The sequence below is a fragment of the Hemitrygon akajei genome, chromosome 17 (genome assembly GCF_048418815.1).
Source record: "Hemitrygon akajei chromosome 17, sHemAka1.3, whole genome shotgun sequence".
In the NCBI taxonomy this organism is placed as follows: domain Eukaryota; kingdom Metazoa; phylum Chordata; class Chondrichthyes; order Myliobatiformes; family Dasyatidae; genus Hemitrygon; species Hemitrygon akajei.
This window is the reverse complement of record NC_133140.1, coordinates 2,055,642-2,127,730: the sequence shown is the minus strand read 5'-3', so window position 1 is coordinate 2,127,730 and position 72,089 is coordinate 2,055,642. Positions and strand designations below refer to the sequence as shown.

Below are 72,089 nucleotides of genomic sequence, written 5' to 3'. Positions count from 1 at the left end.
TCTTGTTTTTATATTCTATTCCCCTTGAAAGAAATGCCAACATTCCATTTGCTTTCTTTACCACAGACTCAATCTGTAAATGAATCTTCTGGGAGTCTTGCACGAGAACTCCTAAGTCCCTCTGCACCTCTAATGTCTGAAACTTTTCCTTATTTAGATAATAGTCCTCACTATTGCTCCTTTTACCAAAATGCATTATCATGCATTTCTCAACACTGTGTTCCATCTGCCACATTTTTGCCCATTCTTCCAATTTGTCTAAGTTCTACTGAAATCGCATTGCTTGCTCAGCACCACCTACCCCTGCACCTATCTTTGTATCATCTGCAAACTTTGCCACAAAGCCATCAATTCCATTATCCAAACACGAGAAAATCTGCAGATGCTGGAAATTCAAGCAACACACACAAAATGCTGGTGGAACACAGCAGGCCAGGCAGCATCTATAGGGAGAAGCACTGTCGATATTTCAGGCCCAGACCCTTCGTCAGGACTAACTGAAAGAAGAGATAGTAAGAGATTTGAAAGTGGGAGGGGGCGGGGTGAAGCTAAGAGCTGGAAAGGTGCTTTGCAAAAGGGATACAGAGCTGGAGAAGGGAAAGGATCATGGGATGGGAGGATTAGGGAGAAAGAAAACGGGTGGGGAGCACAGAGGAAGATGGAGAGCAGGCAAGGAGTGATTGTGAGAGGGGCAGAGAAAGAAGAAAAGGGGGAAAAATAGATAAATAAATAGGGTTAAGAAGTGGAGGAGGGCATTAACGGAAGTTAGAGAAACCAATGTTCATGCCATCAGGTTGGAGGCTACCCAAACGGTATATAAGGTGTTGTTCCTCCAACCTAAGTGTGGCTTCATCTTGTCAGTAGAGGAGGCCATTGATAGACATATCAGAATGGGAATGGGACGGGGAATTAAAATGTGTGGCCACTGGGAGATCCTGCTTTCTCTGGCGGACAGAGCGTGAGGTTCAGCGAAACGGTCTCTCAGTCTACGTCAGGTCTCACCAATATATAAAAGGCCACACCAGGAGCACCAGACGCAGTATACCACACCAGCCGACTCACAGGTGAAGTGTCGCCTCACCTGGAAGGACTGTCTGTGGCCCTCTTACTATCTCTTCTTTCAGTCAGCCCTGACGAAGGCTCTCAGCCCGAAACGTTGACTGTACTTCTTCCTATAAATTCCATTATCCAAATCATTGACAAACAATGTGAAAAGTAGCAGTCCCAATACTGACCCCTGAGGAACATCACTAGTCACCGGCAGCCAAGCAGAAAAGGCCCCTTTTTATTCCCACTTACTGCCTCCTGCCTGTCAGCCATTCCTCTGTCCATGCCAGCACAATGCCTGGAATGCCATAGGATCTTATCTGAAGAAGCCTCACGTGTGGCGCTTTATTCAATGCCTTCTGAAAATTCACATTGCTCGTTACTTCCTCAAAGAACTGTAACAGCTTTGTCAGGCAAGATTACCCTTTACAGAAACCATGCTGACTTTGTCTTACTTTATCATTAGTCTCCAAGAACCTCAAAACCTCATCTGTGATAACAGACCCCAGCACTTTCCCAACCACTGAGGTTAGGCTAACCAGCCTATAATTCATCACCAGTCCTGACGAAGGGTCTCGGCCCGAAACGTCAACAGTGTTTCTCCTTATAGATGCTGCCTGGCCTGCTGTGTTCCACCAGCATTTTGTGTGTGTTGTTTGGATTTCCAGCATCTGTAGATTTCCTCGTGTTTGCAGCCTATAATTTCCTTTCTTTTGCCTTCCTCCCTTCTTAAAGAATAGAACGACATGTTCGATTTTCCAGTCCTCTGGGACCATGCCAGAATCAAGTGATTCTTGAAAGATCATGACCTATGCATCTGTAATCCCTTCAGCAACCTCTCTCCAGGCTCTGGAGGTAGTCTCAACAACCGTCTCCCTGCTGCCCCTCTGTGATCTCTGCAGCCCTCTGGCTCTTCAACCACGTGCTTCTCCTCCCCCACCTTCTTCCTTCCATGGTCTTCTGCCCTCTTCTATCAGACTCCCACTTCTCCAGCCTGTATCCCTTTCACCAATGAACTTCCCAACTCTTACTTCACCCTCCCCCTTCGGTATTCACACATCACCCTGTGTTTCTATCTCCCCTCCCCCACTGTTTAGATCTGCTCCTCAACTTTTGTTTTCCAGTCCTGCTGGAGGGTCTCAGCCCAATACATTGACGGTACTCTTTTCCATAGATGCTGCTTGGCTTGCTCAGTTCCTCCAGCATTTTGTGTGTATTGCTTGAATTTTCTCTTGTTTTTGCGTCCATCTGGTCCAGGTGACTTATCGACCTTAAGACCTTTGAGTTTGCCTGGCACTTTTTCCTTTGTGATAGCAATGGCACTTGCTCCTGCTCCCCGACACTCATTGAGTTCTGCCACACTGCTTGTGTCTTCCACAATGAAGACAGATGCAAAGTACCCATTCAATTCATCTGCCGTTTCTTTGTCCCCCGCTACTGCCTCACCAGCATCATTGTCCAGTGGTCCAATATCAACTCTCACCTCCATTTAAATCTTTATAGAACTAAAAATCTTTGGGTATCCAGCTTTATATAATTGGCTAGTGTGCCCTCATATTTCATCTTTTCCCTTCTCTTAGCTTTTTAGTTGCCTTTTGTTGGATTTTAAAAGCTTCCCAATCATCCAACTTGCCACTCACTTTTGCTACCTTATATGCCCTTTCCTTGGCTGTTATGCAGTCCTTACCTTCCTTAGTCAACCACAGTTGCCTACCCCTGCCGTCTGAGAACTTCTTCCTCTGCGTCTATCTATCCTGCGCCTTGTGAACCATTCCCAGAAACTTCATCCATCTCTGCTCTGACGTCATCCCTGCCAGTATCCTCCTTCAATCTACCTGGGCAAGCTCCTCTCTCATGCCTCTGTAATTCCCTTTATTCCACTGTGATACTGATACATGTGAATTATGCTTCTCCATCTCAAATTGCAGAATGAATTCAATCATATTATGATCACTGCCTCCTAAGGGTTCCTTTACGTTAAGCACTCTAATAAGATCTGCGTTATGACACAACCCAATCTAAGATTACCCTTCCCCGAGTAGGCTCAAGCACAAGCTGCTCTAAAAAGCCATCTTGTCAGCATTCAACAAATTCACTCAAACAAAATGCTGGAGGAAGTCGGCAAGCCAGGTTGCTAGGAAAAGAATACTGTAGATTTTTTCTTGTTCGTGAACAAATTCCCTCTCTTGCGATCAGACACCAACCTGGTATTCTCAATCCTCTTGCATATTGAAGTCCCCCATTACAAATGTGACATTACTCTTTACATGCCTTTTCCAGCTCCCTTTGCAATCTCAACCCCACATCTTGGCTACTATTTGAAAGCCTTAAGTATGATTCCCATAATTTTTCACCCTTGCAGTTTCTGAACGCCACCCACATTGATTCAACATTCTCTGACCCTACACCACCTCTTTCTAAAGATGTAATTCCATCTCTTACCAACAGAGCCTATGCATTTTGATAAAAAGTATATACTTTGATATTAAGCTCCCAACTATGGCTTTCTTTCAGCCATTATTCAGTGATGCCCACAATGTCATACTGACTAATCTCGAATTGCGCCATGAGTTCATTCTCCTTATTCCAAATGCTATGTACATTTAAATACAGCATCTTCAGTCCTGTATTATTCACCCTTTTGAGCTTTGCCTCTGTGGTACAATTTAGTTTTTTTGCTCTGTCTGCATTTGTACCCAGTCATTGTCTTATCCTTCCTTACATTCCGGTTACAGCTACATGTAAACCTGCTTTTTCATCCTCAACTCTCTACTGGTTCCCATCCCCCTGGCATAGGCTACTCTGACGACAGCCATACCTCTCTTTCATAGAGACCGGGTTTTTTAAAGCTGTTTGCCGGACCTGCCAGAGAACACTGCTGTCGCGTCTGCGCAGTCCTCCAGTTAAAGATCAAAGATACTCTTTGTTATCAAAAGGACAGACATGTCAGCAGAGAGGGGAGAGTGGCCTGTTGGTACAAAATTAAATTAAATCCTCAGAAAGAGGTGGCATGGAATCATTTGATGTAAAATCCTAGTGACTGAAGTTAAGGAACCTGATCGGAGTTGTACACAGGCCTCCGAGCAGTAACCAGGACTTGGGCTGCAACTTACAATGGGTGATAGAAAAAGGATGTCAAAGGGTAGGGTTATGACAGCCATGGGGAATTTCATTATGCAGATAGATTTGGAAAATCAATTTGGTGTTGATTTTAGATCCCAAGAGAGAAAAATTATGAATGCCTACAAGATGGCTTTTTAGAGAAGCTTGTAGTTGAGCCCACTGAGAGATCAGCTATTCTGGACTGTGTGCTGTGTAATGAAATGGATACCATCGGGGAGCTTGAGGTAAAGAAACACTTAGTGATGATAATGTTATAGGATTCACCCTGCGATTTAAGAAGGAGAAGCTAAAATCAGTATTACAGTGGAGTAAGGAGAATTGCAGAGGCTTGAGAGTGGAGCTGGCCAAAGTTGATGGGAAAGGAAAACAAGCAGGGATGATGGCGGAGAAGCAACGGCTGGAATTTCTGGAAGCAATTCAGTAGGGGCAGGGTCCCAAAGGAGAAGTATTCTAAAAGCAGGAAGACACAACTGAGGCTGACAAGGGAAGTCAAAGCCAACATAAATGCCAAAGAGAGGGTGTATAATACAGCAACATTTAGTGGAATGTTAGAGGATCGGAAAGCTTTGAAATACCAACAGAATGCAACTAAACAGGTAAAAAAGAAGGGAAGGGTGGTATGTAAGGTAGCCAACAATACTAAAGCAGATACCAAAGGTTTCCACAGATGTAAGTGTAAAAGAGAGGCGAGAGTAGATATTGGACCATAGGAAAATAACCTTGGAGAGGTAGTAATGGGGCATAAGGAAATGGTGGATGAACTGAATAAGTCTTCACAATGGAAGGTGCTAGCAGTATACTGGAATTTCTAGAGTTTTAGGGGGCAGAAGTGAGTGCAGTTGCTATAACTAAAGAGAAGGTGCTTTGGAAAAAGGTCTGAAGGTAATTAAGTCACCTGGACAAGTTGGACTACACCCAAGGTTTCTGAACGTGGTAGATGATCAGGTGGTGGAGGCATGAGCAATGCTCTTTCAAGAATGAATAGATTCTGGCATGGTTCTGGAGGACTGGAAAGCTGTAAATGTCAATCCACTCCTCAAGAAGGGAGGGAGGCAAACATAAATAAATTATAAGCCAGTTTTCCTAACCTAAGTGGTTGGGAAGATGTTGGAGTCGATAAAGGATGAGATTTTGGGTTACTTGGAGGCACATGATAAAATGGGCCTCAGTCAGCATGGTTTTCTTGTTTGTTGGAATTCTTTGAGGAAATAACAAGCAGGATAGACAAAGGAGAATTGGTGGATGTTGTGTACTTGGATTTTTAACAGGCTTTTGACAAAATGCCACACATGAGGCTGCTTAACAAGATAAAATCCTCTGGTGTTACAGGAAAGATACTGGCATGGACAGAGGAATGGCTGACAGGCAGGAGGCAGCGAGTGGGAATAAAGGGGGCCTTTTCTGTTTGGCTGCCTGTGACTGGTGGTGTTCCACAGGGGTCAGTGTGGGACTGCTTATTTTTGCATTGCATGTCAATGATTTGGCTGATGGAATCTATGGCTTTGTGGCCAAGTTTGTGGACAATACGAAGATAGGTAGTGTTGAGGAAACAAGAAGGCTGCAGAAAGACATAACAATTTCGGAGAACAGGCAATGGAATGGCAGGTGGAATGCAGTGTCAATGAGTGTACGGTCATGCACTTTGGTAGAAGGAATAAAATCGTAGTCTATGTTCTAAATGGGGAGAATATTCAAAAATCTGAGCTGCAAAGGGACTTGGAAGTCCTCGTGCAGGATTCCCTAAAAGTTAACTTACAGGTTGAGTCAGTGATGAGGAAAGCAAATGCGATGTTAGCATTGATTATGAGAGGACTAGAATATAAAAACAATAATGTAATGTTGAGGCCTTATGAAACACTGGTGAGGCCTCACTTGGAATATTGTGAGCAGTTTTGGACCTCTTGGCTAAGAAAGGATGTGCTTACCTTGCAGAGTTCAAAAGAGGTTAACAAAATTGATTTTGGGTTTGAAAGGCTTCTCGTATGAGGAGTGTTTGATGGCTCTGGGTCTTTACTCACTGGAATTTAAAATAAGTAGTTGGGGGAGGGGTGGTCTCATTGTAATTTCTCAAATATTGAAAGACCTAGATTGAATTGCGCTCAGCATGGACTAGAAGGGCCGAGATGGCCTGTTTCTGTGCTGTAATTGTTATATCATTATATGAATGGATATGGAGAAGATGTTTCCTGGGGTGTAGGAGTCTAGGACCCAAGGACACAGCCTCAGAATAGAGGGACATCCATTTAGAACGGAGATTAAGAACAAATTCTTTAGTCAGTGGGTGGCTAAATATGCCTGCAGGGAAAAAAATCTCTGGGTTGTATGTGGTGAAATGTATGTACTTTTAACTTTGAATCTGTGGAATTCATTCCCATGGGCAGCTGTGGAGGCTAGGTCATTGAGTGTATCTGAGGCAGAGGATAGATTCTTGATAAGTCAGGGTGTGAAAGGTTATGGAGAGAGGACAGGGGAATGAGGTTGAGAGGAGTATGGATCAGCCATGATCAAATGATGAAGCAGACTCGATGGGCCAAATGGCCTAACTCTGCTCCAATGTCTTATGGACTTAAAGTCTTATGGTACCATCACTTTGAAAACCGCAGACTATCTAAGTGAACTGACGAATAATCTGTTCCATCATTTCCATCACTCAAGTCACAAAAAGTGCTGGAGGAACTCAGCAAGCCAAAACCCTCCAGCATTTTGTGTGTGTCGCTTGGATTTCCAGCGTCTGCAGATTTTCTCTTGCTTGTGATTGGACTAAAATCTGAATGTTTTCTGCTGCTACTTGTGTAAGTGCACTGTTTGCAAATCAGCTTCTATGTTTCCTACAACAGAGGCTCTAGGTTTAAAATGTAGCAACACACACACAAAATGCAGGAGGAACTCAGCAGGCATATTTTGTAACCTGTATCAGACTGCCTTGTTTCACAGCTAGTCCATACATACAAGCACTTTAATTCTTTCTGGGAACTATTTCATCTTTCCATCCAGGGCACTGTGTCACAAAGGTCACAATTTTTAATCACTTTTTTAACTCGGAATCAGAGTCCGGTTTATTATCACTGACAAATGTCTGAAATGTGTTGCCTTGCGGCAGCAATACAGCAGAAGACATAGAAATCAACATGTTAATAAATACTGCAGAAGAGGATCGGTGGGGTAGCCGTCATCAGTTCATGGTCCATTCAGAAACCTGATGGCAGAGAAGAAACAACTGTTCCTAAAACATAGAGTGTGTGTCTTCAGGCTCTTGTACCTCCTCTCCGATGATCATAACGAGAAGACAGCATGTCGTCAATGGTGAGATTCCTTAATGATCAATGCCACCTTCATTTTTTTGTAATTTATTTATTGCAGTTCGTCATCAAACATTTCCATAAGATGTATTTCAGACATTGTACATATCATATAATCATATATGTCACAAATCTCCACAAAGTATTTATCTGAGGTATACACTTATAGAAAAGAGCTGAAAGAAAAAACAAGCAAAAGGAAAAAACTATGTACACATAGGGAGTGATTTTTTTTTACAACATATTCATTGATTTGTGAGAATAAAATCAGGCCTATGAGGTGTTACGTAGTTAAACCATTTATCCCAATATGAATCAAATTGTTCCAGCTTATGATTAACAGATGCTGTTATCTTCTCCATTTTGTAAATATCCATTGTAATTTCCATCCATGTATTTAAGGTTGGGCTCTCCTGTGATAACCATTTCCTAGTAAGAGTCTTTTTACCAGCCACCAACAGTATATTCATTAAATATTTATCTCTTTTCAACCATTCTTGAGGTATATATCCAAAATATATGGTCTTACTCTCTAAGGGTATTTCACATTTAAAGATGTCTTGTAGGGCATTACTTTCATATTACCATAGCCCACCAAGAGAAATTGAAAGTAGATATCCCTGGGCATGGCACACAGAGTCTTTCAAATATTTGGGCATCATTATGCCAAAAGATTTGGCAAAATTATCAGAATGTAATTATCAGCCTTTATATAAAAAAATTAAGGAAGATATGGCAAGATGGAACCTGATTCCTTTTTTTTAGTCTCAGTTCAAGGATTGAGTCTATTAAAATGAATATACTGCCCAGACTGTTATATCTCTTTCAGACCCTACCAACAGAGATTAATCAAAATCAATTCAATGAATGGAACAAGATGTTATCAAGGTATATTTGGCAGGGTAAAAGGCCTAGCATTTGTCTCAAAACTTTGCAATTAGCAAAGGAAAAGGGGGGATGGGGCCTACCTTCTCTTAGAGATTATTATTTTGCAGCACAGTTGAGAGCTGTGATATGTTGGTGCAACCCATCATATGACGCTCAATGGAAAAACATTGAGGAGCGGGTACTTCCCATCCCCATACAGGCAATTTTGGCTGATAACAACCTGCAAATGTACATAAATACTATTGATAACCCATGGGTGAAATTGACTTAAAATATGGAAAACCACTATAAAAGAATATAATCTAGAGGGAGATATTGCAATTCTTAAATGGTGTGCATATGACTCAGATTTTACACCAAATAAATTGGATGCTAGATTTAAGGACTGGATGCCACCTAATTGATGCATGGCTTTTTAAAAAAATGTCCTTGGTGTGGAGGGATGTGGCCACGACGGAGCTGGCAATCTTCGACAACCTTGTTCAGTCCTGTGCTTTGGAGACTCCATACCAAGTGGCGACAGACTCTCCACCGCACTTCTGTAGAAAGTAGCAAGATTCTTTGATAACATCGAATAAGCCCAGCCAAATGTCCCAGCATTCAGTATTGCTGTGGTCCCAGTTAATCTTGCAAGTTCTAGAAGAGAGTGAAAGAAAGACAGAGGGAACTGAGGCAAAATAAGGAGGAAAGATTGGATGGGTTAAACTAAGGCAGAAACACCAGGTACTGAAGACGCTGGAACTCCAGAGAAACACACACACAATGCTGAAGGGGCTCAGTAAGTTAGGCAGCATCTGAAGGAGGGAGCTGGACAATGTACTTTTCACCACAGTCTGGTTATTAAGGTGTGAACGTTTTAAAGAAACAGAATAAGGAAAGGGTGGAGAGGAAATGTTGAACTGTAGGTATATAATTTCCTGCATTTAGTCAGTCTCATTCCTCTGACATATAACGCTAACCTCACAAGGCCTTTCGTGGCCATACAGCGCGAATCACTCCGGTTACGTGGACCGAGGTGTTGCTCGGAACATTGGGGAACTGGTTTCACATTTTGGTGCTGGTGTTGAAGTAAAAGTACTCTGTGTGATCAGCGACTCCGCCCTGTCGATACATTTTCCCCCGACACCAAACTATTTACTATGAGATTCTGTTTCCTTAAAACACCGCTAGCCCGGGTTGAAATTGCATGCTTTAGACTTGAACTGACAACCTATGTATAATCATTGCATCTACCCACAACTGATTAAAGAATGAGAAGACGGACCGCTCACATCTGCTGCGTTAACCAAGCTGGCAGGCGTAAACAAAAGCCCTCGGGTGCAACAGACACGACGGCAAACCGAACGGAACATCACAAGAATCGAGCAAAGCCAGTCTGCGCTCTGAACTGCAAACAGAAGGGCGCTAGCAGAAGCAGGAAATCGGCAGACGTGACGGGCCGGAGCTCACAGCCCAGGGAGGGCGGAGTTGAATGGATCCGCCCCTGCTTAACTACCGTCACAGCACATCACAATGTGGGCGGAGAGCGACGCTATTGGCATGGATGCCGGATGGACGGTGTATTAATCGTTAACAGAAAAAAAATCGGATCATTGACCTGTTATCGCTCTGTTACAAACTGCTTACACAGAGGGGTGACTGCCCTGCCCTGCGCCGAATCAGCGTAGCATACATGCACACACAACATGCTGGAAGAGCTGCCAGGTCAGGCAGCTCCTATGGAGGGGAATAAACAGGACCGGAAAGGAAAAGGGAAGAAGCCAGAATAAGGTGGGGGTCGGGGAGTTGAGGAGATCAGACTGACAGGTGATAGGTAAAACCAGGTGAAGGGTAGGTGGTGGAAGCTGGAAGGGCCTAGATGGGAAAGGTAAAGGGCTGAAGAAGGTTTCTTATAAGAGAGGACCGTAGACCATGTTATTGCGTGAATAAAATCGCAGGAGAAAATTACTGGGCGATACAAAGCAGCTTCTGTATTCAACAAAACAAGGCACAGCAGCCATCATATGGAGGTGCTTTCAGAGGAAAGGTCTGCTGGCCCAACGTGGGGCTTGATATTTTACGTGCTAAACACAAAGGACAATTCCATATTTACAAAGTATAGATAGATAGATAGATAGATACTTTATTCATCCCCATGGGGAAATTCAACTTTTTTCCAATGTCCCATACACTTGTTGTAGCAAAACTAATTACATACAATACTTAACTCAGTAAAAAAAATATGATATGCATCTAAATCACCATCTCAAAAAGCATTAATAATAGCTTTAAAAAGTTCTTAAGTCCTGGCGGTAGAATTGTAAAGCCTAATGGCATTGGGGAGTATTGACCTCTTCATCCTGTCTGAGGAGCATTGCATCGATAGTAACCTGTCGCTGAAACTGCTTCTCTGTCTCTGGATGGTGCTATGTAGAGGATGTTCAGAGTTATCCATAATTGACCGTAGCCTACTCAGACAATGCTTTCTTTTTAAACTACATACAAACTTCACACCTCCTGATTCGCATCCTCCATACCACAGATGCCAGCATCCTCTACTGGGATTCACAGCTTTTAGGAATCCATTGTTCCAAATTAAATCCACAATACATATTCAAAGGCAGAAGACTGGTAGTCAAAGCCATTTGCTAAATGTAAATGACCTAAACACCAAAATCACTCTAACAGACCATGGGAGAAAGGGAGGAGAAATGGGTACCACGGAAAGGTGATGGGTAGGCGAGGAGAAGAGAAAGAGGGAAACCAGAAACATAAATGGAAAAAGGGAGAAATAGGAGCACCCTGAAAACAGGATGACACAACCATGGCTGGCAAGAGAAGTCAAAGCCATCATAAAAGCATAAAGTATAAAATCTGTATTGGGACCATTTCTTTTCAAGTACGTCAATGATTTGGACGACAACATTGATGGCTTTCTGCCCATGTGTGCAGATGGCAAGGAGAGAGGTGCAGGGGCAGGTCGTGTTGAGGAAGCAGAGGGGCTGCAGAAGGACATAGACAGATTGGGGCAAAGAAGTGGCAGTTGGAATACAGTTGCGGAATGTATGGTCATGCACTTTGGTAGAAAGAATAAAAATGTAGGCTATTTTTATGTGGAGAAAATTCAATCATCCAAAGTACAAAGGGACGTGTGAGTCCTCATGCAGAGTTCCCTTCAAGTCGACTTGCAGGTTGAGTCAATGGTGAAGAAGGCAAATACAATGTTAGCATTAATTTTGAGAGGACTCTAATATAAGAGTAATGATGTAATGCTGAGGCTTTATAAAGCACTGGTGGAGCCTCACTGTGAGCAGTTTGAGCCCCTTATCTAAGAAAGATGCTGTTGCCATGGAGAGGGTTCAGATGAGGTTCATGAGAAGAATTCCAGGAATTAAGTGCTTTTCATATGAGGAGCATTTGATGGCTCTGGGCCTGTACCAGATGGAATTTAGAAGGATGGGGAAGGGGGATCTCACTGAAACATACTGAATGTTGAATATCCTAGATAGAGTGGATGTGGAGAGGATATTTCCTGTAGTAGGGTAGACTAGGACCAGAGGACACAACCTCAGAATAGAAGGATGTCCTTTTAGAACTGAGATGAGGAATTTCTTTACCCAAATGGTAGTGAATCTGTGGAATTCTTTGCCACAGGCGGCTGTGGAGGCCAGGTCATTGGGTATATTTAAGGCAGAGGTTCATTAGTTCTTGATTATTGAGGGTGTGAAGGATTATGGGGAGAAGGAAGGGAATGGGGTTGAGAGGGAATTGGTTCAGCCATGCTGAAATGGCAGAGCAGTTTTGATGGGCTGAAAGTCCTAATTCTGCTCTTCTGTAGTATTGGTCTTATAGTCTTAATAAGCATCTTTCTCTAAAATGCAGTTAGAATGCCTCTTACCTAAGGATGATAACACTCACATTTGATCTCATCCCCACTTTAGTAATATGCTGGTGAAGATAATGTAAATATGTAATAACTTTTGCCTTAAAAAATTGTGTCCCATGCCAAGGCAAGTCCAAAGCACATCCATCCCCTCCCTAATCTGGCAGAGATGCTCAGAACATTTAGAATAGCAACAGGTAATTTGTGTCTTTTCAAACTCCTTTCTGAAAGGCACTTAGTGAGTCAATGGCAGAGTTTGTAAAGTCATGGCCATAATCATTTGATTAGGTTGTTGACTGAAGGGTAAACAGTGGCCAGGAGACAGAGACCTCAACCACTCTCCATAGTAATGGCGCAAAATCGATATCTCAGATAGTCTGGAGATAACTTTGCCAACAGGTCATTTTTTTCTCTTTGAAATTTGCTGTTTGCCTTGGGACATTTCTGTATGGTTTGCATCAGGCTCTAGGTGCAGTTTTGTAACTCTTTTAGTGCCTGCACAAATGTCTGTTGAGATAACCTGTTAAATTCAAAAACATCTAAGTAATATTATAAATTCTTCATTAAAGTCACCGGGACCGGATGAGATTTACCCCAGGCTACCTTGGGAGGCGAGGGAGGAGATTGCTGAGCATCTGGCAATGATCTTTGCATCATCAATGGGGACGGGAGAGGTTCCGGAGGATTGGAGGGTTGCGAATGTTGTTCCTTTATTAAAGAAAGCGAGTAGAGATAGCCCAGAAAATTATAGACCAGTGAGTCTAACCTCAGTGGTTGGTAAGTTGATGGAGAAGATCCTGAGAGGCAGGATTTATGAACATTTGGAGAGGCATAATATGATTAGGAATAGTCAGCATGGCTTTGTCAAGGGCAGGTCGTGCCTTACGAGCCTGATTGAATTTTTTGAGGATGTGACTAAACCCATTGATGAAGGTAGAGTAGTAGATCTAGCACATATGGATTTCAGCAAGGCATTTGATAGGGTACCCCATGCAAGGCTTATTGAGAAAGTAAGGAGGCAAGGGATCCAAGAGGACATTGCTTTGTGGGTCCAGAACTGGCTTGCTCACAGAAGGCAAAGAGTGGTTGTAGATGGGTCATATTCTGCATGGAGGTTTGTCACCAGTGGAGTGCCTCGGGGATCTGTTCTGGGTCCCTTACTCTTCATGATTTTTATGAATGACCTGTATGAGGAAGTGGAGGGATGGGTTAGTAAGTTTGCTGATGACCATAGGACACTCAAAGCAGCTGCGCAGGTTGACTCTGTGATTAAGGCATATGGTGTATTGGCCTTCATCAATCGTGGAATTGAATTTAGGAACCAAGAGGTAATGTTGCGCCTATATAGGACCCTGGTCAGACCCCACTTGGAGTACTGTGCTCATTTCTGGTCGCCTCACTACAGGAAGGATGTGGAAGCCATAGAAAGTGTGCAGAGGAAATTTAGAAGGATGTTGCCTGGATTGGGGAGCATGCCTTATGAGAATAGGTTGAATGAACTCGGCCTATTCTCCTTGGAGCGAGAGAGGATGAGAGGTGACCTGACAGAAGTGTACAAGATGATGAGAGGCATTGATCATGTGGATAGTCAGAGGCTTTTTTCCAGGGCTGAAATGGTTCCCACAAGAGGACACATGTTTAAGGTGCTGGGGAGTAGGTACAGAGGAAATGTCAGGGGTAAGTTTTTTACTCAGAGAGTGGTGAGTGTGTGGAATGGGCTGCCAGCAACAGTGATGGAGGTCATTACGACAGGGTCTTTTAAGAGGCTTTTAGATAGGTACATGGAACTTAGTAAAATAGAGGGCTATACGTAAGCCTAGTAATTTCTAAGGCACAACTTTGTGGGCCAAAGGGCCTGTATTGTGCTATAGGTTTTCTATGTTTCTATGTTTCTAATAACTATAATCTTACCAAAGATATCACAGTTTCAAAACTGCATCACAGTTTTACCTTTCATTCTCCGTAATCAGAGATCCACATCTTATTAATCCATTTAAAGCCTTCAGTCCATTTTGTGAATCAAACATCTTTCTCTGATTCTTTCATATTAGTTTTGAAATGTGGACCTTCCTAGCAAGACCCTTCCTATTTGCTCCTTTGCTAGGACATTTCAGATGATAGTCAACCTACTTAATGTATCTTTTTCCTTAAATATTGAGGCTTCCAGACAGATTTTTACAAATGTCCATTTGTATCATGATCACAATTACGGATGGCTTTTCAGTCTAAATTATTTTAGACTCATGCAGCACAGAAAGAGGCCCTTTAGCCATCAAACCTGCCAGCCAACAATCATCCACTTCTACTAACCATATACCAATCCCATTTTTTGCTGCCTGTTATATCTGCAATCTCTCCCCATTTCACCTCAGATCAATTTGCAGTTGACAATATAGCTGTCTCCAATCTCCAGCACGTGTGGGGCATGTGGAAGGTGCATTGAATACCTGGGGTCAGGATTGAAGTCGTGTTGCTGGAGATGGGGTTGCTTTGTTGTGAAGTGATATGGCCCACGATGGGCTGGGTCTAATCCTGAGCTCTGGATATCACCCAGCAGTCTGCCACACTGGAGTATTCCTCCGGTCAGGTCCCACCCTCATAACGCTTCAAGCAAATAAAAAAAAAGATTAACATTGAAAATTAACAGTTCAGCTAAAATGAGGTATCAGCTGAGAGCCTGAGCCTCTGAGTCAGGGATTGTGAGACTGTGTATCTCCTGCACTGGAAAATATCTCTCCACCTGCGTATGAGACAATCCACAATTGTTGAGCTCTAAAGCAGAAGTCCCAAGTTGTACCCCCTGGTCAATGCGGGAGGGCATTGCTACAACACGCAAGGGGATGGCAAGACAGGAAGAAGCCTCTACCTTACTATCAGAGATTTATACTGGTGGCAACAATAGTTAAGGATAAGGATGCCCCCCCCCCCCAGGTGTGAGGCCAAAGCAGGTCACTGCATTGAGAGAGAGCAGCAAAGCTTCCTGTCGCTTATTCGTTGAGCAGTAGTCATGTAGCAGGGGATCAGGCCATTTAGCCCATTATGACTAATGTACACACATCCATATTAAGCCCATCCAGGAGAAATCATCTTTGGAAAGGCGACATGAGGGGAGATAAACCAACGCAAGGTAGAGCTGAGAGGGATGAGAGGTCATCTCTTTGCAGCAAACAACATTCTTAGAAGGTTCCACAGGGGAGGCACACAGATGATGGAGGGTCTCTGGCACGGTGTCAAAACAGGACGATTATTTAGGACAGAGATGCAAAATGCTTTCACCCAGAATCTCAGTCCCTTTTGGATTCTCTGCCCAAGGAGTGGAGACTCTGTCATTGTCTGTATTCAATATAATATACAAGATAGCATGGTCTTGGTGAATGGGGGGGGCAATTAGGTATGATGGGCCAAATAGCCTACTGTCACTAACCCTGTGATAAGCTCCAGGCATGCGCTGTCTGTAAGACAGTCTGTGACATGCCTCACTCATGTAACCCCCATTCAGCATGGCAGAAACTCTGCTCAATCAATGATGCCAAGTCACTGAGGATTACACAAGGCGGCTGCATTTCTGTGCGGTCTACCGTCATTACGCAAGGCAGCCTACCTCTGCAACAGCAAATAATCATTTGGCAGCTGTGCAGGTGAATCCACTCGCTGCCTTGGGCCAGCTGTTCAGCGAGATGAGGCAGCACCAGGGAATTTCAGTCCCCTCCTCAGAGTTGCAAGGGAATAAATCAGGAGCATGAATCCTGTTCTCTTCTGCCACAAGCACACATGATACTTGTGTCCCAAACTCCTCCAGCAGATCAGGGTTCCTGAAAGCAGACTACAGGGAGTTAGGAAGGAAGTTGAGAAGCAGGACCGCAAAGGTAGTAATCTGGGGATTACTGCCTGTGCCACGTGACAGTGAGAATAGGAATAGAATGAGGTGGAGGATAAATGCATGGCTGAGGAATTGGAGCAAAGGACAGGGTTTCAGATTTCTGGATCATTGGAACCTCTTCTGGGGCTGGTATGAGCTGTACAAAAAGGACGGGTTGCACTGGAATCCCGGGGGACCAATATCCTGGTGGGGAGGTTTGCTAAGGTTATTGGGGAGAGTTTAAACTAGAATTGCTGGGGGGTGGAAACTGAACTGAAGTGATGGAGGAAAGGGAGGTTGGCTCACAAATGGAGAAAGTTTGGAGACAGTGCAAAAGGGAGGATAGGCAGGTGATAGTGAAGGGGCACACTCAGTCCAGTGGTTCCAGATGTGTCTATTTTAATCCGAGGAGTATCATGAATAAAGCGGATGAACTTAGAGTGTGAATAAGTACTTGGAGTTATGATGTTGTGGCCATGACAGAGACTTGGATGGCTCAGGGGCAGGAATGGCTGCTTCAAGTGCCAGGCGTTAGATGTTTCAGAAAGGATAGGGAGGGAGGCAAAAGAGGTGGAGGCGTGGCACTGTTGATCAGAAATAGTGTCACGGCTGCAGAAAAGGAGGAAGTCATGGAAGGAGTGTCCACTGAGTCTCTGTGGGTGGAAGTTAGAACAGGAAGGGGTCAATAACTCTACTGGGTGTTTTTTATAGACCACCCAATAGTAACAGGGACATCGAGGAGCAGATAGGGAGACAGATTCTGGAAAGTTGTAATAATAACAGGGTTGTTGTGGTGGGAGATTTTAATTTCCCAAATATTGATAGGCATCTCCCTAGGGTGAGGAGTTTAGATGGGGTGGAGTTTGTTAGGTGTGTTCAGGAAGGTTTCTTGACACAATATATAGATAAGCCTACAAGAGGAGAGTCTGTACGTGATCTGGTATTGGGAAATGAATCTGGTCAGGTGTCAGATCTCTCAGTGGGAGAGCATTTTGGAGATAGTGATCACAATTCTATCTTCTTTAGCATTGGAGAGGGATAGGAATAGACAGGTTAGTGAAATGTTTAATTGGAGTAAGGGGGACTATGAGGCTATTAGGCAGAAACTTGGAAACATAAATTGGAAACAGATTTTCTCAGGGAAACATACCAAAGAAATGTGGCAAATGTTCAGGGGATATTTGCGTGGGGTTCTGAGTAGGTACGTTCCAATCAGACATGGAAAGGATGGTAGGGTACAAGATCTGGTGGTGCACAAAGGCTGTTGTAAATTTAGTCAACAAGAAAAGAAGAGCTCATGAAAGGTTCAAAAAACTAGGTAATGATATGAATCTAGAAGGTCATAAGGCTAACACGAGGAAATCCGCAGATGCTGGAAATTCAAACAACACATACAAAATGCTGGTGGAACACAGCAGGCCAGGCAGCATCTATAGGAAGAAGCACTGTCAACATTTCGGGCTGAGACCCTCCGTCAGGACTTACTGAAAAGATAGTAAGAGATTTGAAAGTAGGAGGGGGAGGGGGCTAGCAGGAAGGAGCTTAAGGATGAAATTAGGCGAGCTGGAAAGGGTGGCCTTCACGGACAGGATTAAGGAGAACCCCAAGGCATTCTACAAGTACGTGAAGAGCAAGAGGATAAGACATGAGAGAATAGGACCAATCAAGCGTGTCAGTGGGAAAGTGTGTATAGAACTGCAGGAAATGGCAGAGGTACTTAATGAATAGTTTGCTTCAGTATTCACTATGGAAAAGTATCTTGGCGATTGTAGGGATGACTTGCAGTGGACTGAAAAGCTTCAGAATATGGATACTAAGGAAGAGGATGTGCATCAAGTTGGATAAGTCACCAGGACCATATGAGATGTACCCCAGGCTACTGTGGGAAGCGAGCAGGGAGATTGTTGAGCCTCTGGCAATGTACTGGAGAATTGGAGGTTTGTGGATGTTGTTTCCTTATTCAAGAAAGGGAGTAGGGATAGCCCAGGAAATTATAGACCAGTGAGTCTTACCTCAGTGGTTGGTAAGTTGATGGAGAGGATCCTGAGAGGCAGGATTTATGAACATTTGGAAAGGCATGATATGATGAGAAATAGTCACCATGGCTTTGTCAAAGGCAGGTCATGGCTAAGGAGCCTGATTGAATTTTTTGAGGATGTGACTAAATGCATTGATGAGCCGTAGATGTAGTGTATATGGATTTTAGCAAGACATTTGATTAGGTACCCCATGCTAGGCTTATTGAGAAAGTAAGGAGGCATGGGATCCTGTCATGGTCCAGTCCATGATGTCCGCATTCTGGTTCACAGTCTGGTCCATTGATCCTTATTCTGGGTTTTCCTGTTTTCCCTGGTTCCATTGGGTGCCTTAATTGAGGCACCTGATTCTCGCTTTGGGCTGGCTCCATAAATAGCTTCGGGATTCAGCTTCAGGTGGCTGGACTGTTCCCTTCTCTTCCTCTTCCTTCTGAAGCCTTTCCTGAGGCCCTGCCTGCCCAGGAGTCCCGTGACTTGCCCAAGCCAAGGCTCTGTATTTCCAGTCTCCCAAGACCTAGTCAAGGCTTCGAGTTCTTGTCCTGTCCATGTGTCTCTTCCTGTCCTGTAGCCACACCATGACCTGTAGCCATATCTTGTCCTAGCCTAGACCCGGGTTCTGGTTCCAAGTCAAGACCCAGGTTCCTAGTTCTAGGTTCAGGGTCCTTGTCCAGGCTCTGTTCTGGAGTACCGTGTTCCCTGTCCAAGTCTGAGCTTCGTGTCCCCATCCAGTTCTGGGGTCTCTTCCAGTCTGCGTGCCTCGCCCAGCCCAGTGCTGGAGTGCCCGGTGCTGGAAATTCCTTGTCCTGTGCTGGATCATTCCCATCCAAATCCTCAGCAAGTATCCTCGGCAGTCATCCTGGCCCTGCATCCAAAAAAGGGTCCCGGACCTGCGAAAGCATCCCAGCTCTGCATCCTAGAAACGGGCCCGGCCCTGCATCCTAGAAACGGGCCCGGCTCTGCATCCTAGAAACGGGCCCGGCCCTGCATCCTAGAAACGGGCCCGGCCCTGCATCCTAGTAAGGGTCCCAGCCCCGTACTCAAGAGCCTAAATAAGTCAAGACCAAGAGCTGAGCCAAAACTAGTCCAAGAGCCTCGTCCGGTGCTGGAGATTCCTTGCCCAGCCTGGTGCTGGACTACCCTTGTCGTGTCCAGGAGTCTCTTGTCCTGTCCAAGCCATGTCCAAGTCATGGCTTTGTGTTCTCATTCTGTCCATGTGCCTCATCCTGTGCAGCAGTTCCACGTCCAGTCCTGTACCCTAGTCACGTCTCGTCCTCGCCTAGATCCGAGGCCCGAGCCCGAGTCAAGACCTAGGTTCCGGGTCCCTGCCTGCTTCTGGCTCGGAGTCCTAGTCCAGGCACCTAGTTCCTAGTTCCTTGTCTGGTCCCGCCTTCTTAGTCCTAGCCCTGGTCCTGAATCCTAGTCTCATCCAGGGCCTGTGTATCAATGTCCAGCATTGTTTCCTCCCAGCTTCCCTTGCTTTCTGCATAATCTTATTCCTGTACTCACTACCTCGGTGTCTGTGTCTTGCATTTGGGTTCGCTCCCAGCACCTCTCTTGTAACAGGATCCATGGTGACATTGCTTTGTGGATCCTGAACTGGCTTGCCCTCAGAAGTCAAACAGTGGTTGTAGACGGGTCATATTCTGCATGGAGGTCGGTGACCAGTGGTGTGCCTCAGGGATCTGTTCTGGGACCCCTTCTCTTCGTGATTTTTATAAATGATCTGGATGAGGAAGTGGAGGGATGTGTTAGTAAATTTGCTGATGACACAAAGTTTGGGGGTGTTGTGGATAGTGTGGAGGGCTGTCAGAGGTTACAGTGGGACATTGATAGGATGCAAAACTGGACTGAGAAGTGGCAGATGGAGTTCAAACCAGATAAGTGTGAGGAGGTTCATTTTGGTTGGTCAAATATGATGGCAGAATATAGTATTAATGGTCAGACTCTTGGCAGTGTGGGGGATCAGAGGGATCTTGGGGTCTGAGTCCATAGGACACTCAAAGCTGCTGCACAGGTTGATTTTGTGGTTAAGAAAGCATACAGTTCATTGTCCTTCATCAGTCTTGGGACTGAGTTTAAAAGCTGAGAGGTAATGTTGCAGCTTTATCGGACCCTGGGCAGACCCCACTTGGATTACTGTGCTCAGTTCTGGTCACCTCACCATAAGAAGGACATGGAAACCATAGAAAGGGTCCAGAGGAGATTTATGAGGATGTTGCCTGGATTGGGGAGCCTTATGAGAATAGGTTGAGTGAACTCGGCCTTATCTCCTTGGAGCGACGGAGGATGAGAGGCGACCTGATAGAGGTGTACAAGATAATGAGAGGCATTGATTGTGTGGATTGTCAGAGGCTTTTCCCCAGGGCTGAAATGGCTAACACGAGAGGGCATAGTTTTAAGGTGCCTGGAAGTAGGTACAGAGGAGATGTCAGGGGTAATTTTTTACGCAGAGAGTAGTGAGTGCGTGGAATGGGCTGCCAGCAACGGTGGTGGAGGTGGAGACAATAGGGTCTTTTAAGAGACTCCTGGATGGCTACATGGAGCTTAGAAAAATAGAGGGCTATGTATACAGCCTAGGTAGTTCTAAGGTAGGGACATGTTTGGCACAACTTTGTGGGCCGAAGGGCCTGTATTGTGCTGTAGGTTTTCTATGTTTCTGTGTTGTTCCCTGTTCAATGCTGTCAGTTTGTACACCCTGTTGCTTTGAGAAAAGGCTCATTGGCAGATAGATGATTACAGAGCTCTGAACAGCAGGCAATGAGCAAGTACATGGAATATAATGCAGTACCGTACATGCTGTGCTGAGCAACTCAAACTGAGCCTTTGTTCCTACGTAGCCCTTCACTTTTCAATCAGCCATGTGCCTACCTCATATCCCCATATCACTAATCTATTTGTCTCCACCACCATATACCCTCTGAGTAAAAAAAAACTACCTCTGATATCCCCCCTAATCTTTCCTCCAAGCACCTTAAAAATGATGCCCCCTTGTATTAGCCATGGCCACTCTGGGGAGAAAGTCTCTGGCTGTGCACTCTATGCCTCTTAACACCTTATACACCTGTATCGTCACCTCTCATTCTCTTCAGATGCATAGTGAGAAGCCCCCTGGCTGGGGGCTACTGGCTTAGTTGGGAAATCAAGCAGATTTTTATTGTTATCAAGAGTGGAATTTGAATACAAAATGCACTTCAATTATTTAGAGACTACATAGAAGGAAGAATATAAATGTTTTGGTGACAGTTTGGAGAAGGTTAACAAGTTTAATGCCTGGAATGGGTGTGTTTTCTTGTGAAGAAATGTTGAACAAACTAAACATTTAAGCAGCAGAGTGGGGAGGAACTGACTAAGATCTTAAGAATTCTCAACAAGGCGGATGTGGAAATAAGGTTTTCTCTTGTAGAAGGGTGTAGGATAGGGAGTCACTATTTATTGGTAAATTGTCACTTCTTTAAGTCAGTAACGAAGCAATCTTTTTCTCTTGCAGAATTTACAAAAGGTGGCAAAAGCAAAGTCTTTGAATACTTTAGAAGCTGAGGAAGGTAAATATGTGATTAACAGGAATTCACTGCGGGTAGGCAAGAATGTGCATCTCAGTTAACAATCGGGTCAGCTGCTGGAGCAGATTTGGGATCCTGCTCCTCACTCAAATGGTTGAGTGCATTGTTCAGCTCCTTATAAATCCTGTCTGTAAACTTTCCAGTGCTACACTGTGTAATTTGTCCACCAGAATTGTATAGGGTGGAGTCTGGTTCAACAGGTCAGCATGGGCTTCAGTTGATTGATAAACTATACTGAAAGACCAGAGCTACAAATTGGTACCTGGCCTACCCAGCAACAGTGGTGACGCTCTCCTGCTTGTCTCCAGTGCATGAAACCACCCCCCCCCCCACCACCTGCAACACCCATTTGACCAGATCCTGGAAATTCTCTGAAAGGAAGGATAAGTGAATCAACGTCAGAGTCTGCTCCCGATCAACATCCCCCAGCAGTGACGGTCAATCAGGCATTTTGCACAGGCTTCATGTATATGTGCCTGATTCCCAAAACTCATGGGCTGCGATGACAAGACAGAGAAGGGAAAATGACCAAGGATGTGCTCAAAGCAATGCAACATCTGCACCGACTTATGGAGCACAGAAGAACAGGCCCTTCGGCCCACCGGACTATGTCCAGCTACCTAAACTAATGATTGTTAATTTCACTAATCCCTTCTGGCAGCTCATGTGCCATATCTCTCTGTTCTTTGCAAATTGTGATGAGTCAGTTCTCCATTAAACCTGTGCATACATACTTGCCATACTTGCCAACTGTCACTTTGATATTCATGTGACTCTCTAGGAGCATCTGAAACCCCTCTGTTATATCTGCCTTCAACACCATCCCTGGTAGTGCATTCCAGGCATCCCCCAATCTGTACTTGACCTGTACGTTTACTTCAAACTTTACCCCTCTCACCTTAAATGCATGGCTTCTTGTCATAGATATACTAGTTGTTCACTCTATCTAAGCCTCTCGTAATTATACAAAATTCTCTGAATTTAACCAAAATATGTCTTGGCTCTCTTAGCAGACCAGCAACTGGACAGGTAGCGCAGGAGAATGGAGCCAATTTGAAATGCAGTAGTACAATAGGTGGTATTTTTGTACTGTACGTAAATAAGGGATATTCTAATAAGCATTCTTCGCCAAGTTAAGGTTTAGCTCATCTGTCATACTTTTCCGGGAATCAGCTGGGTACTGGATTTCCTCAAGAAGGCAAAGACAAATCCTCAAATCTTTCTCTTGTTCTGCCTGCTGAATTCTTCCCATGACAGAGTCTATTTTGGAAGTCTGGTGTCAGCCACTGACCGACCCCACAAACTGACTGGGTATCAGAGTGGGAGAGGGCAGTGACATGGTTCATTTGTGACTTTATTGCACAGATGGCATTGAGGTTATTATTTTCAGAGCCTCAAAGCAGCTGTCATTGGTAGTGCATGACTCAGAAGGATTTAGAAGGGCAGCAATCACTGCTGCTCTGGAAGCACGAGTTTAATGCTAGGCGTAGTAGCAGAGTGGCTAGCCTGACACTATTATGGTGGGTGCATTGTTCCCTCTAATTTGCAATGACCAGTGTGCACAAAAATTTTGTGCTGTGCAATTTTTTTGCCTAGTGACACCATGTGCGCACTGAATAATTTCTTCATATAGGCTTCCCTCAGCCTCTCTAGATCCAAGAGAAACCAACCTAAGTTTGTCCACAACTCTATTACAACTGCCCTCTAAGCCAGACAACATCCTGTCAACCTCTTCTGCACCTTTCCATAGCCTCCACATCCTTCATACAATGCGGCAACCAGAATTGAATGCAATGCTCCAGATGTGGTCTAAACAGTTTTATATAGTTGCTACGTAACTTGCTGTCTTGAACTCATTGCATCGATTAAAGGCAAGCACAAAATAAACTTTCATATCACACTTTCACATGTGCAACTCGTAGGAATGTTTGGCCTTTGGACACCTGGTGTGCAGAATGAGAGTGCTGGAAATGCCCTGTGCAGAGACAGTGTTACAGATCGTCAACCTCCATTTAGAACTGACCAGTTCTGAGAAGGCAGCACACTGAGGCCATTACCTTCATACTGACTCCGGGAGGCCCAGTAGAATAACACTGGAGGTCACAGACTAGTCTGAATAGGGAAGAGAGAGAAAGCTGTAGATAACAGGAAGTTTGAGGTCTTTTCAAAAAAGAAACCAAATGTGAGCCCAAAATGCAGAACAAGATATTGGACGTAGTGTCAGTGAATAGCTGCTTTCAGCTGGAGGGACGGCTTGGATATCGGAAAGGGCAGAGCTGCTGAGAAAGTGCAATGAGAAAGCTAGCATGCTTGTTTTCCTTGCTATGTGTGCTGAATATAAGAGTGAGGAAGCCATGCTGAAGCTATATAAAACTTTACTCAGACCGGACCCAGTACTGCCAGCTGCTCCGGTCAGCCCATTGTCAGCCCATTATATAAAACTTTACTCAGACCGGACCCAGTACTGCCAGCTGCTCCGGTCAGCCCATTGTCAGCCCATTGTATAAAACTTTACTCAGACCGGACCCAGTACTGCCAGCTGCTCCGGTCAGCCCATTATATAAAACTTTACTCAGACCGGACCCAGTACTGCCAGCTGCTCCGGTCAGCCCATTGTCAGCCCATTATATAAAACTTTACTCAGACCGGACCCAGTACTGCCAGCTGCTCCGGTCAGCCCATTGTCAGCCCATTGTATAAAACTTTACTCAGACCGGACCCAGTACTGCCAGCTGCTCCGGTCAGCCCATTATATAAAACTTTACTCAGACCGGACCCAGTACTGCCAGCTGCTCCGGTCAGCCCATTATATAAAACTGTACTCAGACCGGACCCAGTACTGCCAGCTGCTCCGGTCAGCCCATTGTCAGCCCATTGTATAAAACTTTACTCAGACCGGACCCAGTACTGCCAGCTGCTCCGGTCAGCCCATTATATAAAACTGTACTCAGACCGGACCCAGTACTGCCAGCTGCTCCGGTCAGCCCATTGTCAGCCCATTGTATAAAACTTTACTCAGACCGGACCCAGTACTGCCAGCTGCTCCGGTCAGCCCATTGTCAGCCCATTGTATAAAACTTTACTCAGACCGGACCCAGTACTGCCAGCTGCTCCGGTCAGCCCATTGTCAGCCCATTGTATAAAACTTTACTCAGACCGGACCCAGTACTGCCAGCTGCTCCGGTCAGCCCATTATATAAAACTTTACTCAGACCGGACCCAGTACTGCCAGCTGCTCCGGTCAGCCCATTATATAAAACTGTACTCAGACCGGACCCAGTACTGCCAGCTGCTCCGGTCAGCCCATTGTCAGCCCATTATATAAAACTTTACTCAGACCGGACCCAGTACTGCCAGCTGCTCCGGTCAGCCCATTATATAAAACTGTACTCAGACCGGACCCAGTACTGCCAGCTGCTCCGGTCAGCCCATTGTCAGCCCATTATATAAAACTTTACTCAGACCGGACCCAGTACTGCCAGCTGCTCCGGTCAGCCCATTGTCAGCCCATTGTATAAAACTTTACTCAGACCGGACCCAGTACTGCCAGCTGCTCCGGTCAGCCCATTGTCAGCCCATTATATAAAACTTTACTCAGACCGGACCCAGTAATGCCAGCTGCTCCGGTCAGACCATTGTCAGCCCATTGTATAAAACTTTACTCAGACCGGACCCAGTACTGCCAGCTGCTCCGGTCAGCCCATTGTATAAAACTTTACTCAGACCGGACCCAGTACTGCCAGCTGCTCCGGTCAGCCCATTGTCAGCCCATTGTATAAAACTTTACTCAGACCGGACCCAGTACTGCCAGCTGCTCCGGTCAGCCCATTGTATAAAACTTTACTCAGACCGGACCCAGTACTGCCAGCTGCTCCGGTCAGCCCATTATATAAAACTTTACTCAGACCGGACCCAGTACTGCCAGCTGCTCCGGTCAGCCCATTATATAAAACTGTACTCAGACCGGACCCAGTACTGCCAGCTGCTCCGGTCAGCCCATTGTCAGCCCATTGTATAAAACTTTACTCAGACCGGACCCAGTACTGCCAGCTGCTCCGGTCAGCCCATTATATAAAACTGTACTCAGACCGGACCCAGTACTGCCAGCTGCTCCGGTCAGCCCATTGTCAGCCCATTGTATAAAACTTTACTCAGACCGGACCCAGTACTGCCAGCTGCTCCGGTCAGCCCATTGTCAGCCCATTGTATAAAACTTTACTCAGACCGGACCCAGTACTGCCAGCTGCTCCGGTCAGCCCATTGTCAGCCCATTGTATAAAACTTTACTCAGACCGGACCCAGTACTGCCAGCTGCTCCGGTCAGCCCATTATATAAAACTTTACTCAGACCGGACCCAGTACTGCCAGCTGCTACGGTCAGCCCATTATATAAAACTGTACTCAGACCGGACCCAGTACTGCCAGCTGCTCCGGTCAGCCCATTGTCAGCCCATTATATAAAACTTTACTCAGACCGGACCCAGTACTGCCAGCTGCTCCGGTCAGCCCATTATATAAAACTGTACTCAGACCGGACCCAGTACTGCCAGCTGCTCCGGTCAGCCCATTGTCAGCCCATTATATAAAACTTTACTCAGACCGGACCCAGTACTGCCAGCTGCTCCGGTCAGCCCATTGTCAGCCCATTGTATAAAACTTTACTCAGACCGGACCCAGTACTGCCAGCTGCTCCGGTCAGCCCATTGTCAGCCCATTATATAAAACTTTACTCAGACCGGACCCAGTACTGCCAGCTGCTCCGGTCAGACCATTGTCAGCCCATTGTATAAAACTTTACTCAGACCGGACCCAGTACTGCCAGCTGCTCCGGTCAGCCCATTGTCAGCCCATTGTATAAAACTTTACTCAGACCGGACCCAGTACTGCCAGCTGCTCCGGTCAGCCCATTGTCAGCCCATTATATAAAACTTTACTCAGACCGGACCCAGTACTGCCAGCTGCTCCGGTCAGCCCATTGTCAGCCCATTGTATAAAACTTTACTCAGACCGGACCCAGTACTGCCAGCTGCTCCGGTCAGCCCATTATATAAAACTTTACTCAGACCGGACCCAGTACTGCCAGCTGCTCCGGTCAGCCCATTGTCAGCCCATTGTATAAAACTTTACTCAGACCGGACCCAGTACTGCCAGCTGCTCCGGTCAGCCCATTGTCAGCCCATTGTATAAAACTTTACTCAGACCGGACCCAGTACTGCCAGCTGCTCCGGTCAGCCCATTATATAAAACTTTACTCAGACCGGACCCAGTACTGCCAGCTGCTCCGGTCAGCCCATTATATAAAACTGTACTCAGACCGGACCCAGTACTGCCAGCTGCTCCGGTCAGCCCATTGTCAGCCCATTGTATAAAACTTTACTCAGACCGGACCCAGTACTGCCAGCTGCTCCGGTCAGCCCATTGTCAGCCCATTATATAAAACTTTACTCAGACCGGACCCAGTACTGCCAGCTGCTCCGGTCAGCCCATTGTCAGCCCATTGTATAAAACTTTACTCAGACCGGACCCAGTACTGCCAGCTGCTCCGGTCAGCCCATTATATAAAACTTTACACAGACCGGACCCAGTACTGCTAGCTGTTCCGGTCAGCCCATTGTCAGCCCATTATATAAAACTTTACTCAGACCGGACCCAGTTCTGCCAGCTGCTCCGGTCAGCCCATTATATAAAACTTTACTCAGACCGGACCCAGTACTGCCAGCTGCTCCGGTCAGCCCATTGTCAGCCCATTATATAAAACTTTACTCAGAACGGACCCAGTACTGCCAGCTGCTCCGGTCAGCCCATTGTCAGCCCATTATATAAAACTGTACTCAGACTGGACCCAGTACTGCCAGCTGCTCCGGTCAGCCCATTGTCAGCCCATTGTATAAAACTTTACTCAGACCGGACCCAGTACTGCCAGCTGCTCCGGTCAGCCCATTATATAAAACTTTACTCAGACCGGACCCAGTTCTGCCAGCTGCTCCGGTCAGCCCATTGTCAGCCCATTGTATAAAACTTTACTCAGACCGGACCCAGTTCTGTCAGCTGCTCCGGTCAGCCCATTATATAAAACTTTACTCAGACCGGACCCAGTTCTGCCAGCTGCTCCGGTCAGCCCATTGTCAGCCCATTGTATAAAACTTTACTCAGACCGGACCCAGTACTGCCAGCTGCTCCGGTCAGCCCATTATATAAAACTTTACTCAGACCGGACCCAGTACTGCCAGCTGCTCCGGTCAGCCCATTATATAAAACTTTACTCAGACCGGACCCAGTACTGCCAGCTGCTCCGGTCAGCCCATTATATAAAACTTTACTCAGACCGGACCCAGTACTGCCAGCTGCTCCAGTCAGCCCATTGTCAGCCCATTATATAAAACTGTACTCAGACCGGACCCAGTACTGCCAGCTGCTCCGGTCAGCCCATTGTCAGCCCATTGTATAAAACTTTACTCAGACCGGACCCAGTACTGCCAGCTGCTCCGGTCAGCCCTTTGTCAGCCCATTGTATAAAACTTTACTCAGACCGGACCCAGTACAGCCAGCTGCTCCGGTCAGCCCATTATATAAAACTTTACTCAGACCGGACCCAGTACTGCCAGCTGCTCCGGTCAGCCCATTATATAAAACTTTACTCAGACCGGACCCAGTACTGCCAGCTGCTCCGGTCAGCCCATTGTCAGCCCATTATATAAAACTTTACTCAGACCGGACCCAGTACTGCCAGCTGCTCCGGTCAGCCCATTATATAAAACTTTACTCAGACCGGACCCAGTACTGCCAGCTTCTCCGGTCAGCCCAATATATAAAACTTTACTCAGACCGGACCCAGTACTGCCAGCTGTTCCGGTCAGCCCATTGTCAGCCCATTGTATAAAACTTTACTCAGACCGGACCCAGTACAGCCAGCTGCTCCGGTCAGCCCATTATATAAAACTTTACTCAGACCGGACCCAGTACTGCCACCTGCTCCGGTCAGCCCATTATATAAAACTTTACTCAGACCGGACCCAGTACTGCCAGCTGCTCCGGTCAGCCCATTGTCAGCCCATTATATAAAACTTTACTCAGACCGGACCCAGTACTGCCAACTGCTCCGGTCAGCCCATTATATAAAACTTTACTCAGACCGGACCCAGTACTGCCAGCTGCTCCGGTCAGCCCATTATATAAAACTTTACTCAGACCGGACCCAGTACTGCCAGCTGCTCCGGTCAGCCCATTGTCAGCCCATTATATAAAACTTTACTCAGACCGGACCCAGTACTGCCAGCTGCTCCGGTCAGCCCATTGTCAGCCCATTATATAAAACTTTACTCAGACCGGACCCAGTACTGCCAGCTGCTCCGGTCAGCCCATTGTCAGCCCATTATATAAAACTTTACTCAGACCGGTCCCAGTACTGCCAGCTGCTCCGGTCAGCCCATTATATAAAACTTTACTCAGACCGGACCCAGTACTGCCGGCTGTTCCGGTCAGCCCATTGTAGGAAGCAAGTGGAGAGGGCACAGAAAAGGGTTACAATGAAAATTGCCCGGATTAGAGCAACTGAGCTTTCAGGAAAGGTTGGACAAACTTGGGTGGTTATCCCTCAGAGGCTGATGGAGACCACACCAAGATTGAGAGGCACAGATAGGGTAGAGGGTCAAAATCTTTTCCCCAGGATAGAAATGTCAAACATTTTTAATGGTTTTGCTTCTACAATTACATAGAAAAAGTTTAAAAGCAATGTGAGGGATGTTATCTTATGCAGGGATAGGTTACCTGGGATAGCAGTCGAAACAGACAGTCCAGTGGAATTAAAGATGCTTTCAGATAGACACATATATATGAAGGGAATTGAGACAGATAGCCATACGCCAATAAGACATAGGAGCAGAATTAGCCCATCGAGTCTGCTCCGCCATTCCGTCATGGCTGATCCCGGATCCCATTCAACCCCATACACCTGCCTTCTCACCATATCCTTTGATGCTCTGACAAATCAGAAAACAATCAACTTCTGCCTTAAATATACCCATGAACCTAGTCATGAACCTCCACCACAGTCTGTGGCAGAAAATTCCACAAATTCTCTACTCTTCAGCTAAGAAAATACTCCCTCACCTCTGTTCTAAAAGGTCGGCCCTCAACTTTGAAACTGTCCCCTTTAGTTCTGGATATCCCCACCAGAGGAAACATCCTCTCCACATCCACCTTACCTAGGCCTTTCAACATTTGGTAGGTTTCAATGAGATCCCCCTCATTCTTCCAGATTCCAGTGAGTACAGGTCCAAAGTTGCCAAACACTCCTCATATGTTAACCCCTTCATTCCCAGAATCAACCTCATGAACCTTCTCTGGACTCTCTAATATACGGGGCCCAAAAACTGTTGACAATACTCCAAGTGCAGTCTGACTTGTGTCTTATTAAAGGCTCAGCATTATCTCCTTGCTTTTATATTCTATTCCCCTTGAAATAAATGCCAAAATTGCTTTTGTCTACTTTACCACAGACTCACCTGTACGTTAACCATCTGAGAGTCTTGCATGAAGACCCTGTAAGTTCCTCAGCACCTCTGAAGTTTGAACCTTCTCCCCATTTAGATTTTAGCCTGCACTATTGTTCCTTTTACCAAAATGCACAATCATACATTTCCCAACACTATTCCATCTGACTGTTTTTTGCCCATTTTTCCCATTTTGCCCATTTTAGTGTCTAAGTCCAGCTGCAATCACATTGGTTCCTCAGCACTACCTGCCCCTCCACCTATCCTCGTATCATCCACAAACTTTGCCACAAAACCATCAATTCCATTATCCAAATCACTGACAAACAAATTAAAAAGTAGTGTTCCCAATACTGACCCTTGAGGAACACCACCAGTCACTGGCAGCCAACCAGAAAAGGCCCCTTTTATTCCTACTCGCTACCTGCTGCCTGTTAGCGATTCTGCTATCCATGCCAGTATCTTTCCTGTAATGCCATAAGATTTTATCTTGTTAAGCAGCCTCATGCATGGCATCATATCAAATGCCTTCTGAAAATCCAAGTAAATAATACTCACTGTCTCTCCTTTGTCCATCCTGCTTGTTACTTCCTTGAAGAACTCTAACAGATTTGTCAGACAAGGTTTCCCTTTACAAAAGCCATTCTGACTTTGACATATTTTATCATTAGTCTCCATGTACCCTGAAACCTCATCCTTAATAATGGACTCCTACACTTCCCCAACCACTGAGGTTAGGCTAACTGGCCTATAATTTCCTTTCTTTTGCCTTCATCCATTCTTAAAGACTGGAGTGACATTTGCAATCTTCCAGTCCTCTGGGACCATGCCAGAATCAAGTGATTCTTGAAAGATCATGACCAATGCATCTGTTGTCTCTTCAGCAACCTCTCTCAGGACTCTGGGATGTCTTCCGTCTGGTCCAGATGACTTATCCACCTTAAGACCTTTGAGTTTGCCTTGTACTGTTTCCTTTGTAATAGCAATAGCACTCCTGCTCCCTGACACTCACAGACCTCTGGCACACTGCTAGTGTCTTCCACAGTGAAGACTGATGCAACATAACCATTAAGTTTATCTGCCATTTCTTTGTCCCCATTGCTGCCTCACCAGCATCATTTTCCAGTGGTTCAATATTAACTTTCACCTCCTTTTTACTCTTTATATAACTGAAAAAAACTTTTAGTATCCTGCTTTATATTATTGGCTAGTTTGCCTTTATACTTCATCCTTCCCCTTCTTATAGCTTTATCAATTGCCTTTTGTTGGATTTTAAAAGCTTCCCAATCAACCAACTTCTTACTCACTTTTGCTACCTTATATGCCCCTTCCTTTGCTTTTATACAGTCCTGAACTTCCCTTTTCAGCCACAGTTGCCTACCCCTGCCATTTGAAAACTTTTTCTTCTGTGGGGCATATCTATCCTGTGTCTTGCGAACGAGTCCCAGAAACCGTCCATTTCTGCTCTGTCATCTTCCCGCCAGTATCCTTTTCCAATCCACCTGGGCAAGCTCCTCTCACCGTATTCCATTGTGATACTGATGCATACACAGGAGGAGGATCATAGACAGGAGGTGGACATTTAACCTAAATTGCCATTAAGACTGTATCAAAGGCTAAATGGCCTGACAGTTGCTTTACCGTCTCAGTTCTTGGTTCTAAAGTGAGCATTCCATGGTCATTGACCTGCAGGAAAAAAGGTCACAAATAGAATACTGGAAGGGGAGGGAAATTTGTGTCTAGTGCCAGAATTTTGTTGAAGTTACGTCATGATGACTAAAGGAGACTAGAAAGCACTTGGTGAGCACTGGTGTCAAGTTTTTGCATGGGGCAGCCAACGCAGAAGGAACTACAGACAGTCTGGGAGGATACGAGTAAATACAGAATGGGAAATAACTGGCCAGTGAAGCTTCTGAGAGACATTGGGAGGTCACTTTACTGGGAAGATGCGCATCTGGGTGGGGTTAAGAAATGGGATTAGAATCCTGATTCACCAAAAGTGTGTTTTCCCAGCATTGAATGGACTCACGCATTTCTATATTTTAACTCCTGTGTTTTACAGACATGTCTGATGGTCCAATATGGTGATCTTTGAATTACAATCTTCTGAGTCATTTCACTGCACTAGTGCAACAACTGCCTTTACAATGAAAGGTGCATATCATGGATTGGTGATCCAAGTTTTCCTATCCCATTGTGCCTGGTCTGTGGTTAACAACCTACAAATGCAGCAATGGCCCCAGCAAAACGGAAAAGCCACTTAACTCCAAATCACAGCCATGTGACTCATAAAAGTGCAGGTTATTTTAAACAGCTTTTGGAATCCCAAAGAGTAAAGCTTTTGTTGATGAAGCCACAGGTAAGACCCAAAAAGCAAGTTACTTAGCAGCAGAACTTATTACCCAGAAAAGGAAACGTCACACAGTTGGTGAGAAGCTAATAATGTCGGCATGTAAAATTATAGTGGGTAAAATGCTCGGACAAGATGCAGTACGAGAAATTGAGAAGGTTTCACGCTCAATGATGACGACGACTGGGTCTTCACTTGTGATGATCAGGAAGGAAGAAGAGTCCTCAGGAGTGAATGCACGATCGTCGGTGACGATTCTGGATCTGCAGACCGGCTCAGTAGGGACTCGGGAGCAGCTGGGATGTGGGCACTTCCTACGTCTCCTCTTCTCTTCAGCAGTCACTCTTCTGGTTTCCTCAAAATTCTTGGCTGCACCGTGGATCAGCGTTCTCCAACGGTCTCTGTCACAAGCCGGCTCGGCTGCAGACACTCGTTGATCTCATCATTTGTCTGAGACAGCTGCTGCTTAAGTTGGTCTGTGGACCTCTTGCGCAGGGCACCATGATCTCTCTTGCCCTGAAGTACTGCTTTCGGTAACCTGGAGTTGTCCGTACGAGACACGTGGCCTGGCCAGTGGAACTGCTGGAGCAGCAAAGTGCCTGCAATGCTTGGAAGCTGAGCCCCCTCCAGGACCTCGTTGATTTTGCCAAGTGCTTTGATGTTGAAAGGCCTACTTAGCAGACACTTTTCATCACATGAAAAAGTTGAACAAGTCTCAGCAAGGCCCTGGATAAAATGTTATGACTTCATGTGACTAAACTTTTGTGAATGGGAGAAGAATACTATAAGCATTTATTTGTGATAGGAGGGGCTAGTGTTTGCACCTGAAGGGCTGGGCTGATCTGAGAGTGGGCAGGATTACTATGTGAGGGCCTGGAGTCTGGTGGGTCAGAGTCTTAAAGCTCAATACAAGAGACCATAACATGAAACTGTACGGTGTCATGGGTCACAGAGTGTGAAGGGTTAGAAAGTGGAAAATCGGAGTGTGGAGTGTCGGAATGTAAAGGGTCAAAGTGTGGAGGGTCAGAGTGTGAGGAGTCAGAGTATGAAGGGTCAGGGTGTGGAGAGTCAGGCTGTGAAGGTTCAGATTGTGGGAGGTCCGAGTGTAGAGCTTCAGGTGTGAAGGGTCAGAGCGTGGAGGGTCAGATGTGAAGGGTCAGATAATGAAGGGTCAGAGAATGGAGGGTCAGAGAGTGCAGGGTCAAAGTGTGGAGTTTGAGAGTGTGGAGAGTGGGAGTACTTTTGTTTCAGCACACATGCATACTTTTTATAATTTCAAAAATAATCTTTATTCGTAATGTATGAATATACATGAAAATAAAACATTGCAGGTAACCTTTTCCTTTCCTTGTACCGGCTGATCAGCATATTCAGGAGCATTGGTGTTCGTGCTGTTGGATGTCTGTCTGTGGGACGTGCCTTTACCCTGTGCTCTCCCTCAGTATCCCAACCCTGCTGGCTCGTGGAGAACTTGTGCTGAGTCATTCTCTCTCAGCAGCTTTTCCCGACACGCCTCTGCTGCTCAGGCTCCTCCTTGCCACTGTAAATTCCCGAGGCAGAGCCAAGAACGAGCAGAGTTCCTGCAGGTCGGTGAGCTGGCCGTCCCCCTGGAGTGCAGCCCCAGCTGGTAAGTGCTTCATCTGTCAATGTTCCTGCTTGTAACACCAGTGGCTGTGGTCTAAATGTTGAAGGGTTGGTGGGGGCGGTAGATGTGGTGTGATTACACTCCTCCCTCCCCACTGGAGCTGCTGGGAGGTGCTAGGCATATAGTGGCCCCTCTCTGCCACCCCTCTCAAGTCAGGCATCCTCTCAAAAATCTCTATGTCAAATGGCCTCTGGCCCCTGCCTCGAGCATGGATGATATTGACAGGAAGAGGCAGATCTGGTCTCTTACAACAAGAATCACTCAGTTGTCTTCTCCACTACGTCTCGTGGAAGTTGGGTAAGGATGGGGCCAACTTCCATCTCTTTGTCAACAGCCTCCCAACCTCATCAGCTCCCTCCCCGAAGTCTGCAGCAGTTAAGGCCAAGGCTCAGGTAACGGGTTCGCGCCCAGCTCCCGATCCTGGCTTTTCTTAGCTGGGTGGACCCCATCCCGAGCAACGGCCTCTGCCGACAGGCGTTGTGCTGACGGGGCAGGGGCTGGCCCTAGGCGGGGTGTTGGGGATGCATTACTGGTCTGGCAGCAAGGGCAAGCTTTTGTGTGCTCGGGTGAAGGCTGATACTGGGAGAGCTGGGTGGCTCCACTGGCCTGACGGAGTTGCTGTGAGCCAACCTGCTTTCTCCACAGCCAGCTGTCGCTTTTGGATTTGGGTCCAGAAGTTCTCTATGGATCTGTACACCGTCTGCACGGACAACGTCTGCTGCCAGGTCTTTGGTTGGCAGTCCGGCAACATCTCTTTCCTGATTCCCATCTCTCCTGGAGACTGATTCTGGTCCACAGAGTCAGGGGGCCCTCGTGAGGCTGACAACTTTGCTCTTTCAAATAGGCGTTTACTGTATTTCTGTCCATTACCGAGTTACACGCACCCCCCCACCCCCATCACCGACTGTTGGTGGAGAGGCACGTTTGATGTTTCCGCTCTGTGTGACCTCAGCATTTGTGAAGGAGTCGTGCATGTCATAGCCATGTGTCAGCTGCTTGGGAGCTGGACTCTATGTACCACGTGTTCTTCAACACGGGTTTCTCTGCTGTCAGGAGCTGGGCTCCATGTACCACGTGTTCTTCAACACGGGTTTCTCTGCTGTCAGGAGCTGGACTCCATGTACCACGTGTTCTTCAACACGGGTTTCTCTGCTGTCAGGAGCCGGGCTCCATGTACCACGTGTTCTTCAACACGGGATTCCCTGCTGTCAGGAGCTGGACTCCATGTACCACGTGTTCTTCAAAACGGGTTTCTCTGCTGTCAGGAGCCGGGCTCCATGTACCACGTGTTCTTCAACACGGGATTCCCTGCTGTCAGGAGCTGGGCTCCATGTACCACGTGTTCTTCAACACGGGTTTCTCTGCTGTCAGGAGCTGGACTCCATGTACCACGTGTTCTTCAACACGGGTTTCTCTGCTGTCAGGAGCCGGGCTCCATGTACCACGTGTTCTTCAACACGGGATTCCCTGCTGTCAGGAGCTGGACTCCATGTACCACGTGTTCTTCAACACGGGTTTCTCTGCTGTCAGGAGCCGGGCTCCATGTACCACGTGTTCTTCAACACGGGATTCCCTGCTGTCAGGAGCTGGACTCCATGTACCACGTGTTCTTCAACACGGGTTTCTCTGCTGTCAGGAGCCGGGCTCCATGTAGCACGTGTTCTTCAACACGGGTTTCTCTGCTGTCAGGAGCCGGGCTCCATGTACCACGTGTTCTTCAACACGGGTTTCCCTGCTGTCAGGAGCCGGGCTCCATGTACCACGTGTTCTTCAACATGGGTTTTCCTGCTGTCAGGAGCTGGGCTCCATGTACCACGTGTTCTTCAACACGGGTTTCCCTGCTGTCAGGAGCCGGGCTCCATGTAGCACGTGTTCATCAACACGGGTTTCTCTGCTGTCAGGAGCCGGGCTCCATGTATCACGTGTTCTTCAACACGGGTTTCTCTGCTGTCAGGAGCCGGGCTCCATGTACCACGTGTTCTTCAACACGGGTTTCCCTGCTGTCAGGAGCTGGACTCCATGTACCACGTGTTCTTCAACACGGGTTTCCCTGCTGTCAGGAGCCGGGCTCCATGTAGCACGTGTTCTTCAACACGGGTTTCCCTGCTGTCAGGAGCCGGGCTCCATGTACCACGTGTTCTTCAACACGGGTTTCCCTGCTGTCAGGAGCCGGGCTCCATGTACCACGTGTTCTTCAACACGGGTTTCCCTGCTGTCAGGAGCCGGACTCCATGTAGCACGTGTTCTTCAACACGGGTTTCCCTGCTGTCAGGAGCCGGGCTCCATGTACCACGTGTTCTTCAACACGGGTTTCTCTGCTGTCAGGAGCCGGGCTCCATGTAGCACGTGTTCTTCAACACGGGTTTCCCTGCTGTCAGGAGCCGGACTCCATGTACCACGTGTTCTTCAACACGGGTTTCTCTGCTGTCAGGAGCCGGACTCCATGTAGCACGTGTTCTTCAACACGGGTTTCTCTGCTGTCAGGAGCCGGACTCCATGTAGCACGTGTTCTTCAACACGGGTTTTCCTGCTGTCAGGAGCCGGGCTCCATGTAGCACGTGTTCTTCAACACGGGTTTCCCTGCTGTCAGGAGCCGGGCTCCGTGTACCACGTGTTCTTCAACATGGGTTTCCCTGCTGTCAGGAGCTGGACTCCATGTACCACGTGTTCTTCAACACGGGTTTCCCTGCTGTCAGGAGCTGGACTCCATGTACCACGTGTTCTTCAACACGGGTTTCCCTGCTGTCAGGACCCGGGCTCCATGTAGCACGTGTTCTTCAACACGGGTTTCCCTGCTGTCAGGAGCCGGGCTCCATGTACCACGTGTTCTTCAACATGGGTTTCCCTGCTGTCAGGAGCTGGACTCCATGTACCACGTGTTCTTCAACATGGGTTTCCCTGCTGTCAGGAGCCGGGCTCCATGTAGCACGTGTTCTTCAACACGGGTTTCCCTGCTGTCAGGAGCCGGGCTCCATGTACCACGTGTTCTTCAACACGGGTTTTCCTGATGTCAGGAGCCGGGCTCCATGTAGCACGTGTTCTTCAACACGGGTTTCTCTGCTGTCAGGAGCTGGACTCCATGTACCACGTGTTCTTCAACACGGGTTTTTCTGCTGTCAGGAGCCGGGCTCCATGTAGCACGTGTTCTTCAACATGGGTTTCTCTGCTGTCAGGAGCTGGACTCCATGTACCACGTGTTCTTCAACACGGGTTTCTCTGCTGTCAGGAGCCGGGCTCCATGTACCACGTGTTCTTCAACACGGGTTTCCCTGCTGTCAGGAGCTGGACTCCATGTACCATGTGTTCTTCTACACGGGTTTCCCTGCTGTCAGGAGCCGGGCTCCATGTAGCACGTGTTCTTCAACACGGGTTTCTCTGCTGTCAGGAGCCGGGCTCCATGTAGCACGTGTTCTTCAACACGGGTTTCTCTGCTGTCAGGAGCCAGGCTCCATGTAGCACGTGTTCTTCAACACGGGTTTCCCTGCTGTCAGGAGCCGGGCTCCATGTAGCACGTGTTCTTCAACACGGGTTTCCCTGCTGTCAGGAGCCGGGCTCCATGTAGCACGTGTTCTTCAACATGGGTTTCCCTGCTGTCAGGAACAAGGGGGGCAGGTCCTTTCCTCCAAGTGCACTGCCGAGTTAGCTACTGGACCTCCTGCTCAATCTCATCAAACTGGACCTGGTGGCTTCTTTTCCTTGCACGTGCTAACTGTGGGGCCCTCAGGGCAGCCAGTAAATAGTGGGCTCCTTGTAGGATAGAAGTCGACAGGCTGTCAGTGAAAAACAGGATGCTGAAGCTGATGGAAACATGGAGCAACACGCACAAGCTACTGGAGGAACTCAGCAGGTGTGGAAGGAAGTAGACAATGGGTGAATGAAATGTCCATCTGAGTGACGCCAACCTGAAACGTGAACCATTCATTTCCCTCCATGGATTCTGCCTCACCTCGATTTTATGTTTGAGAGGAGCCTTCTTTGAATGGCCGTTGGGAACATTGCCAGCCATCTTGTGGTGGGGCTTTGGTCAATGCCCGCGTTTGGAGACCAGTTTGATGGAGATGATGGAGTATTGGTTAATGCAGAGGTTATTGATCCTGTCATGATGCAGGTAATGCAGACATCCCATGTTCCCTCTCCCAGGTGATGAGATAAATCAATATGCACTTTTGCACTGCCTTGTGCTTGTTCCCCTTGTTAACAAGTGGAAAGTTCAGTATGGATGCTATGGACTGAAGGGCCCATGCTGTACAAATGTACAATCACTGATCTCACCTCACCATTGTGTAGCCTAGATCAAGTCCCTAAGTGAGGATTCTCGTTATCAACTACAGCTTGGCAGTCAATGCTACCATCTCCTCCAAACTAATCAACAAGCTTCAAGACCTTGGCCTCAGTACCTCCTTGTGCAATTGGATGCTCGATTTCCTCACTTGCAGACTCCAGTCAGTTCAGATTAACAGCAGCATCGCCTCCATGATCTCCTTCAGTACGAGTGCACCACGAGGCTGTGTGCTTAGCCCCTGCTCTACTCACCTTACACCTCTCAGAGTGTGGCTCAGACAGTTCTAATGCCATAGTCAAGTTTGCTGACATCACTGTTGTAGGCCGAATCAAAGGTGGTAATGAATCAGGAGGGAGATTGAGAATCTGGCTGAGTGGTGCCACAACAACAACCTCTCACTCAATGTCAGCAAGACCAAGGAGCTTATTATTGACTTCAGGAGGAGGAAACCTGAGATTCATGAGAGAGTCCTCATCGGGGGAATCAAAGGTGGAGAGGGTCAGCAACTTCAAATCCCTCGGTGTTATCATTTCAGAGGACTTGCCCTGGGCCCAGCATGTAAGTGCAATTATGAGGAAAGCACCGTAGTGCCTCTACTTCTTTAGGAGTTTAAAGTCTTGGAAGATTTGGCATGACATATAAAACTTTGGCAAACTTTCATAGATGGAGTGGAGAGTGTATTGACTGGCTGCATCACAGCCTGGTATGGAAACACCAATGTCCTTGAATGAAAAATTTTCCAAAAGTAGTGGATACAGCCTCCTCCACCATGAGTAAAGCCCACCCCACCATCGAGCACATCCAAATGGAGTATTGTCACAGGAAATCAGCATTCATCATCGTGGACCCCACACCCAGGACCTGCTCTTTTCTCATTGCTGCCTTCAGGAAGAAGCCTCAGGACTCACACCACCAAGTTCAGAAATAGTGATTACCCCGCAACCATTATTGTCCTTCAACCAAATGGGAGAACTTCACATGCCAATCACTGAAATGTTCCCACAACCTACGGATCCACTTTCAAGGACTCTACATCTTATGTTCTCAATATTTATTGTATATTTATTTATTAATAATATTACTGTTATTATTTCTGTTTGTATTTGAAGTTTGTTGTCTTTTGCACATTGGTTGTTCACCTTGTTGGTGTGGTCTTTCATTAATTCTATTACAATTATTGTGTGCGCCCACAGGAAAATGAATCTCAGGGTTGTATATATCTACTTTGATAATAAGTTTACTTTGAACTTTGATGTTCATGCTGCCAGGGAGAAGCTACTTGTCTGTGCCAGAAGCCAGAATTTCCCCACAGACTCATCTCCTGGATTTGGAAGAGCGGCTGGGTCAGGAACTGTCATCAAGGAAGGAGGCGTCCGTACTCTGTGCCTCAGGAGAACTCAGATCCAGAGTCATCAGAGTGGACGAAGAGCTGTGGTGTGGATTCTGTCCTGCATGGAGCATCTAGACAGCCCCAAGAGAGACACTTGGTGTATGGCCACTTCCAGCCTCCAAAAGCCAGTCGAGATGGTCTGTTGGGATCGCTTCTGACATTTGTCTGCCTTGAGAAATCAGTCCTACACTTACCTGCCCTCCCCAATATCTGGCATCTTTTTCTACACATTCAGAAGCCAATCTGCAAATCATCGCCAATATATTCCTTGAAACTTGTGATGGAATGAGACTTCCGCTCAGCAGCTTCAAAATGAAAGGTCCTCTCCCGGCCAGTCCACCATGAAACACTGTCCTGCAAGCCTGCAGCACACGGAGCACAGTGGGTCAGGCAGCATCTGTGGAGGGGAATGGACAGTTGATGATATGGATCACGTCCTTCATCTGGACTGGAAAGCAAGAGCGGTGGTGGCCAGTAGAAAGGGTGGAGCAAGAGCTGGCAGGACACAGGTGGATCCAGATGAGGAGGGCAAATAAGCAGATTAGGGAGGGGGAGAGTGGGGCTGTTGTCAGAAGCTGGGAGGTGATAAATAAAAGTGAGCAAGGGTGGAAGAAGTTGGAGTCTGACAGGAAGGGAAGGTGGACCATAGAATCGAGGGAGGTAGGGACAGACCCACCACAAAACCTATAGTTCTTTCCATGTTCTGGGAGGAACTGAGGCCTGACACTCACCACAGCCTTCAATCTATTGGAAATGCTTTCATCAGTTAAGGATATCAAGGCCTCAAATAAAACACAGAGCTAACAATTGACTGAGACACACAGGCGCTGGTGGAACTCACGGCAGCATCGATGGAGGGAAATAAACAGTTGACATTATAGGCCAGGACCGGTCATCAGGGCTGGAAAGGAAGGGGGCTGAAGCCAGACTAAGAAGGAGGGGCAGACGATGAAGGTCCCTGTCCTCCTATATGCTTCCGAGATCAAGACTTCCCACACCCATACCTCAGTGTTCCAGAGTGATATTCCCAAAAATGTTTCTGCAGAATGTTCCACTGGAATAATAAGTGATCCAACTTCCCCAGGAACTGTTTCCCGTGTCAGTTGATTACTTTGGGCTTAGCTGTGTCATTCACAGGCTTAACATCAGATCTCCTATTTGGATACAGGTGTTGGAAATCTGGAGTGAAAGAAAAACTGCTGGAATAACTCAGTGGGTCGAACTACATCTGTGAGGGATGGGATGGTCAACCATTTGGGTTGAGACCCTGCTTCACGACTGAAGTTTGTCAAGGTAAGAAATTACCAGAGGAAAATATTCAAGGAAGTGTTCATTCATTGGAAGGGGTTACTAGAGGAAAGCAGTCAGGAATAAGACCATAATACAAAGGGACAGAATTAGGCCATTAAGCCCATTGAGTCTGCTCTGTTATTCCATCATGGCTGATCTCGGACCCCACTCAAACCCTTACACCCACCTTCTCGCCATACTCTTTGATACACAGACCGATCATGAAACGTTAAACTTCTGCCTTAAATATACACACGGACTTGGCCTCCACCGCAGTCTGTGGCAGAGCATTCCACAGATTCACCACCCTGTTTAAAAAAATTCTTCCTTACCTCTGCTCTAAAAGGTCACTCCTCAAGTTTGAGGCTGTGCCCTCTGGTTCTGGATACCCCCACCATAGGAAACATCCTCTCCACATCCACTTTATCTCGTCCTTTCAACATTAATGAGATCCCCATGCATTCTTCTAAATTACAGTGAGTACACACCCAAAGCTGCCAAACACTCATCATATGTTAACCTCTTCATCCCTGGAATAATCCTCATGAACCTCCTATGAACTCTCTCCAAAGACAACACATCCCTTCCAAGATATGAGGCCCAAAACTGTTGACAATACCTCAAGAGCAGCCTGACTAGTGTCTTGTAAAGTTGACTCCTTGATTTTATATTCTATTCCTATTGAAATAAATGCCAACATTGCATTTGCCATCTTTACCACAGACTCAACCTGAACGTTAACTTTCTGGGAGTCTTGCATGAGGACTCCTAAGTCCCTCTGCACCTCTGATGTTTGAACTAGCTTCTCTTTCGATAATATTTCACACTATTGTTCCTTTTACCAAAATGTATTACCATACATTTCCCAACACTGTATTCCATTGCCACTTTTTTGCCCATTCTTCCAATTTGTCTAAGTCCTGCTGCAATCACATTGCTTCCTCAGCACTGCATATCCTATCTTCGTATAATTCACATACTTTGCCACACTGACCCCTGAGGAACACCTCTCGTCACTGGCAACCAACCAGAAAAGGCCCCCTTTATTCCCACTCGCTGCCTCCTGCCTGTCAGCCATTCCTCTGTCCATACCAGTATCTTCCCTGTAACACCAGAGGATTTTATTTGGTTAAGCAGCCTCATGTGTGGCACCTTATCAAAAGCCATCTGAAATCCAAGTAAATGACATCCGCTGCCTCTCCTTTGTCCAGCCTACTTGTTACTTACTCGAAGAATTCTAACAGATTCGTCAGGCAAGATTTCCTTTACAGAAGCCATGCTGACTTTGACTAACTTTATCATTAGTCTCCAAGGATGTGTTCATTCATGGGAGGAGGTTAGAGAGGAAAACATTCAGGGATGTGTTCAAAGCCTCCTTTTCCTTTCCTCTTCTGAAAGAGGATTATTCAATGGTTACAGAATGCAATGTTATACTGCTTCACCGTACACAGCATTTACAGTTCATCCCTGTGACATGCTCATCACTCTGCACTCATGCACACCACGGGCTATTTCCCAGGGACACACTGGCACAGTCATAGCCACCGAAGAGGAACAGGTCAGCTTGTGAGGAGCCCTCAGCACAGACCACCTTGGCCATGCCCAGAAGAACTCTAAGTGAGCCCCCTCCCTCCACACTGGGGTGGAACCAAAGATTAGGTGTATGGGGCTAAAGTGTGGCCAGATCTTCTGGAGCATCCGATGCACTTCTGTGGCCCTCTGACTTGTGACCGCTCTTAGTGAAGGAGGATCTTTTGGATTGTACTGAGACCCTCAAATTCATTTATTGGGAGCAAACAGGACAGTGCGTAACAGACTCTTCACACACCCCATCAGCCACCCCCCGAGGGAGGGTGCAGGTCACCGTCAGTGCTGAGGGACTGCCTCAGAAGATGAGGGGAGCAGTTGGGTATTTTTCTTTGTTTGGACACAGTGGCTGTCCAACATCACGGATGGTCACAGAGGGAGGGGATTCGATGGCACAAAGCTGGCCAGGCATCCTGCAGAGTGAGAGAGGCTGTGTGGCTAGGAAAGCAGCCGGCAGGTGCAATGAGGCGTGCAATGTGAGGAACTCTCCCACTTTCATAGGAAGACAGAAAAGGACACAGTGCTTTGTTCTTTGGCGAGAGGTTTAAAGATGTTCTGGTGTTCAGAGAGACCAGAGTATCCATGTATCAAATGAACATGCAGGTGTAGCAAGTTCATTGAGAAGGCAAACAATGTGTTGAACTTCACTATAAGACAATGAGAGCCAGCTAACTCCAAATACATGTGGCCCCAGTACAACCAGATCTGGAGTTTGATGTACTGGCCTTGTCTCCCCTGCAAGGAAGGATATAGTCCAGGTAGAACATGTGCAAAACAAGTTAACGAGGGTTTATTCAAACTCTGAATGACTTGTGGAAAAATAACACAGGGGAAATGGAAGGGAGAATCATTGGGAATGACAATGTGGTATTCTTCAGACCTCTGACTTTATGCTTCAGTTTCAATGTCCCGTCTTGTCGAGAATGGGCTGAGTGGCCTGTTACAGTGCTAAATGGTTCTGTATTCTGCGTCAGTCTGAGCTCAAGCAGGAAAATTCCAGCTACTCTCCGTGAGAAAGGCTCTGTTCCAGAAGTGGCTTGTGGGAGCTTCATATTTGTTGTTGTTCCAGCTGCTGCCAGTAACCACGACGACACCTCCGGCATCCATTCAACATTCCACTGCTTCTTCTTCCTCTTGGGAACAGGCAGCATTGCCATGTACAAAGTGATCAGTGAAAATAACACATCTATTGTTTCCACTTGTGCACTCCAATCATCTCCTCTCCGTGCTGAGCCCTGCCTCCTCTCTCTCCTGCTGCTCTGTTTACATCACTGCTATCTATCACTTCTAAAGCCACTCTTTTCTCTGGTACTAGGCAAGAAACCAGGTCAGCTGTCACATCGCTTGCTGAGTGAGCATTTCAGAGAGAGTGACCATAACCCCTCATCTTTAGCCTAGACTTGGAAAGGGATAGGAGCAGACACTATGGGGCAGTGCTTAATTTGGGGAGGTCAAATTATGATACTAATAGACAGAAACGTCAGAGCATGACTGAGAATGGTTGTACGACAAAAATGCAGGAAGTTCGAAGTTAACTCATCAGGGGTGATTGATAAGTTTGTGGCCTAAAATAGAAGGAGATGAGTTATTAACTTCAAACTTTCTGCATAATCACTGACTGCACGTGCATGTAACGAGAGCTGTATAACTCATCTCCTTCTACCTTAGGCCACGAACTTATCAATCACCCCTCATAAATTGATTTGAGCTTAGGTTAAGGTCGGTGTAATATCATGAGCTGAAGGGCTTGTACTGTTCTAAAAACATGGTCTCTGTGTAGTGATGCTTCCTTGTTCATACATTAGTGTACTATCGTCAGCCTGCCTCTCACTGGCATTCATCACTCTCTTCCTCCCCTCTCTAATCCCTCCCTCCTCCTCCCTCCATTTCTGCCTCTCCCTCTTTCTCTCTTTCCCTCTCTGTTTTCCTTTCATTCTCCCTGCCTGCCATTTTCTCTGTCTTCTGCTCTCTTGTCCTCTCCTTGACTGTCTGCCCTCTCTGTTTTCCTCTCTCTTACATTCTTCCCCTTCTCTCATTCCTTTTGCTCCACTGTCCTCTCCCTGTCATCCCATGCTCTCTGTTTCTCCTTCCTTTTTCCTTTCTCTCTTCTCTCTCTCTCTCTCCTCTCTCTCACAAAACCTCTCCTCCACCTCTGCCTTTTTTCATTTCTCTCCTTCATCATCTCAGGAGTCCACTTTTGGTTTTCTAACTTCTGCTGCTGGGACCATGCGTGCTTTAGGTTGATCTGTGATAATTTACCTGCCAATATTTGATTCCACCACCCCTGGCAGGTCCCTGCTCACCCCTCTGAAGTTAGCCCACATGAACATGGTTATGAACCTGAACTTCTTGGTTCAATGACTGGTGTTCTCCAGGGGCTCCCTGCTCATACACAGCCCTTGGCTCATTTCCGAGAAGCAGATTCCACACTATCTCCTTCCCAAGGACCTAGATATACAAAGGGTTCTCCTGCACACAATTCAGAACATCATTACTTTGCCCTTTACAGTAACATTGTCCCACTGATTTTCAGGTGACTATAATAGGACATGGAACAGTATGGTAATGTGCCTTTTGGCCTGCGATGTCTGTGCTGAAGAGGTTCCTTCTGTCTGCATGTCACGCATATCCCTCCACTCCTTGCCTCTGGATATGCCTGTCTCCATGCTCTTAAACATTGCTCTCATATCTATCTCCACCACCTCCCATGACAGCCTGTTAGTCCATTCCAGGTACCTGGTGCTCTCTGTGTAAAACACATCTGTTTGACAGTATTGAGGAGGTGTCTGCGTGAGTCACCCAGTCTGACATGGCTAAGTCCCCAGGCCTCAAAGAGGGGTGCCCACCAGTCAGCGTGGGCATATTTGGCCAAATGGCAGGTTTTTGTATGATCGTAGCAGGGACTTGGTCAGAAAGGCAGCACATTAGATGTCATTAACCGTTCCTGTTCTTTTTTGGCAGATTGAGAGCTGAGGAATCTTTTGGAGGAGACAAGCTATCTGGGTGTGTTTCCATGAGCGATGGACCAGGCTGCACAAAGACTCAGTCCCCTTCCTGTGGTTGTAATCGGTAAGACAGCATCTCCGACCAATCACACCAACATCTAGTAACCCCAATATGCTGGAGTGCATAGTCTCTGTAATACTTACTTCTGAGAGGGAGTCAGAGTGTCCAAAATCCTCTTACCATCATCCCTCTCTACTTAGGTAGAACTCAGTTAAACATTTTTGCTTTTTATATCGTCAAACATTCTGCCTTCTCCTTCTGATGTCATAAGGTGGTTGTTATATTTTCTGGCCCTCAGGCTCACTGCGATGTTTGTCAGTGTGAAGGTAGGTGGATTATGTCAGAGTGTGCACCAGATCCAATGACCTGCCTGATCAAACCCTCAAACTACCAGAGACCCAGGTTCGATTCCCACCTCAAACACTCAAACTACCAGAGACCCAGGTTCGATTCCCACCTCAAACCCTCAAACTACCAGAGACCCAGGTTCGTTTCCCACTTCAAACCCTCAAAGTACCTGAGACCTAGGTTCAATTCCCACCTCAAACACTCCAAGTACCAGAGACTCGGGTTCGATTCCCACCTCAAACCCTCAAACTACCAGAGACCCAGGTTCGATTCCCACCTCCAACCCTCAAACTACCAGAGACTCGGGTTCGATTCCCACCTCAAACCCTCAAACTACCAGAGACCCAGGTTCGATTCCCACCTCCAACCCTCAAACTACCAGAGACCCAGGTTCAATTCCCACCTCAAACCCTCAAATTACCAGAGACCCCGGTTCGATTCCCACCTCAAACCCTCAAAGTACCAGAGACCCAGTTTCGATTCCCACCTCAAACCCTCAAACTACCAGAGACCCAGGTTCGATTCCCACCTCAAACCCTTTAACTACCAGAGACCCAGGTTCGATTCCCACCTCAAACCCTCAAACTACCAGAGACCCAGGTTCGATTGCAACCTCAAAAGTTGTCTATGCGCCCCCCCAGAATCTGCAGGGTTTCGCCTAGATACTCTAATTCCCTCCCACATCCCAAAGACGTGTAGGTCAGATGGTTAATTATGCACTGTAAATCATCCCCACTGTGTTGGTGAATAAAGGAATCTGGGGCTGAGGTTGCAACTGAGAAAATCAGATTAATGTAGGATTCATGTAAATGTGTAGTTGATTGTCAGTATGGACCTGGTGTGTTAAACTGCCTGTTTCAGTCTGATCCACTCTGTGAGTAAGCATGGACTTGGTGGGCCGAAAGGCCTGTTCCCAGCTAATTCATGTGAGTAAGCATGGACTCAGTGGGCCGAGAGGCCTGTTTCTGTCTGATTCACTCTGTGAGTAAGCATGGGCCTGGTGGGCCGAAAGGCCTGTTTCCAGCTGATTCACTCTGTGAGTAAGTATGGACTCAGTGGGCCGAGAGGCCTGTTTCTGTCTGATTCACTCTGTGAGTAAGCATGGACTTGGTGGGCCGAGAGGCCTGTTTCTGTCTGATTCACTCTGTGAGTAAGCATGGACTTGGTGGGCCGAGAGGGCTGTTTCCAGCTGATTCACTGTAAGTATGGGCCTGGTGGGCCAAGAGGCCTGCTTCTGTCTGATTCACTATGAGTAAGCATGGACTTGGTGGGCCGAAAGGCCTGTTTCCCGCGATTCATTCTATGACTAAGCATTCACCTGAAGGAACTGGTCAAAGGCAGGAGCTGAGCTACAATACTCAGCATATGAAGTGAGCTGTGTCTGGCCAAGGTGCCACTGCCTGTTCCCAGCCAGTACCCTCAACTGGGAGAGTGCAATCTCATCAGCAATTACTGCCCTCCCCACCATGACCCCCCTCTATTACTGCCTAAAGCTGTTTCTGAGTACTGCACACCCTAGGCAGAAAGCCCTGCAGCTTAAATCTCTCAGCTTCAGTTTCAATACCTACTGCCCCATGACAGCCTTGACCCTGGGCTCTCTACCCTTCAACCTGTGATTCTCTCATGAACTTTAACCTTAATTAATGACCTGTTGAGGTGTTTGGCTGAGGCTAAAGGAATATTTGTCTCTTTGGACTGGTAGATGTATGGCCCGTGTGTGGGTAACAAGCAGGTCCCGTTCTTATGTTGTTTTTGTCAAGTCAGAAAATAGATAAAAATCACTTGATCAGGCACTGTGCCTCCATGGTATTGCAATGAATGACATCTAAAATATGTCAAAATGCTGGAGAAACTCAGCAAGTCAGGCAACATCTACAGAGGCACCCCATTGTCCTCCACTGATACCACCTGACCTGCTGAGTTCCTCCAGCATTTTGTTTATGCTGTACAATTAGTCAAAGTTGGGAAGGAGAACAAACTATTTTGGCCATTTGAAGGGATGAATATATGCACCCACAAGGGATTTTTGAATTTAATAATATTATGAGAGCTCACTCCTATGTAGGCATGAAAATAAATCAGGTATTCATAACCTAGGTGATAAGTCAGGGACCAAGAGCTTGACAAAATATCTGGATGATTAAAGATTCCACACAATATAAATAGAAGCTTGAATTGTGGAGAAATATGAATTGGGTTATCAATTAATCAGTGGTAACAAGCAGGAATAATGCAAACCAAAATTAAGTCTTTCATTGTATTTATAGGAAAGTCACATCCATTGATTCCTCAGGAGACTAAAGAAATGTATACGTCCCTTTAACTTTTATTGATCTCCATGGGGAGCATGACAACTGCTCTGGTCTAGACCGCAAGTAACTGCGGAGAACTGCAGTGTTAGCTCAGCACTTCATAGAAACCAGCCTTCCCTCTATGGAGCTAAAGCAAAGACCCCACCCGCTCCGGACACTCGCATCTCGCTCTCCCATTGGGCAGATGACACACGTCTGAAAGCACGTTCCAACAGGCTGAAGGACAGCTCTTTTATGATTATTGAGTGATCTTGACCTTACCATCGACTTCGACATGGCCTTGCACCTTATCTCCCGCCTGCACCGCACTTTCTCTGGAACATTCTATTCAGCACTCTGTAACTGCTTCCTCTTGCTCTACCTCAATGCATTCGCAAATGAATAAACCAGTTTACTGATGAATGTTCTCACTGGGGAGTGGTAGTAACTGCTGGGTGTTGACAAGAGCAGGAAGGCGCTGTTCAGGCTATGATGAGGAGGGGGAGATGGGAAGAAAGGAGAGCTGAGAGGGGGTGGTATGTGTGAGGAGGGCTGGGGAAAGGGTGACTAATGGAAAAGGCGTGGAATGGAGATGCGAACGGTGGGAGTCAGGGTGATTGAGGGGAGTGAAGCAGAGAGAGATGGAATTGTAGAGGGAGTAGAGAGAAGGGAATGGAGGGATGAGGACGTAGTTGTAGAGGGGCGGGATGGAAACATTGCTTTCTGCAGTCACCCCAGTGGATGTTAGGGTGGGGTTTACAGTGATTTCTGGAGAGGATGTTGACTGCTCCATCCTGACGATCTCATTCCTCATCCCATGCCACTATGAGCCCCTCTGTCTCTGAGCAGAGCCTCACTGACTGTTTTATTTCACTAGCAGCTGAGGATCTTCACAGCCTCTGACAGGGTTTTGTGTCTTTCAACAGGGAATGGGCCCTCTGCCATTTGCCTGTCCTATTTCCTGTCTGGATATCGGCCTTACTTTAAGGAATCTTCAGTCCATCCTAATCCAATTCTTCAACGGAAATTGGAGGCAAATCTGGGGAGATCCATCGTCGATCAGGTATTGTAAAGTGACTAGGTTTGAGGACAAGGAACTTTGCTGCATTTGATCTTTTTCCCCTTTCAGCTTTTGAACCATACAGTATGCTTAAAGAATCATGAATGTTTCCAGCACAGTTAAACAGACTTATAAAAGCCATGTGTCATAGAGAGAGGTATAGCATGGATAAAAGCCCTTCAGCCCACTGAATCCATGCTAACCATCTGCTACCCATTTACACTAAAATGACATTAATACTGCATTTTTAATCTCCACAGTCACCATCAACTCCCCCATGGATTCAACCCCGCACTCACACACCAGGGGTAATTTTCAGCGGCCTATCAATCAATCAGCTGTTTTTTAGGATATGGGTATAAACCCAAGCACCCAACGGGAACGCATTCAGTTTCAGAGAGAGCATGCGAACTCCACACAGAGAGCACTGAAGGTCGGGATTGAACCTGTGTCCGGCTCTGCCTGTTGTGTCACTGCCTAGTACGTTTCTGAGTTCATTCCTGCACCATCATGTTCTAGTTCTGTGAAAAAGCAATCACACTTATTTTTAATTTTTCAAACCATATTTCTTCAATGTCAAGAACCCGTTGGACTTGTTTCCATGATCACCTTCCCAGGCAGAGGATATCCGCCCTCTGCTTAAGCTATTTCAGAGGCCTTGCTCAGTACAGGCCCACCTGCTCTCCCTCCCAGGTTGTTCACAGTCTGAAGAGACAGTGGAGGCTGGCAGAGACGGGGCAATAGAGAAACCTGTTCTCTGACCATCTCCAGAACTGCCTGTCACCCGCCTCACTCCGGGTGTGTGGGTGAGACAGGCCGAGGCACTAAGTCTCATTCCACCTCATACTGTATTGATCTGTGAAAACAGTTTGCAAGATGAGTTTCTCACTCCATCTCAGTGCGAGTGACAACAAGCCAGCGGAAAGGCCGGAACTGATCCTTCCGTAAACAAGCAGCTTGTGAGGCCGTGTGGGTCCTGAATAGTCCAAAGCAGAGACCGATCACGGAAGGGCATCAGTGAATGAGATGGTAGATTTTGTGACCATCATAACTAAAGTGAGTTTTCCGAACTTCACGGATGCCCCATCGTGATTTGAATGCATGTCTCTGGACTGTTAGTCCTGGCCACTGTTGACTAGTTTGGTGACTGAACTGCCCTGCTTCTTCATTCCTCCCCTGCCTGTAAATTCACAAACTGTCCAAAATCCAAGAGTGATGAAACAGGACTTCATCACAAACTGTTCCTGGTTACAAAGTCCCACCTCCTCCCCGCTCACAACCCTTTTAACATTTCTGAGCAAGTTTTAGGCCTTGCTTCCACACCATCACAAAAGCCATCTATTTCCACCTTCACTGAGTCATCTCCATTCCTGAAAACCATCATCCATACCTTTGTTCTGTTAAGCCCTGCTCACTCCAAGTCACTGTGAGATGGGCCACGTCTTTCCCACTCGTTGCCCATTCACATGTCATCTCTGTTCTTGCTGATTCCCCTTCACTGCCTGATTACACATTCTTCCATGGTCACCTGCCCTGCATCTCCGTACGTGTCTGGCCACAAGGAAATCTCCAGATTCAATCACCCTGCCATTAGTCATGATTCTTTCAACTCCCTGGAATTATCTTCCAAAGCCTCATCTCTCTTCCCTACTTTCCTATTTAAGACATATTGTATTAGTGGCATTGAAAACAAGAAAGCGTAAGTTTAAGGTGAGAGGAAGGGATGATGCATTTTATTACATCTCACCACTTTGATATGTAGAATGGTGGAATCTGATACAATCACTATGTAAACGCATACTTAAATAGGCAAGGCAGAGAGGATGTAGTCCTAATGCACAGAAATCAGATTTGTACAGAGCTAGCATGGATATGATGGATCAAAGGGACTGTTTCGCTCCTGTATGACTCAATGACTCTCAAAGTTAATCCATGTCGAGCTTTCATAATCAACCCTTCTGTCATCCATAATCAGAATCAGATTTATTATCACTGGCAAGTGACATGAAATTTGTTAACTTAGCAACAGTTCAATGCAATACATAATCTAGCAGGAAAAAAATCAATAATAATAATAAAAAAAATTAAAAAAATAATAAATAAACAAGTAAATCAAATACAGTATATGTACATATATTGAATAATTTTTTAAAAACATACAAAGACAGAAATACTGTATATTTTTTAAAAATGTAAGGTATTGTCCAAAGCTTCAATGTCCATTCAGGAACCGAATGGCAGAGGGGAAGAAGCTGTTTCTGAATCGCTGAGTGTGTGCCTTCAGGCTTCTGTATCTCCTACCTGATGGTAACAGTGAGAAAAGGGTGTGCCCTGGTGCTAGGGGTCTTTAATAATGGACGCTGCCTTTCTGAGACACTGCTCCCTGAAGATGTCCTGGGTACTTTGTAGGCTAGTGCCCAAGATGGAGCTGACTAGATATACAACCTTCTGCAGCTTCTTTCAGTCCTGTGCAATAGCCCCTCCATACCAGACAGTGATGCAACCTGTCAGAATGCTTTCCGTGGTACAACTACAGAAGTTTTTGAGTGTATTTGTTGACATGTCAAATCTCTTCAAACTCCTGATAATGTATAGCCACTGTCTTGCCTTCTTTATGACTACATTGATATGTTGGGGCCAGGTTAGATCCTCAGAGATCTTGACACCCAGAAAGTCCTAATCTATTCATTCTCTCCACTTCTGAACTCTCCATAAGGACTGGTTATGAAGACCCTGTTAAAAGAAGATAGTTTTTGTTTGATAATGCCCCTGTGTTGTGTTTTTAATGACCTTGCCACAGTAAAGGTACTATTTTACCTAAGAGCAACATCAGCTTCCTCTTAAATATCAACACTTGACACTGGTGTCATGCATAGATTGGCACTGGGAAAAGAGAGCATTGCTCCGACACCAATCTGGCAGTTCAGTGGACACATTTGCATGGTGCTGTTTTTACTTTCAGATTTATTACATTAAAAATGTAACTGTTCTAACAGAGGATAGAATCCAAATTCAGATTTAAACTTTATTTAGAGATACAGCATGGTAACAGCCCTTCCGGCCGTAGCACCCAATTGTACACATTGTCCAATTAACCTGTTTGTGCAAGAAAACTGGAATACCTGGAGAAAATGCACAGTCACACAACGAGTGTAGAAACTGCTTACAGATAGTGGTGGGAATTAAATCCCAGTCACTGGGGCTGGAATACCTGGAGAAAATGCACAGTCACACAACGAGTGTAGAAACTGCTTACAGATAGTGGTGGGAATTAAATCCCAGTCACTCGGGCTGGAATACCTGGAGAAAATGCACAGTCACACAACGAGTGTAGAAACTGCTTACAGATAGTGGTGGGAATTAAATCCCAGTCGCTGGGGCTGGAATACCTGGAGAAAATGCACAGTCACACAACGAGTGTAGAAACTGCTTACAGATAGTGGTGGGAATTAAATCTGGAATACCGTTATGCTGACCATTACACTTCTGTATCACCCCACACATCGTCTGGTCACTGTCCCATGGGACTTCTGTATCCCAAACACATCTCACCAATATACCTGGATCCACTTGGGATTTCAGCTTTCCAGCCTCCCATTTCTCCCCTTCATATCCTAATGGTTCCAGTTGGCAGTGCCCCACACGTGGAACACTCAGCCTGGGACATAGAACAGTACAGCACACAAACAGATCCTTTGGCCCACAAACTTGTGACAAACTCATTAAGTTAATGACACCAAATCCCTTCATCCCACACATGGTCCATTCACTGAACATTCATGTGTCTATCAAGGAGCCTGTTAAATGGCCCTATAGTATCTGTCTCCAGCACCACCACTGGTAACAGATTTCAGGCATCCATCATTTTATGTGAAATAAAGTCCTGCCAGGTACATCTCCTTTGAACCTAGACCCTCTGACTTTAAATGCATGCCCTCTAGTATTGGACGTCTCAATCCTGGAAGATACATGAAAGTCTCTCATAAAGTTTTAAACTTCTATCAGTCTCCACCACTCCAGAATAACCAATCCAAGAATGTCCAGATTCTCCTTACAGCACATACCCTCTAATCCAGGCAGTATCCTAGTAAACCTTTTCTGCACCTTGAGGCGTCTAGGTAGGGGCAAGCACTGTTTTCTGGTGAGAGTTCATAGGTTAAAGGTGAAAGGTGAAATACCTAAGGGGAATCTGAGGGTAGTAAGTGTATGGAATGAGCTGCCAGTGGAAGTAAAGAATATAGGTTTGATTTCAACATTTAAGTACACGGATGGGAAGGGTGTTGAAGGTTGTAGTCTAGTATGGGTCAATGGAACAGTTCAGCATGGATTAGATGGGCCAAAGGGACTGTTTCTGTGCTGTAGTGCTGTATGATTTTATGACTTTCCAAAGCCTCCACACCCTAGAATGAGACAACCAGAACAGAATGCAGTATTCCAGATGCCCCCTAACCAGAATTTTATAAAGCTGAAGCATAACTTCATGACTCTTGAAATATTTGGACATAATAAGACATAATTATTGTATAATTGGCCGGTTCAAAAGTCCTATAACAGTGGGACCGAAGCCTTCTTTCAGACTAATAGTATGAGTTCTCAAGTTTTTGGATCTTTTACCTAGTGGGAGGAGGGAGAAGATATAATGACTGGGATGGGATGGGGGTTTTGATTATGTTGGCTGGTAGTCATGAATGTAGACAGAGGCAGTGGAGGAAGGCCAGTTTTCATGATAAGCTGGACTGTGATCACATCTCTCCGCTATTTCTTGGAATCGTGGGCAGAGAAGTTTCCATACAAAGCTATGATGCATCTAAATAGGATGCTTTCTGTTGTACAAATTGTGAGGGTGACTGGGGAAGCTGTTTATCCTCATGGGGAGGTCGAGGTGTTGGTGTGCTCCTTTGCTCATGATGAACACCTGCTTGGACCTGGACAAATTATCGGTGATGCTTACACCCAGAAAGCTGAAGATGAGAAGTTAGGATGAAAATACTTCTTTTGCTTGGAACTAGGGAAATAATCATCTTCAGCACTACATGTGGGACGTGTTGTTCAGCACCTCACCATTACACACCTCTTCATCAGTATTGTCATATTCTTTTTTATCTACCCTGCTGTTCCCAGAACCTGGAGTTCCTGTCTGAGGGATTGGAGGGCCGTTCCCACAGTCCAGTTGCCGTTCTGTTTGATTCCATCCTGCGACCTGATGCTGATTTGGGTGTATCCTTAGATTCTGTGCTGAGCTGGAGACTTGAGCCAAACCAATACATTCCTCACCTCGTCCTGGGAAAGGGACCTCCTGGTGGAGCTTGGCATGTAAGTATGGAAACATTTCCCAAAGCTCCAGATTATTTTGCTGCCTTTACTTGGTGCTCCTGGCTCCTGGTGTCAATTTTACCTCCCATCATCCATTGAGTTTATATAGCACTGGACTATATATATATCCATTGAGTATATATTGCACTGGACTATATATATGCATTGAGTATATAGAGCTCTGGACTATATATATCATATATAACCATATAACAATTACAGCACGGAAACAGGCCATCTTGGCCCTTCTAGTCCGTGCCGAACACTTACTCTCACATAGTCCCACTGGCCCACACTCAGCCCAAAACCCTCCGTTCCTTTCCTGTCCATATACCTATCCAATTTTACTTTAAATGACAATACCGAACCTGCCTCTACCACTTCTACTGGAAGCTCATTCCACACAGCTACCACTCTCTGAGTAAAGAAATTCCCCCTCGTGTTACCCTTAAACTTTTGCCCCCTAACTCTCAACTCATGTCCTCTTGTTTGAATCTCCCCTACTCTCAATGGAAAAAGCCTATCCACATCAACTCGATCTATCCCCCTCAAAATTTTAAATACCTCTATCAAGTCCCCCCTCAACCTTCTACGCTCCAAATCCATTGACTATATATATCCATTGAGTATATAGAGCACTGGACTGTATATATCCATTGGGTATATAGAGCACTGGACTGTAAATATCCATTGGGTATATAGAGCACTGGACTGTAAATATCCATTGGGTATATAGAGCACTGGACTGTAAATATCCATTGGGTATATAGAGCACTGGACTGTAAATATCCATTGGGTATATAGAGCACTGGACTGTAAATATCCATTGGGTATATAGAGCACTGGGCTGTAAATATCCATTGGGTATATAGAGCACTGGACTGTAAATATCCATTGGGTATATAGAGCACTGGACTGTAAATATCCATTGGGTATATAGAGCACTGGACTGTAAATATCCATTGGGTATATAGCGCACTGGACTGTAAATATCCACTGAGTATATAGAGCACTGGACTGTAAATATCCATTGGGTATATAGAGCACTGGACTGTAAATATCCATTGGGTATATAGAGCACTGGACTGTAAATATCCATTGGGTATATAGAGCACTGGACTGTAAATATCCATTGGGTATATAGAGCACTGGACTGTAAATATCCATTGGGTATATAGAGCACTGGACTATAAATATCCACTGAGTATATAGAGCACTGGACTGTAAATATCCATTGGGTATATAGAGCACTGGACTGTAAATATCCATTGGGTATATAGAGCACTGGACTGTAAATATCCATTGGGTATATAGAGCACTGGACTGTAAATATCCATTGGGTATATAGAGCACTGGACTGTAAATATCCATTGGGTATATAGAGCACTGGGCTGTAAATATCCATTGGGTATATAGAGCACTGGACTATAAATATCCACTGAGTATATAGCGCACTGGACTATAAATATCCACTGAGTATATAGAGCACTGGACTGTATATATCCATTGGGTATATAGAGCACTGGACTGTAAATATCCATTGGGTATATAGAGCACTGGACTGTAAATATCCATTGGGTATATAGAACACTGGGCTGTAAATATCCATTGGGTATATAGAGCACTGGACTGTAAATATCCATTGGGTATATAGAGCACTGGACTGTAAATATCCATTGGGTATATAGAGCACTGGACTGTAAATATCCATTGGGTATATAGAGCACTGGACTGTAAATATCCATTGGATATATAGAGCACTGGACTGTAAATATCCATTGGGTATATAGAGCACTGGACTGTATATATCCATTGGGTATATAGAGCACTGGACTCTATATATCCATTGGGTATATAGAGCACTGGACTGTAAATATCCATTGGGTATATAGAGCACTGGACTGTAAATATCCATTGGGTATATAGCGCACTGGACTGTAAATATCCATTGGGTATATAGAGCACTGGGCTGTAAATATCCACTGAGTATATAGAGCACTGGACTGTATATATCCATTGGGTATATAGAGCACTGGACTATAAATATCCACTGAGTATATAGAGCACTGGACTGTATATATCCATTGGGTATATAGAGCACTGGACTGTAAATATCCATTGGGTATATAGAGCACTGGACTGTAAATATCCATTGGGTATATAGAGCACTGGGCTGTAAATATCCATTGGGTATATAGAGCACTGGACTATAAATATCCACTGAGTATATAGAGCACTGGACTGTATATATCCATTGGGTATATAGAGCACTGGACTGTAAATATCCATTGGGTATATAGAGCACTGGACTGTAAATATCCATTGGGTATATAGAGCACTGGACTGTAAATATCCATTGGATATATAGAGCACTGGACTGTAAATATCCATTGGGTATATAGAGCACTGGACTGTATATATCCATTGGGTATATAGAGCACTGGACTGTAAATATCCATTGGGTATATAGAGCACTGGACTGTAAATATCCATTGGATATATAGAGCACTGGACTGTAAATATCCATTGGGTATATAGAGCACTGGACTGTAAATATCCATTGGGTATATAGAGCACTGGACTGTAAATATCCATTGGATATATAGAGCACTGGGCTGTAAATATCCATTGGGTATATAGAGCACTGGACTGTAAATATCCATTGGGTATATAGAGCACTGGACTGTAAATATCCATTGGGTATATAGAGCACTGGACTGTAAATATCCATTGGGTATATAGAGCACAGGACTGTAAATATCCATTGGGTATATAGAGCACTGGACTGTAAATATCCATTGAGTATACAGAGCACTGGACTGTAAATATCCATTGGATATATAGAGCACTGGGCTGTAAATATCCATTGGGTATATAGAGCACTGGACTGTAAATATCCATTGAGTATATAGAGCACTGGACTGTAAATATCCATTGGGTATATAGAGCACAGGACTGTAAATATCCATTGGGTATATAGAGCACTGGACTGTAAATATCCATTGAGTATACAGAGCACTGGACTGTAAATATCCATTGGATATATAGAGCACTGGGCTGTAAATATCCATTGGGTATATAGAGCACTGGACTGTAAATATCCATTGAGTATATAGAGCACTGGACTGTAAATATCCATTGGGTATATAGAGCACTGGGCTGTAAATATCCATTGAGTATACAGAGCACTGGACTGTAAATATCCATTGGGTATATAGAGCACTGGACTGTAAATATCCATTGAGTATATAGAGCACTGGACTGTAAATATCCATTGGGTATATAGAGCACTGGGCTGTAAATATCCATTGGGTATATAGAGCACTGGACTGTAAATATCCATTGGGTATATAGAGCACTGGACTGTAAATATCCATTGGGTATATAGAGCACTGGACTGTAAATATCCATTGGGTATATAGAGCACTGGACTGTAAATATCCACTGAGTATACAGAGCACTGGACTGTAAATATCCATTGGATATATAGAGCACTGGACTGTAAATATCCATTGGGTATGCAGAGCACTGGACTGTAAATATCCATTTGGGTATATAGAGCACTGGGCTGTAAATATCCATTGGGTATATAGAGCACTGGACTGTAAATATCCATTGGGTATATAGAGCACTGGACTGTAAATATCCATTGAGTATATAGAGCACTGGACTGTAAATCTCCATTGGATATATAGAGCACTGGGCTGTAAATATCCATTGGGTATATAGAGCACTGGGCTGTAAATATCCATTGAGTATATAGAGCACTGGACTGTAAATATCCATTGAGTATATAGAGCACTGGACTGTAAATATCCATTGGATATATAGAGCACTGGGCTGTAAATATCCATTGGGTATATAGAGCACTGGGCTGTAAATATCCATTGAGTATATAGAGCACTGGACTGTAAATATCCATTGAGTATATATTGCACTGCACTAGACGTGCCCAGCCATCATTCCTATTGAAGATGATGGAGTTTCTCATTGAAATATTGGTTACAATTGACACCTGGATGCAGCTGGGAAGTGAAGAGTTCATGTGCCATATATGCCAGGAAAACACTGGATCCTTTTTGTCGTTATATGTTTATTTTGTGTGCAGATCATGGACGTAGAGTCACAGAGCAGTGCAGCACAGGTACCGGCCCTTTCACCCAAACATCCATACTGACCACAGTCCCAGCCAGCTAGTCCCAGTTTCCTGCTTTCAGCCCATTGTTGTCTCAGCTCCACCCCTCCATGTACCCATTCAAGTGTTGCCTAAATGATTCTACTGTACATTGATTGAAGTTTACATAATTAAAGCAACACACACAAAATGCTGGAGGAACTCAGCAGGCCGGGCAGCATCTATGGAAAAAAGTACAGTCTATATTTCGGGCCGAGATGCTTTATCAGTACTGGAGGAAAAATAGATGAGGAGTCAGGATAAGAATATAGCAGAAGGGGAGGCAGAAACACAAGGTGACAGATGAAACCGGGAGGGGGAGGGGTGAAGAAAAGAGCTGGGAAATTGATTGGTGAAGGAGAAGGGGAATCTGACAGGGCAGAAGGCCATGGGGGAAATGAAAGAGGGAAGGAGCACCAAGATAGATAGATAGATAGATAGATAGATAGATACTTTATTCATCCCCATGGGGAAATTCAACATTTTTTTTCCAATGTCCCATACACTTTTTGTAGCAAAACTAATTACATACAATACTTAACTCAGTAAAAAATATGATATGCATCTAAATCACTATCTCAAAAAGCATTAATAATAGCTTTTAAAAAGTTCTTAAGTCCTGGCGGTTGAATTGTAAAGCCTAATGGCATTGGGGAGTATTGACCTCTTCATCCTGTCTGAGGAGCATTGCATCGATAGTAACCTGTCACTGAAACTGCTTCTCTGTCTCTGGATGGTGCTATGTAGAGGATGTTCAGAGGACTGATGGGCAGGGAAGGTGAGAGAAGGAAGTAGGAAAGACAAATGGTGCAAAGGGGGGCATTACAGGAAGTTCAAGGAATCGATGTTCATGCCATCAGTTTTGAGGCTATCCAAACAGAATATAAGGTATTGTTCCTTTAACCTGAGTGTGGCGTCATTGTGGCAGTAGAGAAGGCCATCGACTGAGATGTCAGAATTGAAATGTGTGGCCACTGGGAGATCCTGCTTTTTCTGGCGGACAGAGTGTAGGTGCTCAGCGAAACGGCCTCGCAATCTACACCGAGTCTCACCGATATAGAGGAGGCCACACCAAGAGCACCGGATACAGTAGACGACCCCAACAGACTCACAGGTGAAGTGTCGCCTCAGCTGGGAGGACTGTTTGGGACCCTGAATGGTAGTGAGGGAGAAGGTGAAGGGGCAGGTGTTCCACTTGCAAGGATAAGTTCCAGGAGCGAGATCAGTGGGGAGGGAATAAATTGACAAGTGAGTAACATATGGAGCGATTCTTGCGGAAAGCAGTAAGTGCGGAGGAGAGGGAAAGAAGTATTTGGTGGTGGGATCCCATTGAAGATGGAAGAAGTTATGGTGAATTATGTGCTGGACGTGGAGGTTGGGTGGGGTGGTAGTCGAAGACAAAAGAGTGCTGAAAGAACGGGATGAGGACAGATGTGTGTGAAATGGAAGAGATGTGCGGTTGAAGGCAACATTGATGGTGGAGGAAGGGTAGCCCCTTTCTTTGAAGAAGAAAGACTTCTCTTTAATTCTGAAATGAAAAGCCTCATCCTGAGAGCAGATGCGGTGGAGATGGAAGAATTGAGAGAAAGGGATGGCCTTTTTGAAAGTAATAGGGTGGGAAGAGGTATAGTCCAGGTAGCTGTGAGAATCCATGAGTTTATAATAGACATCAGTAGATAAGCTGTCTCCAGAGATAGAGTCAGAGAGATCAGGAAAGAGGGGAGAGGAGGTGTCAGAAATGGACCAGGTAAATTTGAGGACAGGATGGAAGTTGGAGGCAAAGTTGATGAAGCCAACGAATTCAGCATGGGTGCAGGAACAGTGCCAGTGAAGTCGTTGATGTAATGTAGGCAAAGTTGGGAAGTGATACCAGTGTGGGCTTGAAACATAGACTGTTCCACGTAGCTGACAAAAAGGCCAGTATTTCTGGGACCCATGCGAGTGCTACACCTTTTGTCTGAAGGAAGTGAAAGGAACCAAAGGAGAAGATCTGGAGAGTGAGGACAAGTTCTGTCAGATGGAGAAGAGTGATGGTGGAGGAGGACCATTTTGTTCTATGTCCAGAAAGAAACAAAGAACTTTGACGCCTTCCTGGTGGGGGATAGAGGCTCCTAGGGACTGGGGTTAGGGAACTTGAAATCATTGAAAAGTGTGTGAAGTGTATTGGGTGTAGGTAGGAAGGGACTGAACTGAGGGAGGGGGTGGAATAAAGCTGAGTCAAGGTGTGCAGATGGGCAGTGGGGCAGGAGCAAGCTGAGACAATAGGCCTACCTGGACAGGCAGGTTTGTGGACCTTGGGTAGGAGGTAGAAACGGGAAGTGCGGGCTGTGGGAACTATGAGCTTGGTGGCAGTGGATGGAAGATCCCCAGTGCTAATAAGGTCAGTGATGGTGTGGGAGACAATATCCTGGTCTTCCTTGGTGGGGTCTTTTTCAAGGGGTAAGTAAGAGGAGGTGTCTAACAGTTGTTGCCGGGCCCTAGCAAGGTAAAACTGATGTAATTAATGTCAGTTTATAACATACTGGGCTGCTGTTGCTGCAGAAATCTAATTTTCCTCACAGACACCGGGCCTCCAAAATCCCCAGTGCACCAGTGATTTACATAGTATATCCTTTTATCCCATGTAATCTCTACGGCTCGTCATTGTGGGATGCCTGTCATATAATGTGAAATTCCTGAACATTAATTCTCAATGTAGGTATAACATGTACTTTTACAACAGGTTAAACTGGTGTAATATGGATTTCCATTAAGTTGGGAAAAGCACGTTAAAGTTCAGGATGACGTTCCATTGATTCTGTTTCTTTAACAGTCCATTGAGGGTTCTGTGTTTACACTGAGTCTTGGAGAATGGATGGAGTTGCCTGACCTGCCTTTCAGAGACTGGATGAGGGACAAGAGAAGGTAAAGGATCATCTACATTTCAGCTGTCTCCTCATCTTCTCATTCTTTACCAGACAATAAGACATGGGTACCACAATCATGTGGCCATGGAAGCCACACTGAGTGAAGAACTAACCGTGGCACAGTAGTGCAGCCAGGCGAGCCACTAGATAGATAGATATTTACTTTATTCATCCCCATGGGGAAATTCAACTTTTTTTCCAATGTCCCATACACTTGTTGTAGCAAAACTAATTACATACAATACTTAACTCAGTAAAAAATATGATATGCATCTAAATCACTATCTCAAAAAGCATTAATAATAGCTTTTAAAAAGTTCTTAAGTCCTGGCGGTTGAATTGTAAAGCCCAATGGCATTGGGGAGTATTGACCTCTTCATCCTGTCTGAGGAGCATTGCATCGATAGTATCCTGTCGCTGAAACTGCTTCTCTGTCTCTGGATGGTGCTATGTAGAGGATGTTCAGAGTTTTCCATAATTGACCGTAGCCTACTCAGCGCCCTTCGCTCAGCTACCAATGTTAAACTCTCCAGTACTTTGCCCACGACAGAGCCCGCCTTCCTTACCAGCTTATTAAGACGTGAGGCGTCCCTCTTCTTAATGCTGCCTCCCCAACACGCCACCACAAAGAAGAGGGCGCTCTCCACAACTGACCTATAGAACATCTTCAGCATCTCACTACAGACATTGAATGACGCCAACCTTCTAAGGAAGTACAGTCAACTCTGTGCCTTCCTGCACAAGGCATCTGTGTTGGCAGTCCAGTCTAGCTTCTTGTCTAACTGTACTCCCAGATACTTGTAGGTCTTAACCTGCTCCACACATTCTCCATTAATGATCACTGGCTCCATATGAGGCCTAGATCTCTTGGTGCCAGATGCCTGGCTTCATTCCTGACTTTGGACACCGTCTGTGTGCAGTTTACACATTCTTCCCCAGTCGTGAAGTCACAGAGCATGGGAACTGACCTTCTATAAGGAGGATGTGACTGATTACCATGTGGATAAAAGGACCATTACCCTCCTTATCTGTATTCGTTCAAATGCACAATTTCACCTTGTTACCAGCACCGGTATATGTCTAAAGATCCTCGAAGGTGACAATGTTTATAATGCGGTTCAGAAGGCTGATGAGATTCTCGCCTTCATTAGAGTCATAGAGTCACAGAATCATAGAGCAGTACAGCACAGAAACAGACCCTTCAGCCCATCTAGTCCATGTTGAAACCACTTAAACTGTCTACTCCCATCGACCAGCACCGGAACCATAACCCTCCATGCCCCTACCATCCATGTGCCTATCCAAACTTCGCTTAAACATTGAAATCGAATTTGTATTTACCACTTGTGCTAACAACTTATTCCACACTCTCATGACCCTTGGAGTTTCCCCATCATGTTCCCCTTAAATCTTTTACCTTTAACTTTTGACCTTTGATTGTAGGCCCAACCAACCTCAGTGGAAAAAGGGTGCTTACATTTACCCTATCTATACCCCTCATAATTTGGTATACCTCTATCAAATCTCATCTCAATCATCTACATTTAAGGAATAAAGCCCTAATCTATTCAATCTTTCATTGTAACTCAGGTCTGTCAGACCCAGCAAGGTCCTTTTAAATTTGCTCTGTACTATTTCAAACTTAATTGCATCTTTTCTGTAGGAAGGTGAACAAAATTGCACACAATGCTCCAATTAGGCCCCACCAACGTTTTATAAAACTTCAACAGAACATCTCATTTCCTGTACTCAGTATATTGATTTATGAAGGCCAAAGTGCCAAATGCTTTCTTTATGACCCTATCTATCTGTGACGCCACTTTCAATGAACTATGGAGCTGTATTCCTTTGTTCTATCACACACCTCAGTGCCCTACCGTTCACAGTGTAAGTCCTACCCTGTTTGGTCCTACCAAAGTGCAAGACCTTGCACTTGTCTGCATTAAATTCCATCTGCCATTTTTCAGCCAATTTTTCCAACTGATGCAGATCCCTCTGCAAGCCATGATAGCCTTCTTCACTGTCCACTTCACCCACAATCTTAGTGTCAGCCGCAAATTTGCTGATCTAGTTAACCACATTATCATCAAGATCATTGATACAGATGACAAACAACAAAGGACCCAGCACCGATCCCTGCAGCACTCCACTAGTCACAGGCCTCCAGTTAGAGAGGCAGCCATTCACTACTAATCTCTGGCTTCTCACACAATGCCAGCGTCTAATCCAATTTACTACCTCATCTTGAATTCAAGCGCCTGAATTTTCTTGACCACCCTCCTGTGCAGGACCCTGTCAAATGCCTTGCTAAAAATCCATGTAGACAACATCCACTGCTTTGCTTTCATCCACTTTCCTGGTAACATCCTTGAAGAACTTTATAAGATTGGTTAGACATGACCTACCACACACGAAGCTATGCTGACTATCCTTAATCAGTCCATGTCTATCCAAATACTTATGGTATAAATTTAGTCCATTAGAATACCTTTCAATAACTTTCCCGTAACTGTTGTCAGACTTACTGGCCTATAATTTCCTGTTTCGAGCCTAATTTATGTTTAGAGCCTTTTTAAACAGCAGAGCAACCTTGGCTAGCCTCCAATACTCTGGTAACTCTCCCGTCACTAAGGATGATTTAAATGCCCTGGCAATTTCAGCACTTGCCTCCTGTAGGGTCTGAGGGAACACCTTGTCAGTCCCTGGGGATTTATCCATGATGATTTGCCTCGGGGTAGCAAACACTTCCTCCTCGGTAATCTGTGCAGAGTTCATGAAGTTGATACCACCCTGCCTCACTTCTGTAGACTGTATCCATCTCCCAGGTAAATACAAATGCAAACAAAATGATTTAAAACCTCCTCATTTGTTTTGGCTGCACACATGGATTGCCGCTCTGATCTTGCAGAGGACCAGTTTTGTCCCTTACTATCCCTTTGCTGTTATCGTGCCCCTTAGGATTGTCCTTCACCTTGCCTGCCAGAGCAACTTCATGCCTCCTTTTAGCCCTCCTGATTTCTTTCTTAAATCTCCTCTTGCATTTCTTGTTCTCCATAAGCATCTCAGTTTTTCCTGCCTGCCATGCACTTCCTTTTTTCTCTTAACCAGAGCCTCAATATCTTTTGAAAACCAAGGTTCCCGACAATTGTTATCTTTAACTTTTATTCTAGGCATTCAGTTTATGCTTGAGCTTTACAAAATGTTCGTCAGACCTCAGCTGAAATGCTGTGTGCAGTTCAGATCACCGTACCAGAGGAAAGATGTGATAGCAATGGTGAGAGTGGGTCTGAGGGGAATCTTTCTCACCCTGAGCGTGGTGAGTAGCTGGAGAGGGAGAGTCACGGACAGCACTGGAGAGGTGTCTGGATGGAGCGGTTGAATGACTCAGGTGTAGAGGGCTACAGACTGGGATTAGCACAGATGGAAGTCCCCAGTCAGTACGGGCCGACTGGCCTGTTTACATTCTTTGCCACTGTATTATCTTGATCTGAATAATGCAGAGGTCCACTGATGGAGAATTATGGTGCATTGGATGACTGACGATTCCCACCACAGCAGTTGGAAGGCTGAAGTTTTTAATTAAAGAGCTGGTGACTGTGAGTCTGATAGGTTTCCATGGAGTTCACTGCCAGCCGTGGCGAGTGGCTAGTCTGGGCAGGTGGTTGTCTGCAGTCACTCAGATGCCTGACTTCAAGAATAAGTCTCACTGGTAGGCAATAAAGACTTGTTTTGTCAACAATGTACATTCGTACAGAAAACAGGACAAAACAAAATGCAGCACGTAGTGACAGTGACATTGAATCACAGAATCGTACAGCACAGAAACAGGCCATTCAGCCCACCATATCAATGCTGACTCTTTTTGCCCACTTACACTCATCGCATTTGTATTCTTGCCTACATAAGTGACTGTCTAAATAACTCTTAACTATCATGACTGTATCTGATTCCAGCACCTTCCCTGGCAGCACATTCCAAATATCAATCATGCTGTAACAAAGACTCAGCTCTCAGATCAACGCACACAAAATGCTGGAGGAACTCACCTCTCAGATCCCCCTTAAAATGCCTTCCATGCACTCTAAACCTATGCCTCTTAATTTTTGATACCCCTAGAATGGGAAAAATTATTTGGATAAACTGCCCTACCTTAGGAGGACCTTAGATAAGTGAGATCACCACAATCTCTTTGTTTGCTTCCTAGAGCAGTCTAGAATTAGAGGGTACAGGATTAAGGTGAGAGGAAGCAATTTAAAAGGGACCTGTCACAAAGACAGGTAGGTGTATGGAGGAAGTGGTGTAATTACGTCCAGTTACAGCATCTAAAGAGCATTTGGTCAAGCAGATGGATCAGAAAGGAGCAGATGGACATGGGCTAATATTGGGAAATGGGACTAGTGTCAGTGTGACAAATTGCCTGTAGATCTCGTTTCTGTGCTGTATCATTCCATGGACAGAGTAGTGAGAGCAGAGCATAGGTTTGCAATCCCAGCGAGGGCACGGGCAGCCTGTTAAAGATTCTGGTGACCAGGCTTCTCACTTGATTATATGAGCCACAAACACCGGTCATGCCAGCGGTGGGCACCGTTATGGGTGAGGTGAGCAGGGGCAGTGGGATGTTTCCGCTGTGAGCCTCACTGCATGTCTGCGATTGTCTTGCAGGTACCTGCGGAATGACAGGGCCATGACCGCCGATGTCGCCCAATATTATCAGCACTACATCCAGGCTAAGCAGCTGCAGGAGAGCTTTGTGTGTGGAGCTGTCGTGACCTCAGTGAGGAGGCTCAGTCAGCCGCCCGGCCGGGAGGAGCGGACGTGTGCGGACAGGGCAGCCTCGGATGGCCCTTCGGCCAGCCTGTTTGAGGTGAGCGGCTACAGCATCACAAAGGCTGGCTCAGAGGAGGCCTTCTCCGTCTGCACAGAGAACGTCGTGCTGGCAACAGGGACCTATGACAGCCCCGCCTGGCTGGGCATTGAAGGCGAAGACCTCCCCTTTGTCCATCACGCCACCTCGGAAGTGGAAACGGTCATTAAGGAGTATCAGAGGGCAATGAGCTTTGACCCCATTTTGATTGTGGGAGCAGGTTTGACTGCTGCCGATGCTGTCATTGCTGCTCGTCATAGCAACGTCCCAGTAATCCACGTCTTCCGCAGGGAGGTGAATGACCCAGGTCTCATCTTCAACCAGCTTTCCAAACTGATGTACCCCGAGTATCACAAGGTGCACCAGATGATGGTCCAGCAGGCGTGTACCAGCATAGGGCCCTACAATGACTACCTCAGCCTTCCCGGACACCAAGTGCTACGCTTCACCCACGACAAGAAATGTGTCCTTCAGGACCTGGCATCGGGAGGGAGCAGGACAGCCAACATCTTCATGGCCCTCATTCTGATTGGTTCAGAGCCCAACCTGGCCTTTTTGCCCAATGGTGGAAGGTCACTGGCTGTCAACCCAGAGCTCCCGTTCAGCACCAGGCGCAACCCCATAGACGTGGACCGCTATACGTACGAGTGTACGCGAGAGAGGGGAATGTACGCCCTCGGCCCCCTGGTGGCCGACAACTTTGTCCGCTTCCTGCAGGGTGGTGCCCTCGCCATCACCAGTGCTCTGAGCAAGGCCAGGTCCCACGCTAGTGTCCAGTCTGGAAGCAGCCTGTGACCAGCCGGTGTGTCAACTCATAAACGGTACTCAAGAGTAGGTGTAGGGTCACTACTGTTACTTTCAGATCTAGGCTGATGCCAGGCTTTGGTTAGCACAGGCTGCAGTGTGGCTCGCCTGCAGAAGTCGAACGCTGCAGGAAGTGGACACTTCTGGTGATTTGGAAAGAAGTTAGTGGTATGAGCATGACCTGCATCAGCATGTCCGGTTTTAACGCCGGGATCCTCTTACCCATTCACACTCACCAGCACCTGCTAAATTAGAGTACATAGGCTCACATCTTCCCATGCAGGTTGGGATCTGGACCGAGGTGCTATAAACACCAAGCAGCCAGCCTGAAGAAGTGCAGGAAACCTTCTCAGACTGGCCCTCGGTTTTATTCCCAGGAAGGTATACGGGAATTCTGGAGCCCCTGCAGGTTCCCTGTTTACATCCAGGAACCTGGACGGGGTCCCTGACAGATAACGCAGTGCAGCGGTGCTACGAGGCTGTAGTGCTCAGTGACACTACAGGCCAAGGCCTGTAAACTGACTGTGCAAGCTGGCAGCCTGGTTACAAACTCAGGGTTATACAGTGTAGGACGGGCCAAGACCTGTAAGCAGGCAGCCCTGGTTACAGATTCACACTTTACAGTGTAGAGCAGGCCATTTGTCCCATCATATTCATGCTGACACACCTATGCAAATTCCATCCACCAGCACTGGATCCATTGCCTTCTGTGCACTAACAATGCAAGTGCTCGCTCGTCTCGATATTGCTTAAACGTTGTGGGAGTCTCTGCCTCGAACACTCCCTCAGGCAGTGCATTCTAGATTCTTACACCTGGCTGGAAAGTTTCCTCTTGTAGCCTCTTCCCTCTTACCCTAAGGAGGTTTTATGCACCTCTGCTATGAGCAATTGCTCCTACAATCTTCTGCTTCATAAAAGCCTTTTAGGATGAATAACTCAGCCTGAGAGTTAAGAATGACATCCAAGATGCTGGAGGAGCTATTCAGGTCGGGTAACATCTGTGCAGAGAAACGTACAGTCAATGTTTCAGTTTGAGGAGCCTCAGCTGGACCCGCTAAAGCGCAGCTGGTTCTGTAGGTCGACATCAATCGATTCACGTTGATCTTATCCATATTGACGCAGATATTAGACCATATGACCTCCCAAGTGTGGAGCAAGATTATCAGTACCAGAGGCTGGGAGCAAACCAAGGCCATCCAGCCCCCTTGGGAGAGATTGAGCTTCAAGCCCCCGTTGATCCTTTCCTACAGCAAGCTCACTGCTCACTTACAGAGCAAGTAGAGTCTGATAAAGATTGACTCTGGTATTACGTGACTCTGCAGTTTTGTCTTCCCCCTCAGAGACATCAGATTGTCAACCAGACCATTCTTTCAGGAGCTGTGAAGCACTATTATCAATATCTGGCTCTTGGTGGTGAAAGCACTCCCTAGGCTGTGGTTCAGACGCACCATCATTACCTTCTCTACGGTTACCTCTGTTTCCCCAAGATTTCTTGTTTGTTTTCTCAGTCACCTTCTCGTGGTCCCTGCACAGGAGTCACTGCTATATTCTTCCGTTCCTGACTCAAGCTATTCTTAAGACTGCCTCACTTTTGTTGCTTAAATCTCGCATCAATTTGTCCTGTAGGTGTCTGTTTACTTGGCTAGAGTAAGCAACATTTTGTCCTGAATGCATTGAGTTATAGAGCCATATGCCATGGGAGAAGGTGCTTCAGCCCAAATCCCCTATGCTGACAAGGATTTCTATGTATGCTGCTCCTGTTTAAAACCATAGAACAAAGAGCAGTACAGGTCATATGGCACACCGTGTTGTACTGGCCTAGATTAATCTAATCCTTTCCTCTTCATGACCCTCCATGTGCCTATCTAAGAGTTTCTTAAATGCCCCAAATCTATCTGTCTCAACCACCTCTGGCAGGGCACACTTACCACTCTCTGTTTAAAGAACTTACCTTTGATGTATCTCCTATACTTTTCTCTATCACCTTAAAGTTATGGCCCCTGGTATCAGCAATTTGGAAGGAAGTTTCTGTCTATGCCTCTTGTTATCTTGTACACCTCTATGAAGTTCAAAGTAAATTTATTATCAAAGTACATGCATGTCACCATTTACAACCCAGAGATAACATTTCTTGCAGGCATACTCAATAAGTCAATAATAGATCAGTAACCATGATAGGATCAATGAAAGACCACACCAACTTGATCATTCAACCAATGTGCAAAAGACAACAAACTGTGAAAATACAAAAAGAAAGAAATAATAAAAATAAATAAACAAGCAATAAATATCGAGAACATGTGATGAAGTGAGCCCATAGATTGTGGAAACATTTCAGTGATGGAGCAAGTGAAGTTATCCCTTTTGGTTTAAGAGCCTGATGGTGGAGGGGTAATAACTGTTCCTGAACCTGGTGGTGTGAGTCCTGAGGCTCCTGTATCTTCTTCCTGATTGTTGAAGGGTAATAACTGTTCCTGAACCTGGTGGTGTGAGTCCTGAGGCTCCTGTATCTTCTTCCTGATTGTTGAAGGGTAATAACTGTTCCTGAACCTGGTGGTGTGAGTCCTGAGGCTCCTGTATCTTCTTCCTGATTGTTGAAGGGTAATAACTGTTCCTGAACCTGGTGGTGTGAGCCCTGAGGCTCCTGTATCTTCTTCCTGATTGTTGAAGGGTAATAACTGTTCCTGAACCTGGTGGTGTGAGTCCTGAGGCTCCTGTACCTTCTTCCTGATGGCAGCAGCAGGAAGAGAGCAGGTCCTGGGTGGTGGGGGTCCCTGATTATGGATTTCTTTCCCGGTGACAGTGGTTTGTGTAGATGTGCTCAATGGTGGGGAGAGCGTTCCCCATAACGTACTCATTCCTTTTCATATGGTTTCCATTCAAGAGCATTGGCGTTCCTACAGTCAACCTGTACAGGCCGAAGGTGCTGTGGTCACATGATGCACAGTACATCAGGGCAGTGTTAAGTTGTTGCACAAGCATGAGCTCCCAATCATATTCCCCTCTAATGAGTCCCTGTCCCATTGGTTAGCAGAAATGGACTGCTCTCAACTCTTCTACGATCCTGTGATATCGTTACCTCCTCATGGCCCCTGGGGACCACAACACCTACCAGGCTCCATCTCCCCCACCAGGCCATCAATGTCAAGGAGTAGCGGACTCACCAAGTACAGCAGCAGCAAAATCCCTTTCACTCTCCCTTCAGCCGTAGATGCCTGTTTATTGGAGGGGCTCAAATGTATTTTCCTTAGTTCTATGCTAAAGCTGATCGAAGAGATACAAGTATTTGCCATCCAGCAAGGAAAGTCAGTGCGAACTCCTTTCTTATTACTCCTTATTGAGCTGTGGCAGGGCTGTAGAACAATTACCCTCAAGGTGTAAAGCAGCCTCGCTACTTGTGAACATAATTTCTTTTCTGAAGTTTGTAAGCACTATTATTCTTCTAATAAAGTGATCTTTTGCACTGAGATGCACGGTGTTTCTTTTGCTGACAGATGTTACTTGTGAGAAATACTACAATGAAGTTTCTGGCAAGTTTCTGAAAGGGCATGGAGGTGGTTTTAAAACTCTGTATTGGAAGAATCAGAATCTGATATATTATCACTGTCTTATATGACATGAAATTATTATTTTCCAGCAACACTACAGTGCAAAGATACAGAAAAATTATAAATAAATTATAAAACAAATAATCGCATTCAGGGGTTTGTGGACCATTCAGAAATTTGATAGCAGAGAGGAAGAAACTCTTTCTGAATCTCTGAGTTTAGGTGTTCAAGCTCACTGATAGTATTAACAAGAAGGGTACATGTCCCAGATGATGAAGGATGCAGCCTTCCGAATCTAATGCCAGTTGAACTTGTCCTCAATGGTGGTGTGGGTTGTGGCCACGATGGAGCTGCCTGTGTCTACAAGGTTCTGCAGCCAGTGAGTTGGAGCTTCCATACGAGGTGGTGATGCAGCCCGGAAGAACGTTCTCCACCATACGTCTATAGAAATTTGGAAGAGTCTTTGGTGCCATATTGTCTCATAACAGTATTGTCCGGTATTACAAGAATGAGTCAATTTACAACATCATGAATAAAGTCCAGGTCAATGGGGCACAGACATTAGGGTGAGGCCCTGAATATGGTTCATTGTGCAAACAAGATGCTACTCAGATTTTATTCTTCCTTGTGAGATACTCCAATAAACTGGGGCGTCGCAGGTCACTCTGATACACTTGGCACCATCTGGGTGCTCCCCTGTGACCAGCTGGACAAGTGCAGAGGCAGGAAGTGTCATTGGCTGGAGGAGCACAAGCTTGGGCAGCAGCTAATGTCACTGCAGCCCCTCGGTGGAGCAGCGGCCCCTCGGTGGAGCAGCAGCCCCTCGGTGGAGCAGCAGCTGCTGTCACCGCAGCCCCTCGGTGGAGCAGCGGCCCCTCGGTGGAGCAGCAGCCCCTCGGTGGAGCAGCGGCCTCTCGGTGGAGCAGCAGCCCCTCGGTGGAGCAGCGGCCCCTCGGTGGAGCAGCAGCCCCTCGGTGGAGCAGCAGCTAATGTGGACACCATGTTTCATACAGCCATAGACCCGGCCAGCAGAGAAATGGCCCCCTCGACCCATTTCGACCATGC

General features: G+C 45.9%; 1 protein-coding gene across 1 annotated transcript; it reads left to right on the top strand.

Annotated features, from left to right (window-relative positions):
• Positions 1–34,065: 34,065 nt before the first annotated feature.
• LOC140740440 (oxidative stress-induced growth inhibitor 1-like) lies at positions 34,066–70,945 on the top strand. The gene is made up of 7 exons (XM_073069573.1): positions 34,066–34,143; positions 41,002–41,126; positions 45,672–45,779; positions 49,282–49,418; positions 54,537–54,728; positions 61,715–61,806; positions 66,471–70,945. The coding sequence occupies exons 3-7, from the start codon at positions 45,731–45,733 to the stop codon at positions 67,465–67,467; spliced, it is 1,467 nt and encodes a 488-aa protein (XP_072925674.1). The 5' UTR covers positions 34,066–34,143; positions 41,002–41,126; positions 45,672–45,730; the 3' UTR covers positions 67,468–70,945.
• Positions 70,946–72,089: the final 1,144 nt, after the last annotated feature.

Bases quoted from the DNA above. Each gene is read 5' to 3' on its own strand.
- LOC140740440 (XM_073069573.1), top strand. From the start codon at position 45,731: ATGGACCAGGCTGCACAAAGACTCAGTCCCCTTCCTGTGGTTGTAATC. The intron at 54,729-61,714 runs GTAAGTATGGAA...TTTCTTTAACAG, and splicing joins CTCCTGGTGGAGCTTGGCAT to TCCATTGAGGGTTCTGTGTT. The intron at 61,807-66,470 runs GTAAAGGATCAT...ATTGTCTTGCAG, and splicing joins TGGATGAGGGACAAGAGAAG to GTACCTGCGGAATGACAGGG.